The sequence below is a fragment of the Hyla sarda genome, chromosome 13 (genome assembly GCF_029499605.1).
Source record: "Hyla sarda isolate aHylSar1 chromosome 13, aHylSar1.hap1, whole genome shotgun sequence".
In the NCBI taxonomy this organism is placed as follows: Eukaryota; Metazoa; Chordata; class Amphibia; order Anura; family Hylidae; genus Hyla; species Hyla sarda.
Genome location: NC_079201.1, coordinates 49,887,205 through 49,948,152, shown reverse-complemented (window position 1 = coordinate 49,948,152; position 60,948 = coordinate 49,887,205). Strand labels below are relative to the sequence as shown.

The 60,948-nt window shown below is 45.0% G+C and overlaps 3 non-coding genes and 2 pseudogenes across 3 annotated transcripts; all 5 read right to left on the bottom strand.

Annotated features, from left to right (window-relative positions):
- Positions 1-23,692: 23,692 nt before the first annotated feature.
- On the bottom strand, positions 23,693-23,891 carry LOC130297859 (U2 spliceosomal RNA). Its single transcript, XR_008849722.1, has one exon. It is a non-coding gene; the product is annotated as a U2 spliceosomal RNA (small nuclear RNA).
- Positions 23,892-28,137: 4,246 nt separating this feature from the next.
- On the bottom strand, positions 28,138-28,297 carry LOC130297883 (U2 spliceosomal RNA; annotated as a pseudogene).
- Positions 28,298-34,654: 6,357 nt separating this feature from the next.
- LOC130297866 (U2 spliceosomal RNA) lies at positions 34,655-34,768 on the bottom strand (annotated as a pseudogene).
- A 21,832-nt stretch (positions 34,769-56,600) lies between these two features.
- Positions 56,601-56,799, bottom strand: LOC130297845 (U2 spliceosomal RNA). Its single transcript, XR_008849711.1, has one exon. It is a non-coding gene; the product is annotated as a U2 spliceosomal RNA (small nuclear RNA).
- A 3,498-nt stretch (positions 56,800-60,297) lies between these two features.
- LOC130297850 (U2 spliceosomal RNA) lies at positions 60,298-60,487 on the bottom strand. Its single transcript, XR_008849715.1, has one exon. It is a non-coding gene; the product is annotated as a U2 spliceosomal RNA (small nuclear RNA).
- Positions 60,488-60,948: the final 461 nt, after the last annotated feature.

Here is a 60,948-nt window from a genome sequence, read left to right as displayed (position 1 = left end):
TATTTAACAAAGAACCATCAGCAGCCTCCTTGACTAGGTTACAATACAATTCAAAATAGGTGGTAGATGGGTTAGTAGATAATATCTCATAATAATTTGTATCTGATAGGATATGAAGTGACTCCTCCACATATGCACCACGATCCAAAATTACAGTTCCGCCCCCTTTATCAGCGGGACGGATAATTACATTTTCATTATTTTGTAAAGTTTTTATAGCCGCCCGTTCGGACTTACTGAGGTTGTCCATACCCTGACTGATGACAGATTTATCACATAATCTATTAAAATCTCTATTCACTAATGAATAAAAAGTATCTAAGAAATTTCCCCTATGATGCAAAGGGTAAAAATTGGATTGAGGTTTTACATCTACATGTCTAATAGAAGCATCACACTGATGTGGATTAGCAAAACTATCTACTTGTGCATCACCTGAGTTTATGTCCTGCCCCTGGTTTATTTTCATTTTATCAATAATAGAAAAATGTTTATTTAATGTCAACTTGCGTATATAACTATTCAAATCGAGAAATAATTGAAAGTCATTAGGGCGAGTAGTTGGGCAAAAGGAGAGACCCCTAGCTAATAGGTTAATCTCCCCCTCTGTCAAAACATACTGTGATAAATTAAAAATCTTTATTTGGTTGACTTTAAATTGCTGTGAACACGAGTTGGATTTTTTAGAGGAGGACCTGCCTCCTCTGCAGCCTTTATATCTATTTTTCTTTTTATAGATTTTTTGTTGTTGTGGTTCCTTTGTGATATCGGTGCAACCGGAAAATAGTGTGTGATCGGGAAGTGATCGGAGTTGGCTGAAATCGATGTGAGGGCAGTGTTTACACTTGGGGTGCGGGAGGCTAAAAAAGACACCGAAGACGTGTCTATACTTTGTGTATAAACATCAGAATTATCATGTAACGTAATAAGGGAGGAATTCAAAAGGTCTTCCACATTTTCATGGTGTTGGTTCTTCACAAGGGAGCGCCTGTTTCTCTCTTTGCTTTACAGATCTGTTGGTCTCCACTTCGACCTGGATTTCCTGAGGAATCCTTGCAAACAGTGCTGCTCCCTATAGGATTGCTAAGTATCTCTTGGATTTACTTTACATCTCAAGGTTTTGTGTTATAATCGAGACTGTTCAGGTCCCATTATGGAATTTCTCCAGAACCGTGATATAAAACGAGACATTCTTATTAATCAACTTATTGGAGTGTCTAACCAAGTAACAATACAGGAAACTGTTAAAATAACAGAAAGCATCTCTGAAGCTGACTTTAAAATGATGTCAGATCTGTTTTACGAATATGAAAAGTATTGTAAAATTGAATTACAACATAGCATCGATGCCCTGTTTCTGTCTCGTTACCTCTCAGATAACTTCACCCCTCGCGGGTTGAGGTTACCATTCGAGTCTTCCTTTCCGGAGGATTCTGTTTTTTCCACAGAGTGGGATGAATATAGCGAAAAGTGCTCTCGCGGTCTCATGGGGAGACTGATTGCTAAACGCAGATCTGCAGCATTAGTTGCAAGAAAATTAGCTTGTGATATTAAGCATGACCTCTCACCATTTTCTAATTTTTCCGAGTACCAGAGAACCGATGGGGTAATTCTTAATAGATTACAGAAATTGGAAATAGAAACTATAAATAAGAAAGTCCATAAATTTAATCGTGACAGAAATGATTATGCCTGTGGCCAAATTCATAAATGGCCCAAGCCTAATTTCCCAAAAAATAAATTTGATGGAGTGGATTCTTTTTCCCCCAATCCTAACAATAAAGTGCATGAGAAGGTTAATCAGCACCACATGAAAAAACAGTATAATCCTCAGATGAGTAATAAAATACCGATTACATCTGAACGTAAATTTGAACATGCTCGTACGATTATTAATTCCACTCATCACAAATCTAAAAATGCACCCACCAAGAATTCTCCAGCAAACACAGTACTCACTAAGAATTTTTCTGTGGAAACAATAAACACAGCAGACACTAAAACTTGTGGGAATTCATTGAAGTCCCCCATTACACAAAAATCTACAAAAACGCACACGCACTTAGACGTCCATTCAGACACATTAGCTGTACACACCTTAGACCGTCCATCTCCAAACATGGTCTGTCCCCTTCTTCCCCCACTAATACCACATACACCATGAAACAGTCCGATACACCATGAAAATGTGGAAGACCTTTTGAATTCCTCCCTTATTACGTTACATGATAATTCTGATGTTTATACACAAAGTATAGACACGTCTTCGGTGTCTTTTTTAGCATCCCGCACCCCAAGTGTAAACACTGCCCTCACATCGATTTCAGCCAACTCCGATCACTTCCCGATCACACACTATTTTCCGGTTGCACCGATATCACCAAGGAACCACAACAACAAAAAACCTATAAAAAGAAAAATAGATATAGAGGCTGCAGAGAAGGCAGGTCCTCCTCTAAAAAAAATCCAACTCGTGTTCACAGCAATTTAAAGTCAACCAAATAAAGATTTTTAATTTATCACAGTATGTTTTGACAGAGGGGGAGATTAACCTATTAGCTAGGGGTCTCTCCTTTTGCCCAACTACTCGCCCTAATGACTTTCAATTATTTCTCGATTTGAATAGTTATATACGCAAGTTGACATTAAATAGACATTTTTCTATTATTGATAAAATGAAAATAAACCAGGGGCAGGACATAAACTCAGGTGATGCACAAGTAGATAGTTTTGCTAATCCACATCAGTGTGATGCTTCTATTAGACATGTAGATGTAAAACCTCAATCCAATTTTTACCCTTTGCATCATAGGGGAAATTTCTTAGATACTTTTTATTCATTAGTGAATAGAGATTTTAATAGATTATGTGATAAATCTGTCATCAGTCAGGGTATGGACAACCTCAGTAAGTCCGAACGGGCGGCTATAAAAACTTTACAAAATAATGAAAATGTAATTATCCGTCCCGCTGATAAAGGGGGCGGAACTGTAATTTTGGATCGTGGTGCATATGTGGAGGAGTCACTTCATATCCTATCAGATACAAATTATTATGAGATATTATCTACTAACCCATCTACCACCTATTTTGAATTGTATTGTAACCTAGTCAAGGAGGCTGCTGATGGTTCTTTGTTAAATAAAAAAGAACAAAGTTTTCTGTCTATTAAACATTATAATCTACCGTATTTCTACTATCTTCCCAAATTACATAAAAATCCCAATAAACCCCCTGGCCGCCCCATCATTTCGGGGGTGGGCTCTATGACAGCCAATCTCTCACACTTTATAGATCTTTTCCTACAGCCGTATGTTATCCGCCTCCCTTCTTACCTGAAGGATTCCACTCAACTCATACACGAACTTAGCACAATAACTTTGCCCAAAATTTTTTCCTTTTTAGCCTTGGACGTCTGTTCCCTTTATTCTAATATTGATACAGAATTGGGTTTGAATGCCATTCGGGATACATTTGGGAATGACTCTTCCCTATCCATAAACCAATCTTTATTTTTATTAAAATCTATTAGATTTATTTTAGAACATAACATCTTTTGTTTTGATAACAATTTGTACAGACAGACCCGGGGCTGTGCCATGGGGACTCGATTCGCCCCAAGTTATGCAAATCTTTTCATGGGGCGGTTCGAGTCCCTTGTCATGGCACAGTCCTGGGATTTTACTAATTTAGTTTACTTTTTTCGTAGGTATATTGATGACCTTTTCTTTATTTGGGGAGGCACTTTTTCTGAGGCTGAAAATTTCGTCTGAGTTGAATCAGAATTCTTGGGGTTTACAATTTACAATGCACTATTCTACTAACACCATCCAATTTCTAGATTTAGAACTTACGAGGTTAGAAACAGGTCAAATCTCCACTAAAACATTTTTAAAAAAAGTGGATATTAATAGTTTTCTTAATTTCGACAGTGCACATTATCCGGTATGGCTGAGGGGTGTCCCCTATGGACAGTACCTGCGCATTCGGAAAAATTGTACCTCTGATGAGGATTTCGATGCACAGGCTGCTGTCCTTAGGGGACGTTTCGCAGAAAAGGGGTACCCAAAAAAACTCCTTATTAATTCTTACAATAAAGTGAAAAATAAAAAACAATCAGATTTAGTTATTCCGAAAGTAAATAATCCAAATAGCTCAACCAATAATAGAAATAACCATTCTTATGTACAAACCTCTGAATTTAAAATAAAATTTGTGACTAATTATAATAAGGAAGCTTCACAAATAAAACAAATATTACACAAACATTGGCCAATCATACTTCAAGATCCAGTCCTTAAGGAGCTAATTCCTTCTACTCCCAGAGTTACCTTTAGACGGGCGAACACCCTGCAAAATATAGTAGCTCCAGGTAAATATAAGACCAAATCACGTCCCACAACATCTAGAGATGGTTTTTGTACCCCTTGTGGGATTTCACGCTGTCTTTGTTGCAGTCTAATTAAAGAACGAACCACATCATTTTTTTCCTCCCAAACCCGGTTATCATATAATATTAAGGATAAGGTTACATGCAATACTTCCTTTGCCATATACTTACTAACATGCAGTTGTAATCTTCAATACGTAGGCCGCACTGTACAAACTGTATGAATAAACATCGTTGGAACATCAAACATAAATATCTGCTACATAGCGTGTCAAAACATTTTACCCTTAAACATGATAATAATTTGGAGTCTCAAAAACTAACAATTCCATCTGACCATCTAAATAGGTACCAACGTCTTATTAATCGTGAATCCTACTGGATTCACAAGCTCTTAACATTGACCCCTAATGGGCTTAATGAGACCATAGAGAATGTTAAATAATACCCATTCCTTTGGTAAAGATAACCTCTCTGCGGTCTCATATTCCCATGTGGTCACCTCCACAACTGTACACCAACGATCCATTCCCCCTCCCCCCCCTCTCTCCCCTTTTTTTTTTTTTTTTTCACCGTAGCACTTTAAGTGCTAAATATCAGTAAGTAGTAGTACACATTGAGCGTTTTTATTCCAATAATTAGAGATCCTGTAACGCCAGTTCGGACTACTGGGGTAGTTCTGATTGTTTTCAGTATAAGATTGCTGTTATGCATTATTTTGTTCCATGTGATATATTTTTATAGAAATATATTTATGTAAAAAAGTTTTATTTTATCTGATCCTCTATCAATTATTATTATTATCATTATTATTATTAGTAATATTATCTCTGTTTTAATTTTACTTATGTTCCAATATGTATACATGTGGGTGCATTCATGTGCGTATACGTCTGTGCGCGCATGTGTCCATGTACATGTGTATGTGTATATATATGTATGTATATGTATGTGTATATATACATGTGTGTATATATGTCTGTTATTTGTCATATCTTGACCATATACAGTAGGGTTGGCGTTGGCACACATGCGGGTGTGTGCGCATATGTGTATATATACATATATATGTTATGTATATGTGTTTTCTATGTCCCATGCATTATGTGTGCCTTGTCCTTCCCCTATTTTCTATTATCCCCCCCTCTTTATTATAATTCTTGGTTTTATTAATGTTTTGTTTTACTAATTGTTTATTCATTATTATATTTCCTTGATGCATTTTATGAGCATATATGCTTACCTTAAGTATTTAAATGTATTTTATGAGTATATATATTTTTTTTGTGAAAATCTACTTTGTCAGGTAGGGGTTAATACCTGCGTGTATATAAATCCCTCCCTGAGAAGTGTTTGTTATGCCTGATGAAACCGCGCAAGCGCGGTAAAACGCGTCGCATTGGATTAAATCTGTTCGCTACACACCTGGCTCTATTGTCCTCTCCTTGGTCAGCGCCGATATTCCCATCTCTTCTGAAGTTCACCTTACATCTCTCCGCTATCTCTGGGAAGGCTGCAGACCGAGATCATCATATCAAACGCACATCTTGGTTGTGTGGGCAGGGTGAGCCTTTACTTTTTCCCTCCCCTCCCACACACCTGTGATCCCGTTGGTTCTTCACAAGGGAGCGCCTGTTTCTCTCTTTGCTTTACACTTCCCTTCAGCTTGGCACCTAGTTCCTTGTAATTATTCTTCAAGGACCTCCACCTACCATGTATTCTGTCGTTGGTTCCCACATGGACCACGACAGCTGGGTCATCCCCAGCCCCCCCTAGTAATTTGTCCACCCTTTCCACCACATGCCGAACCCTGGCACCAGGGAGACAGCAAACCATTCGGTTGAGGTGGTCTTGGCGACAAATTATTCTATTCGTCTTCCTGATTATAGAATCCCCTACCACAACTAACTGTTTTGGCCTACCTGCGTTACCATCCCCCACACTACTAGTTGAGCTGTTCCCCCGGCTGTTAGGGAGACCAGTATTTACTAGGGTTACATAGTTACATAGTTACATAGTACGGTCGAAAAAAGACATATGTCCATCAAGTTCAACCAGGAAATTAAGGGGTAGGGGTTGCCATCTCTGATACTGAGGCCCTCGCATCATCGCCCAACTTGGCAATTTTACTTGGGAAATCAGAAGCAGAAGTGACCTTCCTTTTCCTTGCCCCCTTTCCAGTCCCTCTAACTACATTAACCCAGCTCCCTACTTGGGCCTCCTGGCTAGTTTCTCCAACCTCCATTTCTACCCCACTAACTGCTTGCTCTGTAAGATTGTCAATCGCCCGCCAATGTTGCATTTTGCTCCTCTAGATCTCTAATACGAGATTCCAGGTGGGCAACATGCTCACATTTGTCACAGCGGTATTCACCCTGAAGCTGCTGCTCCAGAGATGTATACATGTGGCACAATATGCACTGAAGAAAACCTCCAATCCTGCTGTCCATATCCTTGGTGACAAACAGCTGTTATTAACTATTAAGAAAAACTACTTTTATCAAGGGAGTGTAATACTTACAGTTACAGTGGGTCCTGCTTACAACTCCTGCTTTTTAAACTTCTGCTTATAAAACTTCTCAGATGTAACACTTAATAATACAACACTTTAGAATACAGACCCAGCTTCAATGAAACTCAGTCAGAGCTCTGAATGGCCGGTACTGAGGAGCCATTCAGGGCTCCCTGTGGGTTTTTAAAATGGACACTGTATATTAAGAGCGATGTGGGGGGCAAGATATATAGCGCTATATATCTAGCCCCCCAGCGCGTTTATAAAGATATAACCCCCGCCAGCACAAAAATATATACCCCCGCAGTGTATATATGTGACCCCTGCCGGTGCATTTATAATGTAACCTCCGCAGGCGCATTTATAATTATATACCCCCCGCGGGCGCATTTGTCAATATATACCCCCCACTGGCGCATTTATGTGACCCCCCGCGGGCGCATTTGTCATTAATGCAGCGATATCTGTGAAAAGCATTTTATGTGCAGAGCATCGCACCAGCCGCCGCCGCCGGCGCGATGCTGCTGGTAGAATACTATTCATACATAGCGCTGCAGGGGCATATTATATAGAAGTGCTGTGATCTGGCCCCACAGCACTTCTATATAATATGCCCCTGTAGCGCTATGTATGAATAGTATTCTATCAGCAGCATCGCGCCGGCAACGGCTGGTGCGATGCTCTGCGCGTAAAATGCTTTTCACAGATAGCGCTGCATTAATGACAAATGCGCCAGCGGGGGTTCACATAAATGCGTCGGCAGGGGGTATATACAGTATTGATAATTGCTCCGGCAGGGGGTATATAATTATAAATGCGCCTGCAGGGGTTACATTATAAATGCGCAGGCGGGGGGGTCACATATATATATTGCGGGGGTTTATATTTTTGCGCTGGCAGGGGTTATATCTTTATAAATGCGCTGGGGGGCTAGATATATAGCGCTATATATCTTGCCCCCACAGCGCTTTTAATGTACATTGTTCATTTTAAAAACCCACAGGGAGCCCTGAATGGCTCCGTCAGTACCGGCCATTCAGAGCTCCCCGTGGGATATTTAAAAATGAAAGTAAAATACATCGGTGATCGCAGTGTTGTGGACCATGCCACCCGCTCCCCTGCTTAATAACTTCGGATCGGGTTTCAGAAGTGAGACCCGGTGTGATCAATCCCTCAGCCCCTGTACTACTACCCCCATCATGGAACAGAGTCTGATCCATGATGGGGATAATAGTACAAAGACTAATGTAGTCCCCCCAAGCCACCGGCAGACTCCCGGAGCCAGGGAATTACTACTCCCATCATGGAACAGACTTGTTTCCATGATAAGAGTAGTAGTAGTCGTCCCACAACACTGTAGGAGTCTGCTGATGTCATCTCTTCTGAGCATGCTCAGATGTAATTGCGGATATTTTAAACCCGGGTGCAAACGGATGACATTAAAGGTTCATTCGTTTGCCATAGACTTCAATGTTAAAATTATGATGTCCGTGTTTTCTTCCTTTTTTTTCCACGGAAGAAAAAATACTGCATGTTCCGTTTTTTTCTTCCATTAAAAAAACGGAAATGAGTGCAGACGGGGGCAAACGGGTGCAAGCGGATGTAAATGGATTGTGAAAAAATCCCATTGACATGAATGGGATTTTTTTTAAACCGTTTTTAATCTGTTTACAGTTTGCAAAAACGGAACTGAAATGGGGATAAAAAAAAAATGGGGACAGACGGCCGTGTGAACAAGCCCTAAGAGAAAAGCACAAGAAATCAAAAAAACAAACAATACAATCTATGATCGGGGTACGGGCATGGGCTATGGGGCGGGGCTGGGGGCATGGGGGAGTGGGCGACTGTGTGGGGGTAGGGAGGGGGTGGATTACAGGGCCGAAACTAGTGAGCTATATCTTCAGGGGGACATGGGGGAAAAAGAGGAGTCTTCACTTTTCTTCATCCACGGCCAGGCTGTCCAAGATGGAATAGTCTTTGAGCAGGCTCCTGATGAACCTACGGCAGCCCCGGACAGAAATGCTCTCCCTGTTAATCATGAGGCGGTTCCTGGCAAGCCACACTGTGTCGTTAAAACAGTTCATAAGGCACCAGGCCTCCTAGATGGCCTCCACGTCGTGGGTCCCAGGGAACAGACCGTAAAGCACCAAATGGTACGATAAGGCAGTTCCTGGGTAGAGAGTCTCTGAGTTCAGGTTCTAGGCCATCCAACAGACCCTGTGCAAAGGGGCACTGCCAAAACACGTGCAAAGATGTTTCTTCCACAAAGGGGCACCGGGGGCAGTACCGGGTTCTGCACAGGTCATGGGCATGCATGCATGAATGACCTGAGAGAGAGTCTGCCCTTAATGGCTATCCATGACATGTCCTTGTGTCCATTGGTAAGCTGTCTCCAGAGGGGCATGAGAAACAAGTGAGACATGGACCTGCCAGCTGAGCCAGTCTTTTCAACTTTGCTGTACGCTGACACATGCAAAGGAGGCTCTCAGCAGGGTGGGGATATCGGGTACTCCTTTCCCACCCTTGAGGGGCCCCTTGTACATCACAGGCCTCTTGACTCTGTCCATTTTGCCCCAGATGAAGCGAAACCAGCCAGGCCTGTGCGGTGTACTGAAGCACAGGCAAAACTTCACTCCGCCGGACCAGTGTTTTGCCCTCCATAGAGAGCTTTCTGGAGCTCCACAGTCCAATCTTAGAATTCATCTTTGCCAGTCGGTCTTGCCAAGAACCAGACTCCAAAAAATTTGGATGAAGTCTGGTTTAACAGTAAAGGGGAAGGGGGAGGAAGTAGCCGGGTGCCACTCTCCGAAGAGCATAGCTTCCGACTTCCCGCAGTTGACTTTTGCCCCTGAAGCTTTGCCGAAGTCCTCACAGGTCTGGACTAGTGTAGTCATCGAACGCCTAATGACCAAAACCAAATGAATGATCTTAGTCAAAAGGCCGAGAAGCGATAACTGGGAAAGGGGCGGCACCAACAATGTCCCCTCCACAAGCACTATCACTACTTGTAGGAAGGGAGGCTGGCAGCCTCCCATACACACTCTGGCTGGGTGGCATTCACCCACCAGTACACACAGCAGACCCTAAACCCATCTCATTATTGCTATGCAGAAAGACAGGAGTCCATTCCACTCTGATGGAGCATTTTTAAATGCAATCCATAACCTGGCTTTGGCAGGAACCCTACTTACTCCTCCTCCTTGCATGTGATACTGGGTTTAGGATCTGCATAGGAAACACACACAAGCACACAGCCGCCTCCTTGGCTGTCCCCAAACGGTATAAAACCAACAGCCACGGGAAGCTGTAAGGATAGAGGAGATGCCTGCATCTTATTGTCTTGGTTGTCTTGGCTAAGTCCAGGTAATTTGACAACCTATGGCGGTGCTGCTTCTGCTCATGTCAGTGCTGCTTCTGATAAGGCTGTTTTTTGGTGGGACTAGGCGACATCACAATCTCCATGGTTATGTGGTGTCCCGGTACCGGATTGCATCCGTTACCTTGTGGTGAGGTCCCTAGCTACCGGTGGGGTCCTCATCAATAGTTAGCCCCTTGTCACCCCTGTAATAGTTAAAATTATTCAAATTCAATGTGTAAATATGTAAATAAAGTGTATTTACCTTGTTGTAGTGTCGCAGGACCTGCGGGTCACGTGAAGCGTTCCAAAACTCTATGGTTTTATGGTTCAAGGACCTTTGGAGGAAGTCAGGTGATCGCCTTCCATGCATTGTTATGGTGAGTGACAGCTGACATGGACCAATCCAAAACGGCCCTGCCCATATAAGGGAGCGGCGGCCAATAATCGCTCTCTTTCCTCGTGGGCTGCTGATAGAGGAGGATCTGCGCAGCTGTCGTCAGCAGTGACTAGGCCCAAGCCTTGCGGCAACGGCCATCTTACAAAACTGTGAGTTACCTCAATCCCTGCTAAGTCTGCAAGATCACCAGACCTAAACAGACCCCTAAATCCGGACGGATCTCTGCATCAATCCTAATTCTATTAGACCTTTGGATAAGCTAATGTTCCGCAGCATCTGTCAATCACTGCCATACTACATAGAGACTGTATTGCTAAGACTGTTGATGTTAATTGGATGTACCGCAAGTATCTCAGTAAAGTTTATACAAGTTCAAGTTCCTCCCTATTGTGGTCCTTCATTCATTTAAGCATGCACCTATCGTTTCTGGGAAGGGTGGCGATAGGCCGAAGATTCACCTCAGCGTATTAACCCTCACCCTGGCATCACGAGTGACAGGGGTTAAATTAACCCCTCATATACTGAAGCAACACCCCAACTACACTACACCCCCAAGGCCCTACCACAGTTACATACACAACAAAGGTGATATGCTGTTTACACCTAGCCATGCCAGTGGTATTGAGTGGCATCTCACAGTGCTAAGGGTCCTGGATGCAACAATCTCTCAATGGGGAATAGCCGCAATGAGTTTGTAAAGTGCACCCATGTTTGCAACTCCATAAATACATATGTATGTATGTATGTATATATATAAGTACATAAAAATATATCTATATATCTAAATCTATATGTATGTATATATATATATATATATATATTTTTTTTTTTTTTATAGATAGTTGTTTTTAAACATGATTTTACATTTTTTTCTCTTTTTTTTTCTTTCCATGTTTTTATTCTTTCCTCTTTTTTTCTCTGCTTCTTCTTATTTTTCTTCTTCTTCTTCTTCAGACCCTATCATTGCACTAATGCTTATTCAATGCCACCAGCAGATGGAGACACTCTATTGCAACATTGGTTGTGAGCAGCAGTTTGTAAAAACAAATGCCTCTTAGCTGATTACCTATCCATTATTGCAATTAGAGATGAGCGATTCGAAGCAGACGAACCCGAATTCGTTACAAATTTCAGGATTTAATCGATTCACAACGAATACGAATATCGCAGCGATTCTATTGTGCAAATAGCTTCATTAAACTCCATTTTACGGCGTTCCAGGCTCCAGAACACCTAAAATGGCGGATCCACATGTCATTACATGGAGCAGATGATGCTGGGAAGGCGGGAAGGGAGGTAGGTGGGATGACCCTGAATCACATGCGGGATGTAGCCTATCGGCATTCATTGACCCCTGTGATGTCACAGCCCTATATAATCGGCAGCCATCTAGTGGCTGCTCATTTCATGCCATATACACTGCAGAGATAGGACGGACTGCGTGTCTGTGTGTGTTACACAGAGACGCTGAATTGATTGTACCACAGCTTTCCACTGCTAGTTACATCAGCATTGTGGACAGAGAGAAGTCCAGTGCTTGTTGTCACTGAGAAGGATTTTGATGCCAGCCATTGAGCCTCCAGTCACTTCATTCAGCATTTTATTAGAGGGGCAGATTTTCATTGCCTCATACATTTCAACAAGCTGCCTGAAATTCATGAACCTTATCACAGGAGGCAGGAAAGATTTTTCAGCGCAATTCTGTGTATTTTTCCACAAGAAATCATCTGCTGCATATACTAGTCTGTAGACGGTATAAAAACCAGTTCACACCATTCATAAGACTCTGAGACAGAGTGCAATTTAGGGTTTAATCCCTGTTTTTTTTTTTGTTTTTGTTTTTTTGTGGTGCTGCACTGTTGTGTCCTGCTGCTGTGCAAAAATACGTTTTTTTTCAGCGGACTGTAGTGCATTTGTCTGCCCTTATACTTGCATACCACATGCCTACATCAAAGCAGTCTACTACTTTGCATCTGTAACAAGTCTAGATACTGGGAAAGTCCTGGCAAAAGTAATCACCGGCTGGTGTTTTATAAAAATTGAATTTTTTGGTGTATTGTAGTGCATTTTTTTCCCATCATACGTGCATACCACATACCTACATCTAAGTAGAGTACCATTTTGTACCTGTTAATCTGTGAAAGGCCTACATACTGTGAAAGTCCAAGCAAAATTACTCACCAGCTGGTGTTTTAAAAAAATAGTTTTTTGGCGTATTGTTGCGCATTTTTCAGCCCTCATCAGTGCATACTGCATACGTACATCTAATTAGTGTACCATTTGGACCTGTTAATCTGTGAAAGGCCTACATATTGTGAAAGTCCAAGCAACAGTACTCACCGGCTGGTGTTTTACAAAAAATACTGAGTTTTTCTTCCCTCATAAGTGAATACCACATACCTACTTCAAAGCAGTCTACTATTTTGTATATGTAAATCTGTAACAAATCTAGATACTGGGAAAGTCCAGGCAAAAGTAATCACCATTTGGTGTTTTACGAAAATACGTTTTCCAAGTGAACTATAGAGCCTTTTTATTCTGTCAGATGTGTATACCACATACCTACAAGTAAGTAGTGTGCTTTTTTGTACCTGTTAATTTGAAACAAACCTACATACAGTGAAAGGACAGGGAATAGTAACCAACGGCTGGTGTGTTAAGAAAATATGTTTTCCAAGTGTACTATAGAGACTTATTTTTCTGTCATATGTGCATACCACATAGCTACATCTAAGTAGTCTACTTTTTTGCACCTGTTAATCTGCAATAAGCCCACATACAGTGAAAGGCGTGTAGTGAAACGTATTTTACTCCTCTTGTATACCACTAAGAATGTCAGGCAGAGAAGTGCCAGGAGGTGCTCAGAGGAGTGGCAGAGGCCTAAATTTATCAGACAGAGGTCGCAGCAGACTAGGGGCAAGTGGCAGCAGGAGTCGCAGTGAGAGACCTGAGCTCCCGGTATCAGCTACCAGTCGTGTCTCTACCGACAACCCACTTCATCTACATCTGATACCCCCAGTCAACAGTCGGTGGGTTCCTCAGACACAACCCTCAGTTGGCATGGCCCGGGAGCAGTCCTCTGTCTTATGCTGTTCCCACCCCTAAAGAATTATTTTATGCAGTGGGTTCAGCTCCACTATTCAGTGAGGAAGATGTATTAGACGACAGTCAGCAGCTGCTGCCCAGCCAAGAAGTGGAGGAGACTTCAACCGCTTACTACGCTAGGTGGACAATTATTGACGAGGAGGGTGATGTGGGAGGTGGTGTTTCCAGCATTCAGGGTCCTGAATCATACACTGTTAAGGAACCTGAGGAGGACATCAGTGATGTGCAGACAGAACTCGATGATGATGAAGCCGATCACACTTGGGAGCCGTGTGCAGACGGGGCTTCATCATCATCTGCAGAAGAGGGTTGCAGGTTGCCCGTGAGGCAGCAGATGAGCCAGCAAGGTGGTAGTATGGTTGGCAGTCAGCATAGTGGCAAAAGTGGAAATTCTGGATCCAAACATGCCCAGGGTAGGCCACCTGCTTCGTCGCAGCCTACCTTCCAAGGAGGTAGTGGAACAGGTGTTCCTGGAGATGGCGGCAGTAGCAGTATTGCGCATTGTTAGTGGTAAAATCAGATACTCAGTGGTCTGGCAGTTTTTCATCAAGCATCCGGAGGAAGTTAACACAGCCACATGCAAGATATGTCGGCAGAAGGTGAAGCATGGACAGGTTAGCAATGTTGGCACCACAGCCCTGCGTCAACATATGATGCGCAACCATAAAGCAGCCTGGGACATCCGTGGCTCAGATGTGGTGGTCTAGCCTGCCGCATCACCCAGTGGCACGCCACTCCCTCTTTCAGCAAGCCAAGGGTCCACCACCTCAGGTGAAGGGAGCTGTGTGCCATTCCCTTCTTCTGTCGCTCCAGATGTTTCTGCTCCTCCTACTTGTAGCCAGCCATTCCGCCAACAATCCAAAGGCAAAGCCATGTCAATGTCCAAGAGACAACAGTATGCGCCAACTCATCCAATGGCACAGAAGCTGAATGTCCTCCTTTCCAAATTGCTGGTGCTGCAGTCCCTCCCATTTCAAGTGGTGGACTCTGCACCTTTCATAGAATTGATGGCTTGTGGCCGAGCCAAGGTGGAGAGTCCCAAGAAGGCAGTACCAGCCCTGCATAATTTTGTACAAGAGAAGGTGTGCCAGTCCTTGAGCCTGTTGGTGTGTTCAAAAGTGCACGGCAGCGCTGACGTGTGGAACTACGGGCAGGGACAATACATGTCTTTTACGGCCCACTGGGTAAATGTGGTTCCTGCAAAGCCACAACAGCAACTTGGACGGGTCACACTGCTTCCTCCTCCACGCTCTCGCTCTCAGGCAGTTGGTCCTGTGACAGTGTGCGACTCCACCTCCTCATCCTCCACCGTGTCCTCGGCCTCCACTGCACATAAAAATTTCAGTGGCCCTTCATCGTACCATGTGTGTAGGGCACGGCGGTGTCACACTGTTCTTCACATGGTTTGCCTTGGCGAACTGAGTCACACAGGGGAGGAACTGCTAAAAATTCATTCGTAAAGAAATCGGAGTATAGCTTACTCCATGAAAATTGGAAATGGGAACCATGGTCACCCACAACGGGAAGAACATCGTGTCCGCGCTACGACAAGGAAGTGTGAAAAATGCACCCTGCATGGCACACGTGTTGAATCTGGTTGTCAAGCACTTCCTGAAGTCTTCACCCCATTTTCAAGACGTCCAAACAATGGGAAGGAAACTGTGCATGCACTTCAGCCACTCGTACACCGCAAAGCACACCCTCCTTGAGCTGCAGCATCAGAATGGTGTCCCACAATATAGTCTTATTTGTGACGTTCCCACACGTTGGAATTCCCCCCTCCATATGTTGGACAGACTATACGAACAAAGAAAAGCCATCACCGATGTCTTCATGATCCAAGCAGATAGGGGTACTCCCCTGAGTAACTTCAATGTGAACCAGTGGCAGCTCATACGTGACACCTGCCCTTTGCTGAGGCCCTTTGAGGAAGCCACATTATTTGTAAGTTGCCTGGATTACGGGATGAGCAACGTAATTCCACTCCTACATTTCCTACAACAAATGATTGAAACGATGACTGGTCACGGCATTGAAGACGTTGCACCTACATCTCATGGCTACATAGCCCTGTGGGGGCTAAACTGGAGGAGGAGGATGAGGGGCAGAGTGGAGCAAAGTTTAGGTTTGATGAGATGGGCGGTGTTTCTAGTCATCGGACAGGAGAGGAGGAGCATGATCAGCTAGAGGAGCTAGAGGGTGGCGAGACAGAGGGCCCAGACACACCGTGGCAGTATGCAGCGGAGATGGAGGCAGGGAGTCCCTCCGAGTCACTGGCACAAATGGCATGATGCATGCTCAGTTGCTTACGTAGTGTTATGGACATGAAATTTACATATATTTTATCTGCTATATTTGTAATCGTAGACCAAGAAACCCACATGGGTTTAGACAAAGGAAAAGATGCAGTCTCTTACCTGGGGTCTCCTTGTCATATTTACAGGGGCTTTTTGTAACATTAGACAATGACCACCGGTGGGTGGGCTAAGGGCGGAGAAAACATAATAAAATGCCCATTGAATAGGGGCAAGTTCCCTTTCTCTTGCTGGGCTGCATACCATCACACCTGGCCATTCACTTTCCTGGTGTGACACTTTCCAATCCACTTGCTGTTGGGCCTGAATCCTAAAACAAAGGACTGCAGCGGACTGCAGCCTTGCCCCATGTCTGGCTTGGTTAATCATACTCGCTGAAGCTAAGTATTTCCAGTATTATATTCTTTTGTGTTATATATATATATATATATATATATATATATATATATATATATATAGTTGTATCTTTTAAGGTAAAATCACCAAAATAGCCAACAGATAGTTTTCGACTATATTTGTTGTATATGTGTTTCCTTACACTGCAGATTTGAATGTCTATTAGTAATATTTTTTCCTCTTTTCTCTCCTTTAGTAAGAGTGGGTTTTAGTTTTCAATTGTGTATTAAACATCTTTAATTCTGCCAGTATTTGGGTGTGTAGTGTTAATTTGTGCATTGGATGCTAGGATATAACTCTTCCAAAATTCCTAAAAAAATAGGTTGGTCTGTGGAGTGTTTATGATTGCATTTGGTCTCCAGTAATACTGCTAAGTTAAGTCTATGCACCTGGTCTGTGAATATATTGTATTCACTACACCGCATGGTGGCAGCCATTTTGGTCAAACATTTTGTGTCCCAGATGCATGGTCTGCAGATTTTAACCGATCGTATTACCGTCGGAGCCAAATCCAATTCGACCACAAAACCACGAACCACAACAAATGGCAATGAGGATGGGATTTTGCAGGAGTTATGAATATTAGTAACCAATTGACCATATTAACAAATTTTCCTAACAATTATAATAAATTCATGAAACTTTTATATTAAGGAAAATTTTTCTGATCATTAACTTAGTAGTCTTCAAGGGGCTTATTAACTAAAACAGTGTCCTGTTTCATATAGTTGGTGGCCATTTTGGGTACTCAAAGAAAGCACATGGTCGGGGGAGGGGCATGTTTTGATGTACTGTAGTCAGCAGGATTTTGCCGGAAATTGAGTCATAAACAGTGACCCAAGGATTATTGCTTTAGACAGGAGGAAGCTCTTACAGATTTTTGTCGTATGTGGTTATCACGTGTAGCACTTTACTAGTTATACAGGATCCTAATAGACTGTTGCTTTTGTGTTCCTTGTTTTAAGGGTAACTTGAATTGCATACATGAAATTTCTTTAGTGATTGTCACTGGTAAGCAATAGCATTGCTTTTGTAGGTAATGGTTGGTTGTATTGCATACATGATAGTTATTAGACACAGAATGTAAAGCATATTGAAAGTCTCCTGTTGTACATGTGTTGCTAGATTGTGATTGTACCCTTAGTTGTGTGAGCTGTAACTTTACACTATATTTTCCGTGTTTCACTAGTGTGAGAGGGCATACACGCCTATGCGAGATACCCTAGTGTAGCCTGTTTGTGTATGTGTTAGTGGGACAATATATACTAGTAAGGCTTACTGCAAACACGTGTTATTGTCCCACCATCTGATATTGTACTTGAGATTCTGTTGTTCAGAATGAATTTCCTTAGGAAGAAGTTTAGTGCATTGTGGCAGGATAGAAGGCCCAAATTTGGGGCTGTACCACATTGGGCAAATGGAGTGTTATAGCAGAAGAACTTGTACGCTATGGTGCACCGGTTTATCCAGAGATGGGGGATGAGATAGGAGGCATGGCTCTGAAGCTTGATTTAGGGGTTTATCCCAAAAATGAGAGCCAAGCTCCGTATGAGGTTGGTTGGATGCTTTTACATGCCCTAAAATGTGAGGTACAGAGAAATGAGGAACTTGAGAAAGAGTTGCAGACAAAAACACAGATTATTCGTGATAAAGATAGGCAGATTCGCATGTTGGAATCAGAATTACTGGAATGGGAAAAACAATGTATAGATACTGATGGAAAATTGGCTCAGTCTTATGCTGAGATCCAGCAGTTGAGGAATGAGGTTGCAAAAAGCTAGTTCCCCAAAATGGTGTCTGGTGTGACCTCTTCCCATAAATCACAGCCACATTCCACAGCAGATTTACCCTCTGAAAAGGTCTGTGTTTCAAGTGCAAATAAGGGGGCCCTAGAGAGTGAGATTGTAGAAGTTCCCAGTGCAGGTTCTCAGTTGTGTAAGAAACAGAAATTGAATAGCAACAAGGGGAAATACAAAGCAAATTGGAGCAGTTTAAAAGTTGTTAGAAGTGTGTCTCTAGCAGTGAAGCGGTATAGATCAGCTATGAAAAATGAGACCCAGATAGTAAATACGGCTAAAAGGGTAAAGTCTTGTTTTGCATGTGGTGTTTCAGGCCATATCGCTAGATACTGTAATGCACATGGTAACGAAGCGAAGTACTGTTCAGCTAAATGTACTACATGTGGTCATAGTGGCCATATCTCCACAAGTTGTTATTCTACTGGAAATATGACGCAGAGGGAACCAGGTAAATCCAGACAGACTGGGAAGGGAAATGTACATTCTTCCTCCAAACAGCAGTTTTCAGAGAAATCTCTCAGCTTCCAATATAAACCTCATCTGTTTGATCCTATGAAAGATGACATTACAAAATACATGTTCAAGGAGTTGTGTGCACAGGTAGCAATATTCTTACAGAAATTATATATACAGGTGGAGAATCCCATGCCCCCTGTTGGTCAAACGGGAAAGGGAGACTAAAGATTAAACAATGGCCACCTTCCTTTTGCATGTAAATAGTGTTCACTTGTTTTGTCTTTTCTAGCCACTAGGGCCATACCATAGGCTTACATGTAAAATGACAATTCATTTGTTAGTTTAGGTTGACATTTAGAGGAGCCTCCCCAAATTTGTGGGGAAAATTCATTAGTAATAAACTGACTCACCATTTTGATTTTTTCAAGAGGTGGGGGAGGTTTACCAAAAGCTAGTCCTTTCCACTAGAAGGCAATGTGCCTAGAGGGACTGAGGTAACACTCAAAAATTAGTTAGCAATGGTTGGAATAATGCTGGAAAAGTGAGTATGGATATACAGAGTGGAGTTCAACTGTGTCCAGTGTTGGGTTTTACCAAGGTTCACTGATCAGCACAGGCAGAAGAGAATCTCTGATGGGCCTGGAAATACTAAAATTGTATTGTTGGAAAGTGACTCTAAACCTGTTTATTTTCCATTCAGCAGATTAGTAGCAGTGTAACCCCGCTCAACCCATGGACCTCAGTCGAATCCGAGCTCACCACAAACAGATGACCAGATGACCAACGCTTCTAATGGAGTGAAGAAGGCTACCCATTCCTCAGCATCCCGTGGTTGGAAGATGACAAGGATCAAGTCGTCAAGACTGAGTTTGGATGACATCGTGAGACAGGAGAACCCAGAACCAAAGGATTCCCTCCAACATTTTGGAAAAGGCTTTTGGACACCACAAAGGATGCTTTAAAGAAACTGTCTCAAGAGAAGCTACAAATGAGGACAGTAGCTCCATCAATCGCCTAAGCCCTAGACTATCCCTTCACTGGCAACAGTAGAGTCGGTGCTACAGCTACATAGTGAACAATAAACCATGATCTATGTAAGCTGACAGCAAGAATCTAGGGATACCTATTGCAAACTTAATAATTTGTGAATACTGAGCTTAGAGGATAACCAATCCAGCAAGCAACTCTAATGTGGTTTTCTGGTATTAGAATCAATGGTGGAATGTTATGGACATGAAAATGACATACATTTTATCTGCTATATTTGTGATCCTAGACCAAGAAACCCACATGGGTTTAGACAAAGGAAAATATGGAGTCTCTTACCTGGGGTCTCCTTGTCATATTTACATTTTTTTTTTTTTTTTTGGAACATTAGACAATGACCACCGATGGGTGGGCTAAGGGATGGAGAAAACATAATAAAAAGCCCATTGAATAGGGGCAAGTTCCTTTTCTCTTGCTGGACTGCATACCATCACACCTGGCCATTCACCTTCCTGGTGTGACACTTTCCATTCAACTTGCTGTTGGGCCTGAATCCTGAAACAAAGGACTGCAGCCTTGCCCCATGCCTTGCTTGGTTAATCATACTCGCTGTAAAGGTTCCCCGAAGCTAGATATTTCCAGTATTTTATTCTTTTGTGATATATATCATCATTGTATGTTTTAAGGAAAAATCACCCAAATAGCCAACAGATAGTGTTTTCGACTAGATTTGTTGTATATGTGTTTCCTTACACTGCAGATTTAAATGTCTAGCTATTAGTAATATCTTTTCCTCTTTTCTCTCTTTTAGTTAGTGTGTATTAAACATCCTTATTTCTGCCAGTATTTGGGTGTGTAGAGTTAATTTGTGCATTGGATACTAGGATATAACTCTTCCAAAATTCCTAAAAAATAGGTTGGTCTGTGGGGTGTTTATGATTGCATTTGGTCTCCAGTAATACTGCTAAGTTAAGTCTATGCACCTGGTCTGTGAATATACTGTATTCACTACACCGCATGGTGGCAGCCATTTTGGTCAGACATTTTATGTCCCAGATGCATGGTCTGCAGATTTTAAGCGGGCGTATTACTGTTGGAGCTAAATCCAATTCGACCCCAAAACCACGAACCACAACACGTAGTGACCCCCGAATTGTCATACTTCGTCAGCGGGATGACTTCTGGCTCTCCACCTTATTAGACCCTCACTACCATCACAGAATGGGGGCCTTTTTTACACCCACTGAGAGGGAGGACAAATTGACCTACTACAGAGAGATCCTAAGTAGTCAGTTGGCCGATGTCTATCGGCGACATGATCCATCCACTCGCAGGTCTCACTCGGGGGGCCCTCTGCGCTCACCTTCCACTGCCATGGCTGCTGGGGAGGGGAGGGGAGGGGTGGCAGCAGCAGTACCAGCTCCATTATCAACAGCCTAAGTCTACAGTCGCTGATGAGTAGCTTTCTTCAACCACATAGGGAAGCAACTCATCAGCAGCAGGTAGACATGGAGCAGGACCTGAACCAGCAGGTGGTGGCATACCTTGACATGGCCATGCCAACAAATCTTGAAGATCCCCTGGACTTCTGGGCAGCAAAACTTGATTTATGGCCGCAACTAGCAGAGTTTGCCCTGGAAAAGCTGTCCTGCCCGGCCACTAGTGCGCCATCAGAGCGGGTGTTTAGTGCGGCCAGGGCCATAGTCACCCCAAGGCAAACTTGTCTGTCCACGAAAAATGTGGAGAGACTGACCTTTGTGAAGATGAATCAGGCATGGATAAGCCAGGATTTCCACCCACCAATGCCAGATGCCTCAGAGTAGATTGACCATGCTTCTGCACCAACACTTCACAATTATGGTTTTCAATTCCTCTTGGGTTATCTATTAGGGTTATAAAACCCTCTTAGGTACTGCGAACGCCTGCTCCTGACTGATCCTGTGTCATTCATGAACTACCTGCCTCACTGATGCTTCTGGCCTTGGGCTTTTAATTTTTGGATGTTTAGCAGTAGCTAAATACATTTTTAATGCAAATTTCAACATTGATCTTTAAATGTAAGGGGTTATGAAACCCTCTTGGGTACTGCGAATGCCTGCTCCTTATTGATCCTGTGTCTTTCAGGAACCACTTGACTCACCGATGCTTCTGGCCTTCGGCCTTTAATTTTTGGATTTTTGCACTAGCTACATACATGCCTAATTGAATTTTCAAAATTGATTGTGCAATGTAAGGGGTTATGAAAGCCTCTTGGGCACTGCGGATGCCTGCTCCTGACTGTGTTTCAGGAACTACTTGGCTTATTGATGCTTCTGGCTTGGGCCTTTTTGGATGTTTAGCACAAGCTAAATACATGCTTAATAGAAATTTCAGCATTGATATTTTAATGTAAGGGGTTATGCAACTCTCTTAGGTACTGCTGATGCCTGTTCCTGACTGCTCATGTGTCTTTCATAAACTACTTGGCTTACTGATGCTTCAGGGCTTGGGCCTTAAATTTATGGATGTTTTGCATTAGCTTACATACATGCTTAATTGAGATTTCAACATTGATCTTTCAATCTTGGGGGTTATGAAATCCTCTTGTGTTCTGCTGATGCCTTTTCCTGACTGTGTCTTTCAGGAACTACTTGGCTTACTGATGCTTCTGGGCTTGGGCCTTACATTTTTGGATGGTAGCACTACCTAACATGGATCTTCAATAGAGATTTCAACATTCACCTTTTACTTGAGGGGTTGTGAACCCCTCTTGTGTACTCATGCTGCTTCCTGCTCCACTCTGTCAGCCCATTGGTCCTGTGACAGTGTTCGACTCCACCTTCTCAGCCTCCAGCATGTCCTCAGTCTCCACTGCCCGGACAAGTCTCAGTGACCCTTCAGCATACCATGTGTATAGGGCATGGCAATGTCACGCTGTTCTTCACATGGTTTGCCTTGGGGAAAAGTGTTGGAAACAATGGCTGGTCAGTGCAATGGAGACATTGCGCCTACATCTCACGGCCACATGAGCCCTGTGGGGGCTTGTTAGGTTTGGTCCTTTGTACCCACACGCCGGGGTCCTGGACACTAAAACTTGGGTGTTAAAAGTTCAATTTCAAGATCATTAGCTTCAGCTAACTCCAGGCTGTGTCATTCAGGCAATATATGGTTTACTGATACTGCTGCTTCGCCTGGATCTGGGAATAAAAATTTTCTTATGGTAGGTAGCACTAGTTATCCAAAATCTTCGGTTTAAATTTCTGAATTCATCTTTTAATCTTAGGGATTGTGAAGGCCTAGTGTCTACTCATGCTGCTGCCAACTCCTGCCTGTGCCATACAGCCACTATAAGGTCTCCTCATGCTGCCAACACCTCCACGCTGTGCCATTCAGCCGCTATATGGTCTCCTCATGCTGCCAACACCTCCATTCTGTGTCATTTAGCCACTATATGGTCTCCTCATGCTGCCAACACCTCCATGCTGTCATTTAGCCACTATATGGTCTCCTCATGCTGCCAACACCTCCACGCTGTGCCATTTAGCCACTATATGGTCTCCTCATGCTGCCAACACCTCCACGCTGTGCCATTTAGCCACTATATGGTCTCCTCATGCTGCCAACACCTCCACGCTGTGCCATTTAGCCACTATATGGTCTCCTCATGCTGCCAACACCTCCACGCTGTGCCATTTAGCCACTATATGGTCTCCTCATGCTGCCAACACCTCCATGCTGTGCCATTTAGCCACTATATGGTCTCCTCATGCTGCCAACACCTCCATGCTGTGTCATTTAGCCACTATATGGTGTCCTCATGCTGCCAACACCTCCACTCTGTGTTATTCAGCCACTATATGGTCTCCTCATGCTACCACCACCTCCACGCTGTGTCATTCAGCCACTATATGGTCTCCTCATGCTGCCAACACATCCACACTGTGTCATTTAGCCATTATATGGTCTCCTCATACTGATGCCACCTTCAGGCTCTGTCATTGTGTCGCTCTGCAGCAGTGATTCTGCCATATCGGGTCAATGCATAGGGCGATGGAAGCAAGCTTCGAAATCGGCCCCCGTTCTCAAAAATCCATTTAATATATGGTCCCCAGATAGGGGACGTATCAGATATTAAACTGATAAGAACAGATTTTTTTTTTATTTTTTTTTTATTTTTTTTTTTTCTTGAAAAGGAAAAGTACAAATTTTATTGCAAAGGAAATGCACAATATATAAACATAAACATATGAAATATAACATACATTTTCAGAACAAAAACCATAAACCAAACATTTTTATCATGTATAAGAAAAAAGACATATAGCCAAACAAAACTTTCTCTTCAAATCTGCGCCTTTAAATATCCCAAAGGATTCTGTCCCTCCTGCAGTCCCTTCATCAGTTCACTCTGTAAGAAAAGAAAGAAAAAATTTGAAAGCAAATCATAACCAATCTTTCCATTTTTTATGTTTCCATATTCCTTCAGAATCATCAAAACCAAAAATTTTCCGATCACATAAAACATAAAGAAATAATTTACCACGGATCATGCCTAGACAGTCATTCACTCCCACATCAGACTGCTTAAAAATCTTAATATTCCTCACATCCCACAAAACCTCTTTCACACAATTTACTATGAATCATAACACACTCGCTTTCTCTCTGCTCAATCCACACAACCCATACATCATCATCTGAAAATATAGGACTTCTATCCCAGTAAGACCCTTTATGAGGCCAGACATTTCTCTCCACACAGACTTTGTATAACCACACTCCCAAAACACATGTACATAATTCTCACATCCACCACATCCATCCCTAGGACACACTTCACTATCCTCTAACCTACTTCTCCGTTGAAAAACACGAGTTGGCAGACACCCATGGGCCAACATCCAAGACAGGTCTATTTGTCTATTAGTCAATTCCGTGTTATTAACATTTCTCCGCATCACCTTACATTAATTCTCAGACAATCCACCCACACATTCAACTATCTCCCTATTTTCCAGTATTTTCATTACCTTCTTACTTTCATCCCATTCAGTCACACTACCCAAATCATTCCTCCTAATACACCTCTCATTCCTCTGGTAAAACCAAGGCACATTAAAACTCACAGGCATTTAATTATTGAAAGCCGAGGTACGTGCTCTCAAATCACCCAAGTGCAAGTAAAAAGTGCAAGCGTTCGCACGAGGATGCAGTCTATCGCAAGCCCTTCTCCAAAAGGAGAGAGGCCCCCCAATAAACCAAACCCTTCGCCGCGGGGCCAAAAGGCACCTGCAAGGTTCCAGGTACGATATCCCCTTTCGTCAAAGCTACTCAGGGACCGAAAGTGTTCCCGGCAGACAACTAGGTGTTAACTAGGTTGTCACCAAGGAACCAGTAAAACCGGTTTAGCATCCTGCCGAAACAGGATGGCACTGGGTATAGCAGGGAGGTGAGGAAGCTAATGGCCGCACACACCTTCCCTAGACCGGCAGGAGGGACACCCAGAAGGGCTACCGCACCCTACCAAATCCTAGTGAACAAAACGAACACAAAAAGTGGACACAGTGACAAAAATAAATAAATAAATAAGTGGATGTGCACAGTGTGTAATAATGCCCAGACATCGGACCGGATCTATAAAAATTCCCCGATCCTAGCCGGAAGGTCGGGATACTAAGGGTGAGTGCCCAGAAGAGTGAAAGAAAAACTGCGTGCTATGTGCTTTCATTCAAGTGGGGTTTCCAATCCCAAGTGAATTCCGGCACCCTGGGGTCACCACTCCCAGGGCACTTGTGCACCTCGGCCTACACTCTACTCAGATCCAGCAGGGAACAGGCCTCATCAGGGATGACTGCTGTGCTATACAGCCATCCCTGGTACACCCGTCCTACTGTGTGGTTCCCCATCCTGCCTTGGTGGTCTTCCACACCGCCAACTAACAGGAAAGGTACTACACTTGATCTTGGCCAAAAGGCCGAGAAGAGATGTCAGGTTTATTGAAAGAGCTTTATTGTCCGTTCAGTCATTACAAGTCGTACAATAAATTACAGTCACACAAAGCATGATAGTACAATACACAGCAAAGGTTCCCTAAGCTATACATCGCACACCATGCTACTCTAACATTCAGCTCAATCCTGCAATAGAAAGGCACAAGAGATCGAACAAAAACCAAATAATACAATCTGTGATCGGGGTAGGGGTGTGGGCGACTATGTGGGGGTAGGGAGGGGGCGGATCACAGGGCCAAACTGTTGGGCTGTATCTTCAGGGAGACATGGGAGAAGGAGAGGGGTCTTCACTCCTCTTCTTCCTCATCAACGGCCGAGCTGTCCAAGATGGAATAGTCTCTAAGCAGGTTCTTGATGAACCTGCGGCAGTCCCGGACGGACATGTTTTCCCTGTTGATCACGAGGCGGTTCCTGGCAAGCCACACTGCGTCCTTAAAACAGTTCATAAGGCGCCAGGCCTCCTGGATGGCCTCCACGTCGTGGGTCCCAGGGAACAGGCCGTAAAGCACCGAATGGTACGATAGGCAGCTCCTGGGCACTGAGTCTCTGAGTTCATGTTCTAGGGCGTCCAACAGACCCTGTGCAAAGGGGCACTGCCAAAACACGTGGAAAGATGTTTCCTCCACGTAGGGGCAACGGGGCAGTACCGGGTCTTGCACAGGTTGCGGGCATGCATGAATGACCTGAGAGAGAGACCTCCCATGACGGCCATCCACGACAAGTCCTTGTGTCCATTGGTAAGCCGCTTTGAGGCCACATTGTTCCAAACTGTCTCTGCAGTGGCTGCGGGGAGTCCCGGAACCAGCTCGGTCAAGTCCTTAGCTCGGATGAGCTTGTGGATTGTCTTCGGCTTCCATAGGTCGGGTTTCAGTCCTTCCAGCTGGTGCTCCCTCACAAACCGGACAACATCCCCATAGAACCAGGGAGTGTTCCAGTTGTAAGGGATGGAGCTGTCCCACTTGTCCCAGCCCAGCTGTCTCCAGAGGGGCATGAGAAGCAAGCGAGACATGGACCTGCCCGCTGAGCCAGTCTTTTCAACAAGAGTCCGCTGCACCGTGACACATGCAAAGGAGGCCCTCAGCAGAGCGGGGATGTCGGGTATTCCCTTCCCACCCTTGCGGGGTTCCTTGTACATCACGGTCCTCTTGACTCTGTCCATTTTGCCCCAGACGAAGCCAAACACTGTCCGGGTGATGGCCTTGCAAACGGTGGTATGGGGAGGCCAGGCCTGTGCGGTATATTGGAGCACAGGCAAAACTTCACTCTGCAGGACAAGTGCCTTGCCTTCTATCGTGAGCTTTCTGGAGCTCCACAGTCCGATCTTCGAGTTTATCCTTCCTAGTCGGTCTTGCCAAGACTTAAGGGCCGCTCCTTCCTTCCCGAACCAGACTCCAAGAATTTGAATGAAGTCCGGCTTAACCGTAAAGGGGAAGGGGGCGGAAGAAGCAAGGTGCCACTCCCCGAAGAGCATGGCCTCCGACTTCCCGCAGTTGACTTTTGCCCCCGAAGCTCTGCCGAAGTCCTCGCAGGTCTGGACGAGTGTAGTCACCGAACGCTGGTCAGCGCAGAAGACGGTCACGTCGTCCATGTAGAGCGAGCACTTGACCTCGTGGCGATCTGGTCCTGGTGCGGTGATCCCTCTGATCTCTCCATTCTGCCGGATAGTCTCAGCGAAGAGCTCTATAACACAAACAAAAAGGAAATGGGCGATGGTATTTTTTTTTTATCTAAAGCCGAGGAACGTGCTCTCGATTCACCCAAAGTGCAAGAAAAAGTGCAAACGTGTTACACTAAAAAAAACGTGCACAAAGGATGCGGTCTATCGCAAAGCCCTTCTCCGATAGGAGAGAGGCCCCCCAACAAACCTTACCCTTCGCCTCCGGACCAAAAGGTACCTGCAAGGTTTCAGGTTCGATGTCCCTTTTCGCCGAAGCTACTAGGGGACCACAAATGCTCCCGGCATCCCCCTTGGCGTTAGCCAAGGTATCTGCCCGCAGAGCCGATAACGGTAGGTACCCTGTCAAAGCAGGAGTACCCGGGGTGTTTGCAGGGAGGTGCGGAACCTAATGGCCACACACACCTCCCCTAGACCGCCAGGAGGGACACCCAGAAGGGCTACCGCATCCTGACAAATCCTGTGAACACACAACACGCAAAAAGTGACACAGTGAGACAAAAAGAAATAAATAAGTGAATGTGTGCAGATATACTGCCCGGACATCCGGCCGGATCTATAAAAATTTCTCTGATCCTAGCCAGAAGGCCGGGAATCAAGAGGTGAGTGCCACAAGGTGAAGAGATTATGGTGCCCGAGCTTCAACTCAGTGAGCCTATCCTCCCAGTGAGTTTCGGCACCTCGGGGTCACCACTCCCCGAGGCACAAAAGTACCTCGGCTCTAGACCCATTCAGCCTCATGGCGAGACCCAGAGGGAACAGGTCACATCGGGGCAGCCGTCGAGCTGATTCCTCAGAACCAGCCCCGGAAAGCCCTGGTACACCTGCATCCTCCATGCAGCACCCATCCCCACCAGCATGAAAACTGATAAGAACAAATACTACACTTGATCTTAGCCAAAAGGCCGAGAAGCGATGGTATGGGCGACTTAATTAAAAAACCCACACCATCATTTTTATTCCCTGCACTCCCAGACCACACACACCGGCCATACACCCATTCTTCCTGGCTTACATCAAACTCAATACCACACTCCTGCAAACAGTAAATTGAAGCTTTCTCTTGTGCTAAAAAAGTTAAAATAGCAGCTCTTCTAGCCATATTTTTAAATACTCTCACATTTTGAGAACAAATAGTAATGCTCATAGCTATATACTAACACAAAGCTGGTATAACATAACCATTAGAAAACAGGTGATTCGCTACCTGATATCATTTGCATATCAAGTCCCGGCATACCTATTGAGAACACATAGTAATGCTCATAGCTATATACTAACATAAAGCAGGTATAACAGTCATTAGAAAACAGTTGCTTCACCACCTGATGACATTTGCATATCAAGTCCCGGCATATCTACCCTGTTTCCCCAAAAATAAACCCTACCCCGACAGTAAGCCCTAGCAGGATTATCAGGGTGGGCTGCAATATAAGCCCTACCCCGAAAATAACACCTCGGTCAGGGGTAATCAACTGGCAGACCGCAGTCCAGATCCGGACCTTATCCGCCAGTAATGCCCACAGACTTCCCAACCTTGGCTGGTCCGCGGCAAGTTACCGTAACTGAGCCGGGGCAGGGACGTTGTCGCGCCCCCGGCTGCTAAGCAACAGAAGGAGATCCCGCCACCGCCGAGAGCTGCAGCTTCCGTACAGTACAAGTTGTATGAAGGTAGGGAAGTGCTGGTCTCCCCTGGGAATGAAATGTGAACCGTAGTTTATTATGGCAGAGGGGTGGGGGGCACTGTAGGAGTGTGGAGGACGACGGTGGAAGGGGAGGATGGGGGGCTGCAGGAGTGTGGAAGATGGGGGGGTGCGGCATCCTCCACACTGCTACAGCCCCCCCATGTTGTTCAAGGTACACACCGTAAATAAATAAGCCCTACCCTGAAAATAAGCCCTAGTGTGTTTTTTGTGACTAAAATTAATATAAGACCCGGTCTTATTTTCGGAGAAACACGGTATTCACCACCTTCAACAGTCTCCATAATGTCCGTTTCCAGCACTTTAAATGGGTTACTGGTTTCCGGCGCCAAATTCGCACTCTCCTCACCACGTCTTTTTTTTGGCGAACTTCCCACCATGCATCAGCTCGAAGCCATCATTATCTTCATCCTGGACATTATGCTTCCCACCACCCTCCCTGTGACACACATTATTCTCTCCAGAATTCTGAAAACTCCTCTATGTTAGCAGGGTCAGAGGGATGAACTGATTCAGCTGTGTGAACAGGGCTCTGCACTCCCACAATCACCTCCTACAGCTGCCTAAAGACATCAGCCACAGCAACTTGCACATCCACAGGTTTCTGAGGAACAACATTCAGTTTTGAGGGGTCAACCTCCTCACAATTTCCTCCCCTCTTGCAGCACTTGCATAGGTTGGTCTTTTTGTTCCAGGACAGTCTTTATAAACATGCCATTCCTCACGGTACAGGTCAAATTTTTTTGTGTTAGGGCAACTCCCCGCATGGTGACCAGTACCATTACAGTTCCTGCACACCTGTCCCTTAAGGCAGCTCTCTTTCACATGTCCAAAAGAAAAACAATTGCGGCAATAATTTGGCTTTCCAGCATAGGATAAATATCCTCTATGTCCAGCAACAGAAAAACTAGCTGGGGATGTTTAAAGCCACCAACACAACTGGGGTCTAGTTATGTCACGAACATAATATTTCCGGTTCGCAAACCGGCGAATCGGGTCAACCGCCATTGACTTCAATGGGCAGGCGAATTTTAAAACCCACAGGGACTCTTTCTGGCCACAATAGTGATTTAAAATTTGTTTCATGGGGACTATTACCTGGACTGTGGCGTGCCGAATCCATGGAAGATTACATAGTTGATGCAGAGTCTGGTTTTAATCCATAAAGGGCATAAATTGTAAAGTGGTTTGGAATAACGTGCTTTAGCCCCCTTTAGGCATCACATAGTTAGATTCCCCCCTTTAAACAGCACATAGATTCCCCCATATTAGGCAGCACATAGTTAGAGCCTCCCTTTAGGCAGCACATAGTTAGATCCCCCCTTTAGGCATCACATAAGATTCCCCCATATTAGGCAGCACATAGGCCCCAGCGCTGGAAGGCAGCAGTGCTAACCTCTGAGCCACCATGCTACCCTTAGCATACATCTAATATCCATGGTTGCTAAAATGGTCAGAGATGTCAGCAGAGAGTACCAGAAAAATTAGGCATGTACACATGCCTGAAAAATTTGGTATTGTTGCAGCCGCTTCTGTAGCAGCGGCCAGAAAAATTGCAGCACCATAACAAGTGCAGCAGCAGAGGCCAGAAAAATTAGACATGTACACATGGATGAAAAATTGGGTATTGTCGCAACAACAGCTGTAGCAGCGGCCATAAAAATTGCAGCACCATAACAAGTGCAGCAGCAGAGTTCCGAAAAATGTATCGCCCAGTGTCAGTCCCTTCGGGATCCATCCCTCATTCATCTTAAGAAAGGTGAGGTAATCCAGACTTTTTTGACCAAGGCGACTCCTCTTCTCAGTGACAATACCTCCTGCTGCACTGAAGGTCCTCTGACAGGACACTTGAAGCGGGACAGGCCAGAAGTTCGAGCACAAATTGGGATAGCTCAGGCCACAGGTCAAGCCGGCACACCCAGTAGTCAAGGGGTTCATCGCTCCTCAGAGTGTCGATATCTGCGGTTAAGGCCCGGTAGTCTACTACCTGTCGGTCAAGACGTTCTCTGATCGTGGACCCTGAAGGGCTGTGGCGATGCGTAGGACTTAAAAAGCTCTGCATGTCCTCCATCAACAGCATGTCTGTACAGCATCCTGTCCTTGCCGGCGTGTTCGTGGGAGGAGGAGGAGGAGGATTACTTTCACCTCTTCCCCTGTTAGATCCCTGTTGTGTTGTGACATGACCCTTATAGGCTGTGTACAGCATACTTCTTAATTTATTTTGGACCTGCTGAATCCTTTCCGCCTTGCTGTAATGCGGTAACATGTCAGGCACTTTGGGGGACATGTATCATTGCATTTAGACCATTTTTCACGTCTACAAATTTTGGGCAATTGCGCTTTTTTTGCATAGAGCTGCGTTTTTTTTGGTGGACAGTTTTCTAAAGTTGTCACCAGTTTGGTCTACCGTACACCAACTAATCCAGTGGACTGGTATTTATCAATTGCGCAAAAAAAAAAGTAGATGTTTTTTTTTTTCGCAATTGCACTTTTTTGCAAGAAAAGTAGTCTAAACCTAAGAGTGCTAGCAAGGACTCGTAGAAAATGGCAGACGGTGGAAGATGCAGGTGGAGTATGCAGGAGCCGTCTCTCAGCACTGCAGTACTAGAACTACTCCCATCATGGGACAGAATCTGTCCCATAATGGGAGTAGTTGTAGTACCGGAGCGCTGAGAGACGCACATCCCCTGTCTGCGGGACTCTATTGTGACTGTTATAACTACTAACATCATGGACAGACTCTGTCCATGATGGGAGTTGTAGTCCTGGGGCTGAAGGACAGATCGCAGCAGGTCATTCTCCAGAGACCCGCTGCGATCTGCATTTATTAACTTAAAAAGCCGGCGGTACATGCGGCTCCACTGCGCTGCCGCCGGCTCCCGTATACAGATGTCACGATTCATAATCCCCGCCTCCGGGAGAGGGGAGCTCTGATTGGTGGAAAGCTATTCACCACTATACACCAATCAGAGCTCCTGTCTTCTGGAGGGGATTATGAATTGTGACAGGTCTATACAGGGGAGCGAGTGGAGCCGCTTCTACATAATTGTTATGTGTACTGTACCCCCCCCCCCCAGACTAATACTGACCCCTTCTATAGTGAGCGCTGGGACCGCTGTGTAATTGACAGGTCCCCAGCGCAAGTGTCCGGCCCCACTGACCTTTATATGTTATAAATCTTTATGATACACACTGCCCGTCCTCCTCTGCATTCTTCTGATGCCGGAGACGCGCGGCTTCTGTATCATAGTCTATAGACAGAGCGCCCCCTCCCGGCCTCCACACTGCACGGGGCTGGGGCCAGGCAACGGCAGGGGGCGCTCTGACTATAGTGAAAGCAGAAGCCGCGCGTCTCCGGTATCAGAAGAATGAAGAGGACGGGCAGTGTGTATCATAAAGATTTACAACATGTAAAGGTCAGTGGGGGCCGGACACTTGCGCTGGGGACCTGTCAATCACACAGCGGTCCCAGCGCTCACTATAGAAGGGGTCAGTCTTAGTCTGGGGGGGGGGGGTACAGTACACATAACAATTATATACTGTAGAAGCGGCTCCACTCGCTCCCCTGCATAGACCTGTCACAATTCATAATCCCCACCAGAAGACAGGAGCTCTGATTGGTGTATAGTGGTGAATAGCTTTCCACCAATCAGAGCTCCCCTCTCCCGGAGGCGGGGATTATGAATCGTGACATCTGTATACAGGAGGAGGGGGGGGAGGGGAGTGCAGTGTTGCCGCCGGCTTTTTAAGTGAATAAATGTAGATCGCAGCGGGTCTCTGGAGAATGACCTGCTGTGATCTGTCCTTCAGCCCGAGGACTACAACTCCCATCATGGACAGAGTCTGTCCATGATGGGAGTAGTAGTCCTAACAGTCACAATACATTTTCGCAGCTGGGGGATGTGTAAGAGCCATCCCTCAGCACTGCGGTACTACAACTACTCCCATCATGGGACACAAAATTTCCCATGATGGGAGTAGTAGTCCAAGGGCAGACTGACGGATCTCAGGGGTCTCACTCTTGAGACCCCTTGCAACTTCTCAGCCCCTGCCCCCTAGTGATGACATCATTAGGGGGCGGAGCTTCACAGTCCAGGCCTGAAGCCAGAGTGGTAATTAAGGCTCTGTTATCATTATGCGTTTTGCATAATTGGAACAGAGCCTTTTTGGCAGTGTGTTCCCAAACAGGGAGACTCCAACTGTTGTTTACCTACAGCCCCCATGATGGGAGTTGTAGTTTAGCAACAATTGGAGGCTCCCTCTTTAGGAACACACTGCATTATGTGCGCTCTACCCAGGGGAGAGCGCCAAAAATGTACTGACCCATTTTTCATGTTTTTATTTTCTTGTCATTTCAGAGAAGTGAATGCAGAGGACTACCTGAGATTCGGTGGAGTGTGACGATGACTAGCATTTTTTTAATGTCAATAAAAGGGTTAACGAGGGCTGTGGGGGAGTGTTTTTTTAAATACATTTTTTATTTCATGTGTTGTGTTTTTTATAATGGAAATTTCAGGCTTAGTAGTGGAAGCCGTCTTGTAGACGGAATCTATTACTAAGCTGGGCTTAGCGTTAGCCCCGAAAACAGCTAGCGCTAACTCCCAATTATTACCCGGTACTCACCACCACAGGGGTGCCGGGAAGAGCCGTTACCAACAGGCCCAGAGCATCAAAAATAGCGCTCCTTGGCCTAGGCGGTAGCAGGCTGGGGTTATTTAGGCTGGGGAGGGCCAGTAACAATGGTCCTCGCCCATCCTGGTAATGTCAGGCTGTTGCTGATTGGTTGGTGTCTGATTGACACTGAAAATATGGGGAAGCCTATGTGTTGTTTTTTTTTGTAATAAAAAAAAAGTGTGTGGTTCCCCATATTTTCAGTGTCAGTCAGATACCAACCAATCAGCAACAGCCTGACGTTACCAGGGTGGGTGAGGACCATTGTTACTGGCCCTCCCCAGCCTAAATAACCCCAGCCAGGAGCACTATTTTTGACACTCCAGGCCTGTTGGTACTGGCTCTTCCCGGCAACCCTGTGGCAGTGGGTAACGGGGTAATAATTGGGGGTTAGCTCTAGCTGTTTTTGTGGCTAACGCTAAGCCCGGCATTGAAAAAAAAAGTGTTTAAAAAAAAAAACACTCCCCACACAGCCCTCATTAAACCTTTTATTGACATTAAAAAAAAAGCTGGTCATCATCGCAATACACTGAATCTGACGTAGTCCTCCCCATTCACGTATCTGAAATGAGAAAAAAAAAAGGTTAGGACATCATTTGCGATCTCACCTGGTGAGTGCGCCCATACTGCAGTGTGTAACAGGGAGCATCCAATTGTTCTTGTCTGCCTACTGTATCCTGTATATACAGTCATCTATAGATGGCTGTATATACAGGAGAGCGCACAAAGATTTAACTCAGAGCTGCAGTGTGGGTTAACTCTTTCCTTGCTGGGCTCCTGTATAGTATACATGGATACACTGTGCCCCCTGTATACTATACAGTGGGCGGAGGTAAGTAGTGATGCTCTGCACCCTGTATATGTATATGCTGTACATCACTCCTCACCTCCTTACACTCCGTAGGGCGGGCGCTCTGCACCCTGTATATGTATATGCTGTACATCACTCCTCACCTCCTAAACTGATAAGAACAGATACTACACTTGATCTTAGCCAAAAGGCCGAGAAGCGATAACCGTGAAAGGGGCGGGCCCAACAAGGTCCCCTTCATGGGCACTATCACTGCTTGCTGTCAGGGAGGCTGCCAGACAATTTTCCATGCACACTCTGGAGGGCGGGCGCTCTGCACCCTGTGTATGTATATGCTATACATCACTCCTCACCTCCTTACACTCCGTAGGGCGGGCGCTCTGCACCCTGTATATGTATATGCTATACATCACTCCTTACCTCCTTACACTCCGTGGGGCGGGCGCTCTGCATCCGACCCATGGAGTAGTACCTGCAGTGAAAAAAATGCACACAGGGTACAAAAATGTTTGTTTCCGCACACCAGCAAAAATGCAAGAAAAAACACAAGGGGGGAGATTAATCAAAACCTATGTAGAGGAAGAGCGGTGCAGTTGCCCATAGCAACCTATCAGATTGCTCCTTTCATTTTTGTAAAGAAGCAATCTGATTGGTTGCCATGGGCAACTGCACTACTCTTCCTCTGTACAGTTTTTGATAAATCTCCCCCAAGAAAAATTACCAAAATGCAGGAAAAGCAGGGACCGTTTTTCAGGCGTTTTTGCTGGTGGACAAAAAAAAACCTCAGTGGAATCCTGAAAAACAATAGAACAAAAGCCCAGCGTCCAGGATACACCACTATTCCTGTGAGGTGTAGAACAGGTCTACAAATAGAACTTTGTGGAGATTTAGACCATTGCACGAAATTTATCATGGGGCTTGCACAAGTTTGATAAATTTGGAGAAATTGCTCCAAATTTAGACCAACCAAAATGATCTACAAAAAACGTCTACCAATAACAACATTGATACATCTCCCCCTTTATGTTTATACCCGGGGTCTAGTAGCGTGGACACCCAGTACAGGTCGTTCTCCTTCATCCTTTTTATACAAAGGTCCCTCAACAGGCACGACAGCATGATAGACCCCATTTGCACAAGGACGGATGCCGAGCTACTCATGTCCCGTTCCTCGTCCTCAGTGATGTCAGGGAAGGTATAACCATCTTCCCCCCAGCCACGTACAACACCACGGGAACCAGATAGGTGACAAGGAGCACCCTGGGATGCCTGCTGTGGTTGGTCTTCCTCCTCCTCTTCAAAGCCACATTCCTCCTCTGACTCCTCTTCCTCACAATCCTCTTCCAGCGTTGCCGCAGGTCCAGCATGCAATGCTGATAAGGCTGTTTCTGGTGGTGATGGTGTCCACAACTCTTCCTCTTCACGCTCATCTACTGCCTGATCCAGCACTCTTCTCAGGGCATGCTCCAGGAAGAAAACAAACGGTATGATGTCGCTGATGGTGCCTTCGGTGCGACTGACCAGGTTTGTCACCTCCTCAAAAGGACGCATGAGCCTACAGGCATCGCGCATGAGCCTCCAGTAACGTGACAAAAAAATTCCCAGCTCCGCAGATTATGTCCTAGCACCCCGGTCATACAAATATTCGTTGACATCTTTTTCTTTTTGGAGCAGGCGGTCGAACATTAGGAGTGTTGAATTCCAACTTGTCGGGCTGTAGCAAATCAAGCGCCTCACTGGCATGCTGTTTCGCCGCTGGATATCTGACAAGTGCGCCATGGCCGTGAAGGAACGCCTGAAATGGCCACACACCTTCCTGGACTGCTTCAGGACATCCTGTAAGCCTGGGTACTTGAGCACAAAACGTTGTACAATCAGATTACACACATGTGCCATGCACGGCACATGTGTCAACTTGCCCAACCTCAATGCCGCCAACAAATTTGTTCCATTGTCACAAAACACCTTGCCGATCTCCAGTTGGTGCGGAGTCAGCCACTGGTCCACCTGTGCGTTCAGGGACGACAGGAGCGCTGGTGCGGTGTGACTCTCCGCTTTAAGGCAAGTCAACCCCAAGATGGCATGACACTGCCGTATCCGGGATGTGGAATAGCACCTGGGGAGGGTGCCGGTGATGTGGAGCAAGACGCAGCAGTGGAAGAGGACTCGGTAGAGGAGATGGCAGCAGGCCTGCCTGCAAGTCATGGCGGTGTCACCAACTCCTCTACAGAGCCACGCATTCCATGCTTGGCAGCCGTCACCAGGTTTACCCAATGCGCAGTGTAGGTGATATACCTGCCCTGACCACGCTTTGCAGACCAGGTATCAGTGGTCAGATGGACCCTTGCCCCTACACTTTGTGCCAGACATGCCATAATTTCCACTGCGGTGTCCCAATGGCTACAAATTTTTTAAAGGCCACAGACTCCATCAGCTTGTATGGTAAAAGCTGGCGGGCTAGCAGTTCAGACAAGCCAGCTGTCAAACGCCGGGCTAGGGGGTGACTTTGAGACATCATCTTGCCCTCAAACATCTCCTTGACAGACAACTGACTGTGGGTAGATGAGCAGGAACTGCTCAAGGCGAGAGATGGAGAGGCGGATGGTTGAGAGGGGGCAAGGAGGGCAGCAGTGGTTGACCTAGCTGAAGATGCTGGACCAGGAGGAGGATGGCAGCTTTGACTTTGTGTGCTGCTTGTACTGATGTGTTGATCTTTTAGGCGTTTGTGATGTGACATGATGTGCCTTTGCAAAGCAGTTGTGCCTAGGTGGGTGTTGGACTTCCCACGACTCAGTTTCTTCTGGCACAGGTTGCAAATGGCCTCGCTGTTGTCAGAGGCAGACACACAAAAAAAATGCCACACTGCTGAGCTCTGCGATGACCGCATTCTGGTGGTGGCAACAGCATGCGTTGATTGGCGTCCCGTCTGGCTGACCCCGGGTGCCAATGCATGCTGTCTTACTGTGCCACTAGCTCCTTGCGACGACCTCCCCCTGCTTCCAACTTGTCTCCTCCTCTTTGTCTCCCCATCTGAACTTTCCCCCTCTTCTTTTCTTCTAGCAGGCACCCACGTGGCATTCAAGGACACATTGTCATCATTAACACCTTCACCGCTATCTGACACCTCAAGAAAGGAAGCAGCAGTGGGTACAACATCATCATCACACCGTACGTCCATGTGTGTAATGCTTCCTGACTGAGACATATCCCTGTTAACTACATACTCTGGCAATAATGGTTGCGCATCACTCATGTCTTCAAACTGATGTGTAAATAACTCCTCTGACGGATCAAGTAAAGCTGCTGCGGTGCTAGTGTTGGTGGTGGCGGCAGGCGGGCAAGTGGTAGCATGAGAGGTGCCCGAAGCTAAGCTAGAGGAGGAGAAGGACGGTGAGTCAAGGTTCCGAGCGGAAGCTGTAGTAGATTGGGTGTCTTGTGATAGCCAGTCAACTAAGTCCTCAGAACTTTGGGGGTTCAGGGAACGTGGCCTCTGAACACTGGCCATTCTAGGGCCAAAGGGAATCCCAGCACCACGACGGCCCCTCTGCCTGTCATTTTTTTGGTTGCACAAGTGTCACACCAAATGTGATTTGCACTAGGGTGACGCAATTTGGCCTGCAAGCAAAAAAGATGGCAACTGTCATGTGAACTGACAGTGATGACTGATTTTATTTAACAGCCCAAAAAGTTTTTTTTTTTTTTTTAATTTGCACAACTTTCACACCTAATGTGATTTGCACTAGGGTGAAACAATTTGCCCTGCAGGCAAAAAAAAAAATGGCAACTGTGACGTGAACTGACAGTGACGACTGATTTTATTTAACAGCCAAAAAAGGTATTTTTTTTATTTGCACAACTGCCACACCTAATGTGATTTGCACTAGTGTGACAATGAGCAAAAAAGCTTGCCACGGAGTTCCCCTTTTAAGCAGTGGTCCCCAACCAGGGTGCCTCCAGCTGTTGCAAAGCACACGGACTGATATATTTCAGCCCTTTGAATACTGTAGTAGTTAGTTGCTTGAAGGAACTTAAGTTTGATTCTGGAGTACCCCTTTTAACCAGCGGTTCCCTCCCAACCAGGACTGATATCTTTCAGCGCTAAAAGGGGCTTTTTTGGGTGCTGTCCTTAAAGCAGATGTTACACTAGTGCTTTAGAAGTAAACTGGACCCTGAATACACCACCTAGCAGCAACCTAGCTATCGCTTTCCCTATACAGCTGGAGCAGCTTCTCTGGCCCTCCACTTCCTAAGCCTGCAGCATGCTGAAAGAGGCTAAAATGGTGTCCGTGCAAGAGGTAGGAGGGTCTGGAAGGGAGGGACTGCTGCTGATTGGCTGTAATGTGCCTGCTGACTCTGACTCACAGGGTCAAAGTTTACTGCAATGTTAAAGTATAGGGGGCGGATTGAACTTCACATATGTTAGCCCGGCGATGCAAACATGCTAAATTCGCCGGGATCTGTTCTCCTCTACTGGGGTCCACCTTCAGTCTCACAACAAATGAGACAAGTCTTTTTGTCTATTAGTCAATTCCTTGTTATTAACATTCCTCCACATCACCTTACATTCATTCTCAGACAATCCACCCACACATTCAACTATCTCCCTATTTTCCAGTATTTTCATTACCTTCTTACTATCATCCCATTCAGTCACACTACCCAAATCATTCCTCCTAATACACCTCTCAATCCTCTGGTAAAACCAAGGCACATTAAAACTCACAGGCATTCTCAAAAATCTCTCTCCATTAACTTATATTTCACCAACACATTCCCAGCCAAATACTTCAACATGCACCCAAACACACATTCCTTTTTACTCACAGCGACACAAAAGTTGACATACTTTACCGCCAGGAACACCTCCACATTCATCATCCCTTTCCCACCATGCATTTTCATCACTTTCCCACGACTCAGTTTCTCCATACTTGAATTCCATAGGAAAACAAGGATCTGCCTGATAATTCTTGACGGACAGCTATCAGGTGGAGGAAACACATAATTAACATAAAGCAAAATAGGAATTATAACTGACTTAATAATCAAAATCCTTCCTTCAATAGATAAAGTCCTTAACCCCTTAAGGACGCAGGACGTAAATGTAATGGTGCGGTATTACTTAACGCACCAGGATGTACATTTACGTCCTGTACATAACCGCGGGCATCGGAGCGATGCCCGTGTCATGCGCGGCTGATCCCGGCTGCTGATCGCAGCTAGGGACCCGCCGGCAAAGGCCGACGCCCACGATCTTGCGGGCGTCCGCCATTAACCCCTCAGATGCCGGGATCAATACAGATCCCGGCATCTGCGGCAGTACGCGATTTCAATGAATGATCTGATCGCCCGCAGCGCTGCTGCGGGGATCCGATCATTCAGAATGCCGCACGGAGGTCCCCTCACCTGCCTCTGTCCGGCTCCCGGCGTCTTCTGCTCTGGTCTGAGATCGAGCAGACCAGAGCAGAAGATGACCGATAACACTGATCTGTTCTATGTTCTATACATAGAACAGATCAGTATTAGCAATCATGGTATTGCTATGAATAGCCCCCTATGGGGACTATTCAAATGTAAAAAAAAAATTAAAAAAATTTAAAATTAAAAGTAAAAAAAAGGTGAAAAATCCCCTCCCCCAATAAAAAAGTAAAACGTCCGTTTTTTTCCTATTTTACCCCCAAAAAGCGTAAAAAATAAATTTAAGACATATTTGGTATTGTCGCGTGCGTAAATGTCCGAACTATTAAAATAAAATGTTAATGATCCCGTACGGTGAATGGCGTAAAAAAAAAAAAAGTCCAAAATTGCTACTTTTTTAAATACATTTTATTTTAAAAAATTATTAAAAATGTATTGAAAGTTTTTTATATGCAAATGTGGTATAAAAAAAAGTACAGATCATGGCACAAAAAATGAGCCCTCATACCGCCGCTTATACGGAAAAATGAAAAAGTTATAGGTCATCAAAATAAAGGGATTATACACATACTAATTTGGTTAAAAAGTTTGTGATTTTTTTTAAGCACAACAATAAAATAAATGTAATAATGGGTATCATTTTAATTGTATTGACCCTCAGAATAAAGAACACGTCATTTTTACCGTAAATTGTATGGCGTGAAAACGAAACCTTCCAAAATTAGCAAAATTGCGTTTTTCTTTTTAATTTCCCCACAAAAATAGTGTTTTTTTTTTGCTTGCGCCATACATTTTATGATATAATGAGTGATGTCATTACAAAGGACAACTGGTCGCTCAAAAAAAAACCCTCATACTAGTCTGGCGATGAAAATATAAAAGAGTTATGATTTTTAGAAGGCGATGAGGAAAAAACTAAAACGTAAAAATTTAATTGTCTGAGTCCTTAAGGCCAAAATGGGCTTAGTCCTTAAGGGGTTAAAGATCAAAAATGTATTTTATTACCCACCCTCCCCAGAACCCTCTCCCAACTTTCCTTCCCATACAAATCATTGTCAAACACCACACCTAGTATTTCCACACCCCCCTCTATCACAGGCCACTCACATACCCCACTTTCACTCCATCCATCAAAGAATTTACAACCGCTCTTGTCAACATTCAGTTTAAACCCACTCATCAAACAGAAACAATCAATCAATAACTTAGCACGCCTTATCCCTGCCATTGCCTTACATACAACAGTAACCTCATCCATATATCCAATCACACGCATATCCTTCCCATTACTACCAGGTATTTCTATACCCCGCATCACCTTATCCCTCCGGATCATCTCCAACAAAGGCTCAATCATGCAAATAAAAAGAATTGGCGACAGGGGACACCCCTGATGCACCCCTGACTTTATTTTTACCCCCTTACTCAAAAAACCATTAATCTGAACTTTACAACAAATACCCCTATACAAGCATTCAATCCACCTCACCATTCTTCCAGGTACATTCATTCTCCTCAAAATGTTAAACAATAAATCATTCACCACCCTTTCATACGCTTTCTCAAAATCTACTGTAACAGCCACACCTTGCTTCCTAGCTTTATAATCCCACAATACATCCCTTAACCCCAACAAACACTGAGAAATCTTACGATCAGGCACTGCACACATTTGCTCCTCACCTACCATACAATCAATCAAATCCTTCACCCTATTCACAATAATTTTATAATCACAATTTAAGAGCGCTATAGGCTTCCAATTTTTTAGGTCCCTCTTATCCCCTTTTTTTTAAACAATAATACAATCACACTCTCACTCATACTTTTAGATAACTTCCCTCTCCTAAGAACTTCCTTCCCATACATAGAAGAATATCGGTCCCGTGGTCCCGAGAAAAAAGAGAAGTGCTTCTGTGGGCGCTCACCTCCGTCACAGATGTAATCCGTCACAGGTATGTGGAAGTTTCCGAGAACTTGGTAAAATAAAACCGCTTGGACACGGATGTATTTTGGAAAATAAAAAGAAGGTTTATTCCTTCAGCATGCAATACAGCAACGCGTTTCGAGGGGCAGGGACCCCCTCTTCATCAGGCTATCTGATTGGGCAGTGTGGATGTCCTTTATTTATACCTCATTTGCCCGCGAAAATCACATGTGTGTGTTACATAACATGAAAATAAAACAATAAAGAAAAAAAAATTAAATAAATAAATAGTCTAAATAAAATCCATAGAAAAGAAGACATTTACATTCCCATACATACACACACCTCCCATACATAATCACCTAACATATCCCAAAACAAAAGATAAAATTCCACAGGCAAACCATTACTCCCCGCTACCTTCCCTTTCTTCATCCCATTCACAGCATCCTCAACCTCACTCTTCCTCACATCTCCCTCCAAAAAACTCCCTTCAAACTCATCCAAGCACTTATCCACATACCCAAAACATTCCTCGTCTAGAGTCACATCCCACTCCTTCTCCGTGAATAAATCAGAATAAAACTTCCACACTTCCTCCAAAACCTCATCCTTACCAAAAACCTCTACCCCATCACTCATCATCTGTTTTTTACTGAATGCCTTTTTAAAGAAAAATTTGGTGCATTTCTCATCCTCCTCTTTCACCTCCACCCTAGCTTGTGCAATAATTTTCCTTCCATTCCTCTCCAAACATTCATTCACACTTCCACAAGCTTCCTCAATCTCCTTCTCAACACTCATCCCTAAACGCTTTAGTTCATACAAATATTCCAATCTTCTTTGCCATCTTTCATACTCGTCTCTATCTATTCTCCCTTTCTCACACCCTTTTTTAATAAGAAACCTTTTAGTCTCTGATTTCACCCACTCCCATCACTCCACAATACTATAAAACGTATCCTTCCTCAACACCCATCCTTCAAAACGCTCTCTATATTCCTGTAATATACAGTCATTCTCCAATAAAGAAACATTCAACTTCCAAACACCCTTCCCATACTCACTCAAACCACCACCTCTTACCACACATTCAATCCAGGCATGATCCGTGAACGGCAATCTCCTTTGTCTGAAATGAGAAACATACATTCATTTTGATACAAAAATAAAATCAATATATGAACTTACATTATTAGAAAAATAAGTATAACCAATAGAACCATCATTATGTTCAACAAAAGAATCTTTTAACCCAAATAAACTTACAATCTCTTTAAGCTGTTTACTCGTACTAACTAAACCACTCCCACCACCCACCACTGTACTACTCCTATCCCCTTCCGCTATACAATTAAAATCCCCTATAAGCAAAACATCATCTCTCCCATTCAAAAAGAAATACAACTTTTCAAAAACCTCCCCTCTTTCCTTCCTCCCCGTTGGAGCATAAACATTAATTACTTTATACATTAAACCCCTGAACATAAAATGTACTAATAACACCCTACCAGGAATTACATGAACAACCTATTTAACCAAAAAATCATTACTTTTAAACAAAATCTCCACACCCGAATTAAGCTCCATAGAGCCTGACCATACCGATGGCACATAAGACCAAGAAATATTTGGTTCCCCATCTACGCAGCATTCCTGGAGACGTAAAACATCAAAAGAGTAACCAGACAATAAATAAAAAATAGCAGATCTCCTTACCTCAGATCTAATACTGCGGACATATAGGGAACCAATAACTAGACTCATTTACATTTTTTAGAGAAGAAAAAATATATATAACATACAAAATCAAACCTTATCAGGAGCAGCCCTAGCCCTCCCACGACCTGTATTTCTCTTCTTCCCCTACCCATCTTTAAACTGAATAGTCTTAGTCAGTTTCTTAACAGAACCCTCCTCCAAATTAACTGTGCCAAGGGAGGAGTCGAACAGTCAGCCTCAGACTCCTCCACCGGCATCTTTCTCTTTAAAGACTCCTTGTCTATGGTCATCTCTTCAGGGGGATCAGTGGCCACAGGAGCAGACACGGCCTCTTCCCCCTCCACCACCAAAGCATCCGGAACAAACCTAGAAATGGGGACAGGAGCAGACTCTGCTTCACTGGTCAGCAGGCTGACCTCTGCATATCCCATCCTGGCAACAATAGAGTCCTCTGGAACCGCCACACCTCGAACCACATGTGCATATGATCTGGATGCCCCCGACTCACACTTGGGGCAATTCCTAGCCAGGTGCTCAGAGGAACCGAAGAAAGCTTGCGTGCTTCTGGACAATCAGCGGTCCGATGGTCAGGTTTATAACAGTTCCTGCATACTTGACCGGTTTTGCAATCCTCTCGGGTATGACCAAAGCAAAAACAGTCACGGCAAAAACTTGGCATCCCTGGGTAATGTAGAAACCCCCTGTTGTTTCCAATTGCAAAGTTCTGTGGGGGGGTGACACAAACCTCCAGCACCACCTTCAGGGTCCGGCTTGAGCTCCACCCAAAATCGTCTCATACCTGTAAATGTTCCCAGAATATTATTCTTCCACTCTGCAGCAGAAACTGAGATACAATATCTTTTTAGAAAAGTCTGTATCTCCTCGTCTCGCACAAAAGGGTTGTACATGTGTACCACCACAGGGATTTTCTTTGGCCGAGCTTCACAGGAAACAAAACGGATCCCTTGCAAGTCAGGGTGAGAAGCGTTCTCAGGTACGCAAATTGTCCAGCGTGTAAAAGGTAACATCAAATAAACCTTGGCTTGGAAAAACTTGCACACACAAAATTGAATCGTGCGTCATCTTTAGCACTCCTTCCACGACCTTCTGTTGAATATGCAAAATTCCGTAGGCACTTCTCTTGTCCACCTCGACAAACAGCCGTACTGTATTTTGAGCATTCGGAGCATTAGCTATCCTCTCCAGTACTCCCGATCTCTTCTGATCGCCTTAACGTTATTCTGGGACTAAGCCCTCTCCCCAATAGCAGCAGGCGGGTGAAGCCCAGGCAATGAACCTGGGCGATCCCGCAAGGCCGAGGAGAGGGTACCCCAATACCTTATGGCAAGACACTTGATCTTAGCCAAAAGGCCGAGTAGCGATAACCGTGAAGGGGCAGGGCCAACAATGTCCCCTTCATGTGCACTATCACTGCTTGTAGGAAGGGAGGCTGGCTGCCAGCCTCCCATACACACTCTGGCTGGGTGACAGTCACCCAACAGTACACACAGCAGACCCTAAACCCATGTCATTATTGCTAAGCAGGAAGACAGGAGCCCATTGCACTCTGATGGAGCATTGTGCAATCCATAACCTGGATTTGCCAGAAACCCTTCTTACTTCTCCTACTTGCATGTGATACTGGGTTTAGGATCTGCAGAGGAAACACACACACAAGCACACACCTACCTTTGTTGCCTGCAGACGCTTCCTTGGCTGTCCCCAAACGGTATCAAACCAACAGCCACTGGAAGCTGTAAGGATAGAGGACATGCCTGCATCCTATTGGACTCATTTGTTTTGGTTAAATCCGGGTTATTTGACAACCCATGGTGGTGATGCTTCTTCTCATGGCAGTGCTTCTTCTCATGGCAGTGCTTCTTCTCATAAGGCTGTACGTTCTTTGAAGGTTCTAGGCAACATCACAATCACCATGGTTATATACACAACAAAGGTGAGATGTTGTTTACACTTTGCAATGCCAGTGGTAGTGAGTGACATCATAGCACAGTGCTGTGGGTACCGGATGCAACAATCTCCTGTTGGTTCTTTGAAGGTTCTAGGCAACATCATAATCTCCATGGTTACATACACAACAAAGGTGAGATGTTGTTTACACCTTGCCATGTCAGTGGTATTGAGTGACATTAATCATATCACAGTGCTAAGGGTCCTGGATGCAGCAATCTCTCAATGGGGAATATATATTTTTCTTTGCCAAGTTCATTTTTAAACCCGTTTTCACCTTTTATTTCCTTTTGTTTTCATTTTTTTTCCTCTTTTACATGTTTTTCTCCGTTCCTCCTTTTTCCTCTACGTCGTCTTATTTTTCTTCTTCTTCGTCTTATTCAGACCCTATCATTGCACCAATGCTTATCCAATACCGCCAGCAGATGGAGACACTATATTGCATCATTAGTTGTGAGCAGCAGTTTGTAAAAACAAATGCCTCTTAGCTGATGACCTATCCATTATTGCAACGAATGGCTGGCAACATTTGTTTTTGTGCTCAGGGCTTACACCATGACTGGGAGACTTACCTACCCCGGTATGGAAACTGTAGACTTTTACCTGTGGGGAAACTGCATAATAACACACAACTATCAACATGAATAAGCGGTTGAAGTGTGCCTGTAAACCGCGATTGAGGGTTAGCCTTTAGAGGGCATACCCTATAAAGAATAATATGAAAAAGATGGGTCGGGAGGGTGGGTACGCCAAACGCAAGCACGCACCTGACTGCCGGGGGGCATGCGTTAAATACCCTCCGCTCCTCCAACAAACACAGCCAAATAGGCTTATTACTTGTGCTCAGGGCTCACACCGTGACTGGGAGATTTACCTGCCACCGTATGGAAAATGTAGACTCTTACCTGTGGGGAAACTGCATAATAACACATAACTATCAACATGAATAAGCGGTTGAAGTGTGCCTGAAAACTGCGACCAAGGGTTAGCCTTTAGAGGGCAAAAACACAAAGCCGTGTGAGAATGCAATAATAATCGATTTTATTGATAATCATAAAACCAGATAGCTGAACACTTAAGCCATTTCTTTTTGTGTATCTGGGATATACGTGGCATAACAACTGAATCTCCTTATGCCTTGATGCTGCGCCTATCCGGAAAGAGTGACCCAAGAACTGCTTAGGGTTGTGCCCCAGAGTGGTGATGAAAGACCTGATGTGTGACACGAAGAGAGCTGCAGTTAACACAGAATCCCCGAAAGGTAGTAGAGGAGCCTCCTGAGACTTGCCGTCGAGGAAGACCATTAGTTCGGTCAGCACTGCCACCGGGCACCAGGTATTGCGTGACGGAAAGTAGTTGACCATGTCCCCCCACCTGCTGGTTTTAGTTACCGCCAACCTAAGTTCGAAAAACCCACCGAGCCATGTCAACTGTGATTTGAGTAGTGGTTTAGAAGTGGGTCTAGTGTAAGAAAATATCCCCGGCCTAAGGAAACCATAGAAAGCTAGATACATGGCCGCCTTGATTACTAAACTGTGGTTGTGCCCAAATGTCCGTCTGTCTAGAGCAGCTGACATATCCCTGAACAACTCCCCTGAAATTGGTCTTCTGGAAGGCTCCTTGGGACCGCTAGCGAGCTGCATTCCTCTGAGAGCTGCTCTGACTGCATGGATAGACAGCACGGAAGGTCTATCTGGGAACGATAGTGAAATATGGTGTTGGATCCCTGCCAAATAAGTCTTGACCGTGCTGTGTGCAGAGTTGAGTGGCAAAAACCTATAAACAACAGGATGAGAGTGGTGTCAAAGGAAAAGCTAGCATTGACTTTCTCCAGAAAAGTGATGTGTGTAAAGCTGTCATAGGTTTTCTTCGTGCTAGGTGCCAGTGAATCCCTGATGAGGTTGCCTGCCACTTGTGAAAAGAAACCTAATCCTGCATCAAGGCCTGTCGGTGGGGCTGGCGTGCCGATAGCATCCGCATGTGGCATTACCTGTGAGAAAATGTGAAAGTTAGCTTGTGATAAGGCATTTGCGGCTACATTTACTGTACCTGCTACGTGTCTACAAACAAAATTAAATCTGACAAATGACATGACCCTGCTATTCTTTGATCTGCCCTTATTCACAATGGCTATGGTGGCCTCATTATCACAATGAAACAGCACCGACTGATTACACCAATAGTGCCCCCAGACATATGCTGCTGCCACAATTGGGTAAACCTCGAACAGAGCAGACGTAGTGTCGAAACCTGTCATGTTGCGAACCTCGCTAGACCAGTGACCGGCTAACCAATGAGAACCCCAGACTGCCCCAAAAGCAATTGAGGATGAGGCATCTGTGAACACTGATAGTGATGTATCGGTAAATTCCGGCATGAACATGGACACGCCATTCCATTGTGTCAAGTAAGAGTTTCACATAATAACGTCTGCCATGGCCTCGGCGTCCAAGTAGATGATGCTATCCTGATTGGGGACTGAATGTAAAAGAACGAGTAATCTTGACACAAATGACCTGCCCTGAGGTATGATTGGCATGGCGAAAGCTAACATCCCTAACAGACTTTGCAGCTCGACTTTGCTTGTGACCTGCTTGCACTTGAACTTGTGAATTGTGTCCCGGATTCTGGTCAACTTGTCTGCTGGCAACCGAGCCTCCAAGCTTACTGTGTCCAGAAAAATGCCAAGAAACGCCAATTCTGTAGCCGGGCCTTCAGTCTTGGTAGGGGATACTGGGACACCAACTTCTGAAAACAAGCCCAATAACTTGCCTAACCCAACAGGCTCATCCTGCGGAGTCTCGAGTATGAGAAAATCATCCAAGTAATGGATGACATTCCGACACCCGGAGACATTCACCAGAGCCCAATGTAACGCTTGTGCCAGCTGATCAAAAAGCCAGGGACTGCTCTTGGATCCAAAACGTTATTTTTGTGGCAAAATAGTATGCATCTTGCCACTTGAGCCCATACCACTTCCATAGATCCTGCTGAATAGGTAGCAATTTGAATACATCTACAATGTCAGCATTTGACAACCATGCACCACGTCCTGGCTATAGGATAAGCTGGATGGCCTCATCAATAGATGCATATTGCATGGAAAACTCCTCTGACGGAATAAGGGAATTTAAACTAGGTATGATGGATGAATATAGTGCCGACAAGTCGTAAATCAATCGTTTTTTATTGTTGAATTTACCACAGACGACTCCAACTGGGCTTACCCTCCAGGTATCAAAGGGTGCTGTAGAAAACAGACCTATTATGTAGCCCCTGTCCAACTCAACTTGAAGTAGCTGGGAGACGGCCTGTGGATCATTATAGGCTGACTGCAAATTACCACATTTGTATGTGCATTGTGGTAACTTGACTAATCCCGTGTGGAAACCATCCACAAATCCGTCCACCAGCCACTTCACCCAACCCGGATCATGGTGACCGGCTAACACCGTAACCAGGGCTGTCACCTGGACCCTGCCTAGTCATGCCTGTCCTTCTGGTTGCAGACCGTACTAGGGTGGGCCCTGTAGCACAAGAAGCATATGTGCAGCAACCTGCAATTGCTGTAATTACATGAAGACAGGTTGAAGTTGTAACAGGTCTGACTCCTTCAAAGGTACCTTACCGGGCGCCCCAACTTGTCCACGGAAGGAGACGATTTTTGCCCTGACATTGAAGTCTGACCAGGGCCTCTGCTAGTACCAGGTTCCTCTGCTCGACTGGACGTCCCACACCAAGCTGCCGTATGTGATATGGATTGGCACAATGAACACGCTGGGGACTTAAGACCCGAGAAGTGATTACAAAAAAGTTCCGTGTCCACCGTGCTCCAATCCGTCACATATGCATATTGGCTGAAGGCGGCCGCTGCTTTTGCCGAGAAACTTTTATGGTAATCATAAAAATGTGATTCTCCATATTTATATGAAAACTCTGTGAGCTGTAACAGGTAAAGGTCTAATTCTTCCCGGCGTTTTGGCTTGACCGAACATATGACCTCTCTGAATTTACTGAACGCAATAACAAATTCGTGTATATTGAGTTTGAGACTAAGCCTGAGGTCCTTGCTTTTGAGGACGACAGACAGTTCTTCGCATGCGACTGTTTTAGTGTCCATCAAATCCTGCGAGGAAATATGCAAAGACGCCAAATTGATATCTTTACCGTCCAAAATGTCTTTGCGTAATTTGGCCGGTATATAATGAATAGGCAAAATCTTGGGTGGACAAGTCTGCCTACCTGAAGTACTTGGTACAGCAGGAGGGGGACCTACTGAAACCACGGGAGCCGGTGCCGCCTGTGCTGCTCTATTCTCTAATGCATCCAACCTGGACTGGACACCAGACAAGGAGGCTAACATAGTGTTCATCAAGGAGTGTAATTGTGCTAACGAGGTCTGCCCGGCCGTTTCGTGCTGGCTGCCACTTGCTGGGGGGTCAGCCATGAAATGCTTGTATAACTCGGCCTTCCGGGTCGTGGCCGGACACGGCACTCCTCTGTTTCTTAACTCCTCCATAAGCCTAGGAATAGTCCATGAGCGATATGCTGATGGTTTCTCCACGTTCTAAACTCCTGACTGGAGTTTCTGGAACAGACAGGGTATCCTCAATGTCAGATGGCTGAGACATCTTACCACTGAATCCACCTGTCCGGTCCAGAATTGGGTGCCGGTAAGAAATTGACAAGTCATGAGAATGGTTACCAAGCACTAAACCAAGGTACCCTAGAACTGTCTACTGACCTGTCTGCAACTGATCCTGTGTGAGCAATCTTCAACCACAATCCTGAAACAAACTGTACACCAACAAATTAACCATTGCCTAGAAGCTAAATAAGTGAGCGTGAGACACGAAGTGAGGTCCTGAGCGTGAAGGACTAGATAACCAACTGCAACTTGCAACAAATGGGCGTTTGTGTACCCTTAATCTATTGGACTGCCATGTGTGACGGTGAGTTGACAAGTTGAAGTGCTACTGTGGTAGGCACCGAAGAACGTGAGACGTAGATGCAGAGATGTGTATGTGTGCGTTGTCGAGACAACTGTTCTGAAAACGTGTCAGTAACAGCTGCAGGCTGAGGGCACCCCTGAAAACTGTGTCAGGATAACAGTGCCCCTGGGCAAGAATGAGTGAAGCTCTGAAGAAGAGTCAACGGCAACACTTGAGATAATTCCCCCTGAAGAAGAAGAATCAGGTACCACGGTGAATATATCGCCTATGTGTATGATTAACTGTTGTCATTACCAAAACGTTTCTGACAACAGCGCACCATCGGCTACCCCCGGACAAGAGCTGACTGGGTAGCTAGTGATGCAGTCAAGAAATAAGGGTGATCTGGCTAGCGAGCCAGCGAACACCCTCCGTGATACATCCCCACCTGAAGATAAGTCAGTCTTGCACAGTAACACATCACCTATGTGTTAGGTAACAGTGTGAATGAAGTGTACCTACAAATGTAACCTAAAATCTGCTATAAGTGTCAAATAGTCAGATATCCACTTCTTCCCCTCTTTTCCCCTCCCACGGTGGTTTACATCACAAGGTGTTAAGCAGGTGATAGTGATTATTCACCTGTATATAAGGTGAGAAGTTCCAGCTCTGTTAGACCAGTTGAAGCACTTATTCAGTGCGAAACAGCGTTGTCGCCTCTCAGTGGTACAACCCCCCCCCCCCCCCGTTCGTTACCATCTATGTCTTCTCCCTGGGCAACATGGTTGTAAGTATGTGCAAATAAAAGATTCTTGCTGAAATAAGAAGATTGGTGAGTGGCCGACTTTTTTCTACAATTCTGCAGCAGTATCTGGATTTACCTTTGGTATAGTCTGAGCACCACCTGCTTCTAAAGTGCATGCCGCTACAGTGCTTACTACTCAGGGGTCACTATCCAAGCTGTGCCGAACTATTTTTCTCTATTGAATTGATAACCTAAAATCTGCATAACATAACGCCACCAGTGACTAAACAGTGACCTCCAGGCTCACTGGCTGCTCTAACTACACCGCATTGTGAATCATGGTTGGCACAAATTATCAGTGACACCTAGGGACAAAACAAACTGCACCAACCTTCCGGAGATAATAACGCCCTATCAACGAGAAGAGTAGTAACCACGGTAAACACCTGAAAGAACACGTCTAATAAGTACGTGCTTATGAATCATGGCCAAATGGATAAAAATGGAACCTGTGGTAGTATTTTCTGAAATACTACCAGTACCACGAGCCGCACCAGAGAGGCAGTGGGAGATCAGGGAGGTAAACAAGTGGCTCAGAAGCTGGTGTAGGGAGGAAGGGTTTGGGTTCATGGAGAACTGGGCTGACTTCGCTGTCGGTTACCGACTCTACCGTATGGACGGGCTGCACCTCAATGGGGAGGGTGCAGCTGTGCTTGGGGAGAAGAGGGCTAGAAGGTTGGAGGAGTGTTTAAATTAGGGACTTGGGGGGAGGGAACCTACAGCAAAGAGGGGGAAGATAGTGTAGATAGAGAGGTGGGAATTATAAATGTACCTGTAGGTGGAGCGGAGGGAGGGGTTAGAATAGTTAATAGGAATAGGCTTCATAGGAAAATAAAACTTACACCCTTGAATCCCATTAACCCCAATAACATAAAGGATGGAAATGTAAAGTGTATGTTCACAAATGCCAGAAGCCTAGCAAATAAAATTGGGGAGCTTGAGGCCTTGATACTGGAGGAACATATTCATATAGTTGGGGTCACTGAGACATGGCTGGACTCCTCGCATGACTGGGCTGTCAATCTGCAGGGGTTTACATTGTTTCGCAAAGATAGAATGAACAGAAAAGGTGGTGGAGTCTGTCTGTATGTTAGAAGTGGTATGAAAGTTAGTGTGAACGATGCCATAGTGTGTGATGATTCTGAGGATGTGGAATCATTGTGGGTAAAATTACAAAAGGAGGGAAATACTGAAAAAATTGTACTTGGTGTAATCTGCAGACCCCCTAATATCACTGAAGAGATAGAAGGTTGGCTGCATAAACAAATACAGAGGGCCGCCCGGGCAGGTACAGTGGTAATAATGGGAGATTTTAACTATCCAGATATAGATTGGGGTCCGCGGTTGGCTAAAACTACAAAGGGGCGACAATTCCTAAATTTATTGCAGGATAATTTTATGGGCCAGTTTGTGGAGGACCCAACAAGAAGTGATGCCTTGTTGGATCTGATCATTTCCAACAACGCAGAGCGGGTTGGTAATGTAACTGTGAGGGAAAACCTTGGTAATAGCGACCACAATATAGTTACTTTTGACTTAAAATGTAGAAAACAAAGACAGGCGGGTAAGGCAAAAACATATAACTTTAAATAGGCAAACTTCCCTGGGCTGAGGGCTGCACTACAGGACATAGACTGGGGGGAGGTGTTCTCAAATACTGATACAGAAGGTAAATGGGACATCTTTAAATCAACTCTAAATAACTATACAGCTAAATATATACCAAAGGGGAACAAATATAAACGATTAAAACTAAATCCTACATGGCTGACAAATAAGGTTAAAAGAGCAATAAACAACAAAAAAATAGCCTTCAAAAAATACAAATCTGATGGGTCAGCTATAACATTTAAACAGTACAAAGAGCTTTATAAAATCTGTAAAAATGTAATAAAAACAGCAAAAATTCAAAATGAGAGACAGGTGGCTAAAGAAAGCAAAACTAATCCTAAAGATTTTTTTAGATATATAAATGCAAAAAAACCAAGGACAGGGCATGGAGGACCCCTTAATAATGATAATGGGGAGGTTGTCACTGGCGATAAAGAGAAAGCGGAGCTACTGAATGGGTTCTTTAGTTCTGTATATTCTAGGGAAGAAGGAGGAGCTGACATTGGACACGTCAGTGCTGGTAACACATCATGTAATGTACTGAACTGGCTTAATGCAGAGATGGTACAAGGTAAGTTAAGTAATATAAATGTAAGCAAATCTCCAGGGCCAGATGGATTGCACCCAAGAGTTCTTAGAGAGGTAAGTTCAGTAATATCTGTACCCCTGTTCATGATATTTAGAGATTCACTGGTGTCTGGTATTGTGCCAAGGGACTGGCGCAAGGCGAATGTGGTGCCAATCTTCAAAAAGGGCTCTAGGTCTTCCCCAGGAAACTATAGACCGGTAAGTTTAACGTGCATTGTGGGTAAATTGTTTGAAGGACTTATAAGGGATTACATACAGGAATACATAGGGGATAACTGTATTATAAGTGATAACCAGCATGGGTTTACTAAGGATAGAAGTTGTCAAACCAATCTAATTAGCTTTTATGAGTAGAAGCCTTGACAGAGTAATGGCTGTGGATATAGTGTTTCTGGATTTTGCTAAAGCGTTTAATACTGTCCCTCATAGACGTCTGACAGGTAAGTTAAGGTCTTTTGGGTTTGGAAATTTTAGTTTGTAACTGGATTGAACACTGGCTCATGGATCGTACCCAGAGAGTGGTGGTCAATGATTCGTACTCTGATTGGTCCCCGGTTATTAGTGGTGTACCCCAAGGTTCTGTACTGGGACCACTGTTGTTTAATTTATTTATCAATGATATAGAGGATGGCATTAACAGCTCTGTTTCTATCTTTGCAGATGACACCAAGCTTTGTAGCACGGTACAGTCTATAGAGGATGGGTATAGGTTACAAGATGACTTGGATAGACTAAGTGTCTGGGCATCCACTTGGCAAATGAGGTTCAATGTGGATAAATGTAAAGTTATGCATCTGGGTACTAATAACCTGCATGCATCGTATGTCTTAGGGGGGATTAAACTGGCAGAGTCACTGGTAGAGAAGGATCTGGGTGTACTTGTAGATCACAGACTACAGAATAGCATGCAATGTCAGGCTGCTGCTTCCAAGGCCGGCAGGATATTGTCATGTATCAAAAGAGGCATGGACTCAAGGGACAGGGACATAATACTCCCCCTTTACAGGGCATTGGAACGGCCTCATCTGGAATATGCTGTTCAGTTTTGGTCACCAGTCCATAAAAGGGACACTGTGGATCTGGAAAGGGTGCAGAGACGTGCGACTAAACTAATATGGGGCACGGAACATCTTAGCTATGAGGAGCGATTAAAGGAGTTACAATTGTTTAGTCTTGAGATAGGGGGGATATGATAAACGTATATAAGTATATTAATGGCCCATACAAAAAATATGGCGAAAAACTGTTCCAGGTTAAACCCCCCCCCCAAAGGACGAGGGGGCACCCCCTCTGTCTGGAGAAGAAAAAGTTTAGTCTCAAGGGGCGACATGCCTTCTTTACCATGAGAACTGTGAACTTATGGAACAGTCTACCTCAGGAACTGGTCACAGCAGGAAAAATTAACAGCTTTAAAACAGGATTAGATACATTCCTGGAACAAAATAACATTAATGCTTATGAAGAAATATAAAATCCCATCCCTTCCCCAATATCGCGCCACACCCCTACCCTTCAATTCCCTGGTTGAACTTGATGGACATATTTCATCCGTACTAACTATGTAACTATGTAACAACCTCTGTGTATACTATTACAACTATTATGACATATCCTATATCCTGTTTTTTTTTTTATATATATTTTTTTCTTTTATACCCCCCCCCCTGTATGTACCGATCCCACCGAAATATCGTGAGCGTAGCCTACACAGTGAAGCAACTAGAAATGCATTAGCGAATAACGTACCAACCCTTATATTTTTCTTCTTCTTTTTTTTTTATCCCCTAAATAAAACTATTACCTATACGTAACCGTTCCCCCTATGACCTATCTGTATAATCGCCCATCTGTATGTGTCTACCCAAGATGCCAACACCTCCTCCTATATGTGTACACACATGTACGAGCCCATGCCTTCACCATGCATGCACACACATAAATGGCATACATTTCTGTGAAACCCTTATTTTCTTTTTTTTTTTTAACACTTATTTTTTTTTATTTTTTTTTGCACTACGCACACTTATTATGCATCATCATCACAACACCACCAGAGTCCCTTTAATTGTATATATTTCTTTTATTTTTACTTTATTGTATGCTGGTCCTGCTGCCCGCGCACGTGCACACAGTGCCACCTGGTGGTGGCATTCGTGCACTGCAGCCGGGTGGAAGCACGACACACCAAGTAACTATGTTGCTGTCGGGCCACGGGGGTGGGAACATCATGGCGCAGGACCGAGGGCACCGGCCCGCCACATGAGTACATGATCGTCCGCACAGTACCCCATAGCCGCCGGGTGAGCCGCCTGACAGCGCGCGGCAGCGCTGCAGACCCCATACCTGACCCACCAACGATACATGATAGCCGCATAGTACCCCAGAGCAGCCAGGTGAGCCGCATGACAGAGCACGGCAGCGCTGCAGACCCCTTAACCTGATTCACCATTGCCAATTTACCAGAAAGAAATATGATACACCGATTAACTGAAACACTGTGAGCCAGAACCCCGGCGCTTACCTGGACCGCAACCTGCACAACACTGTAAGTGACCGGCGAACTCACCGCACACTACCGGAGGGGAGGGACGTACAAGCTAGCAGTGAAAAGCCAGAAACTGAACAATACGCCAAATGCAAGCACGCACCTGACTGCCGGGGGGCGTGCGTTAAATACCCTTTACCCCTCCCACAAACACAGCCAAATAGGCTTACTACTTATCGTTCCAATGCCACAGAACCAATGCATGGTCAATCAACAGCAATGACACACCTGTGTGTACAGCCAGGAGACCCCCATGTATGTCAATTAGGAAGATTCAGCACCCACCAGCTAAAAGACAGCTACCTATCATGTCATGTCCAGCCTGCACAGGTGTGCTGGCTGCTGAGCTTATCCAATTAAGGAGGCCATTCATTCAGCAGCAGCAGTCAGTCCTGAGCCTGGACGCTCGAACAGGGGCCAGACACAAGCGGCACCACCTTTTGTTTTTCGGCAGCAGCAAGGCCTACTGGACTAGCCAGCAAGCAAGCAGCAATTAATCTTTCTTTTTAATACTGTAATGGGGTGGTGCACTGTACCCGAAGATACTGCCATATCGGGTCAATGGATAGGGCGACGGAAGCAAGCTTCGAAATCGGCCCCCGTTCTCAAAAATCCATTTAATATATGGTCCCCAGATAGGGGACGTATCAGATATTAAACTGATAAGAACAGATTTTTAAGAGCCGAGGAACGTGCTCTCGAATCACCCAAAGTGCAATAAAAGGGCAAACGTGTTACACTTCACCCCACGAATTACGTTTCATTGAACCAGACCATACCGATGGCCCATAAGGCCAGGAGATATTTGGCTCCCCATCCAAGCAGCACTCATGGAGACTTAAAACATCAAAAGAATATCCAGACAGTAAATCAAAAATGGCAGATCTCCTTTCTAAAGATCTAATACTGCAGACATTTAGGGAACCAACTGTTAAACTCATTAAAACATTTGAAGGAAAAAAAAGGAAATACAAAATCAGGCATTATCAATAGAAGACCTAGCCTTCCACCGACCTCTACCCTTATTTTTTGCCTCCCCTTCCTTAAACTGAAGAGTCTTTGTCATTTTTTTAACTGAACAGTCCTCCAAATAACCTGTACCCAGGGAGGATAAAGAGGAGTAAGAATCAAACTGACATGACGACCCTCCACCTGCCTCCTCCCTTCCCGGGCTAGGAAAGTCCTCAATCCTTTGACTCTGAAGAGTCGGACAGTCAGCCTCCGATTCTTCCACCGGCATCTTTCTCTTCAAGGATTCTTTGTCCACAGTGATCTCCTCCGGGGGATCAGAGGCCACCGAAGCAGACTCCGCCTTCTCCCCCTCTGTCACCAAAGCATCCGGAACAGACCTAGAAACGGAAGGAAAAACAGGGGCAGACTGCTTCACTGGTCAGCACGCTAACCTCTGCATCGCCTGCCCTGGCAGCATTGGAGTCCTCAGGAACTGTCCCACCTCGATGAGCCATTGCATATGATCGAGGTGCCTCGGACTGGTAAGTGGGGCAACTCCTAGCCAGGTGATCCGAAGAACCACGGAAATGACACTTGCGTGTCTCGGGACAGTCTGCACTGCGGTGATCAGGCTTGTGGCAGTTCCTGCAAACTTGCCCGGTTGTACAGCTCTCTCTGGTATGACCAAAGCAAAAACAGTTCCGGCAAAAACTTGGCATCCCCGGGTTGTGCAGAAACCCCCTGTTGTTCCCTATCGCAAAGTTCTGCGGAGAAGTGACAAAAACCTTCAGCATCACCCTCAGAGACAGGCCTAAACTCCACCCAAAAACGTCTCATGTCTGTGAAAGTCCCCAGGATGTTAATTTTCCTCTCCGCACCAGAAACAGACACACAATACCTTCTTAGAAAGGTCTGGATCTCCTCATCTTGCACAAAAGGGTTGTACATATGCACTACCACTGGAACTTTCTTAGGCTGAGCCTCGCAGGAAATGAACCAGATCCCGCGTAGGTCAGGGTGAGAAGCATTCTCCTTACTCTGGTAGAGACAGGTGCGGAGATCATCCAGGTTGTAGAAGGTCACGTCAATGAATCCTTGGCTGAGAAAGACCTGGACACAGAAGATGGAAGCATGCAGCATCCTCAGCACTCCCTCCACGACCTTCTGCTGGACATGCAAATTCCCGTAGGCACTCCTCTTTTCCTCCTCGATAAACAGCCGTACTGCTTTAGGAGCGTTCGTCGCATTAGCCATCCTCTCCGGCAGACCCGTCCTCCGATGATCACCTTCCCGTTATCCTGGGACTAAGCCCTCTCTCCAATAGCAGCAGGTGGGTGAAGCCCAGGCAATAAACCTGGGCGATCCCACAAGGCCGAGGAGAGGGGTACCCGAATACCTTAGGGCAAGACACTTGATCTTAGCCAAAAGGCCGAGAAGCGATAACCGTGAAAGGGGCAGGGCCAACAATGTCCCCTTCATGTGCACTATCACTGCTTGCAGGAAGGGAGGCTGGCTGGCAGCCTCCCATACACACTCTGGCTGGGTGGCAGTCACCCACCAGTACACATAGCAGACCCTAAACCCATATCATTATTGCTAAGTAGGAAGACAGGAGTCCATTGCACTCTGATGGAGCATTTTTAAATGCAATCCATAACAGGGATTTGCCAGGAACCCTTCTTACTCCTCCTACTTGCATGTGATACTGAGTTTAGGATTTGCATAGGAAACACACACACACACAAGCACACACCTACCTTTTTTCCCTGCAGATGCCTCCTTGGCTGTCCCCAAACGGCATCAAACCAACAGCCACAGGAAGCTGTAAGGATAGAGGACATGCCTGCATCCTATTGGACTCACTTGTTTTGGTTAAATCCGGGTTATTTGACAACCTATGGCGGTGATGGTTCTGCTCATGGCAGTGCTGCTTCTCATAAAGCTGTTGGTTCTGTGAAGGTTCTAGGCGACATCACAATATTAATGGTGAGATGTTGTTTACACTTTGCAATGCCAGTGGTAGTGAGTGACATCATAGCACAGTGCTAAGGGTTCTAGATGGATGCAACAATCTCCTGTTGCTTCTCTGAAGGTACTAGGCGACATCGCAATCTCCATGGTCACATACACAACAAAGGAGAGATGTTGTTTACACCTCGCCATGTCAGTGGTATTGAGTGACATCATAGCACAGTGCTAAAGGTCCAGGATGCAGCAGCAATATCTCAATGGGGAATACATATATATACATAGTTCTTTGCCAAATTCATTTTTAAACCCGTTTTCACCTTTTTCTCCCTTCTTTTTCTTTTCTTTTTTTTTCCATTTTTACATGTTTTTCTTCCTTCCTCCTTTTTGCTCTGTGTATTATTCTTATTCAGACCCTATCATTGCAACAATGCTTATTCAATACTGCCAGCAGATGGAGACACTGGGGGATATTTATCAAAGGATTTAGACTGTTTTTTTCTGTCTACACTTGTCGCACAGAAAGTCGCAGTCTAAATATGTGCGACTTTTCTACGACTTTTGCTCTAGAGGATTTTTAGAATATTATGCATGCTAGTCTATTTTAGACGGAAATGCATTGGTGCTGAATTTATCAAAAGCGACTTTTCAGCAACAAGTCGCATCGGCTGAAGGTATGCCGAAATGTCAGACCATGTTGGAGCAGGTTTAAATACAGTCTAAAGCATAGATCTCAAAGTCTGTGCACAGAATTTATCAAGAGCCTTGCGCCTTTTGATAAATTAGGCGCTTAATAGACTAGCCTAACCCTGTGTAGTTTGGTCTATTTTGATGCGGGTCATAGACAGCCAGCTTTGATAAATATATATTGCATCATTGGTTGTGAGCAGCAGTTTGTAAAAACAAATGCCTCTTAGCTGATGACCTATCCATTATTGCAACGGATGGCTGGCAAGATTTGTTTTTAGCGTTCCAATACCACAGAACCAAAGCATGGTCAATCAACAGCAATGACACGCCTGTGTGAACAGCCAGGAGACCACCATGTCAATTAAGCAATTAAGAAGATTCAGCACTCACCACCTAAAAGACATCTACTGTACCTATCATGTCATGTCCAACCTGCACAGGTGTGCTGGCTGCTGAGCTTATCCAATTAAGGAGGCCATTCATTCAGCAGCAGCAGAAGTCCTGTGCCTGGACGCTCCAACAGGCAGCGGCCAGACACAAGCAGCACCACCTTTTGTTTTTAGGCTGCAGCAAGGAAACCAGGAATCTTTCTTTTTAATACTGTAATGGGGTGGTGCACTGTACCCGAAGATACTGCCATATCGGGTCAATGCATAGGGCGACGGAAGCAAGCTTTGAAATCGGCCCCCGTTCTCAAAAATCCATTTAAAATATGGTCCCCAGAAGGGGGACTTATCAGATATTAAACTGATAAGAACAGATTTTTTTTTCTTTTCTTTTTTCCTCAGATTAAAGTATCTCGTTATAGCCAAACATCAGTCCACAACTCTGTGGCTCAAGTCATAAAAACGAGACCTTAAAGGGGTACTCCGCTGCCCTGTGTCGGAAGTTCCACTTCCCAGCGTCTGGAAGTTTATCGTTCCGGACGCTGTGTGCGGGCTTCCGTGTTCAGGGCTGCCCCTCGTGACGTCATCGCGCCCCCTTCCCATAGACTTTCGCTGAGTGGGCGGGTGTGACATCACGAAAGGGGCGGGTGTGACGTCACGAGGGGCGGCCCTGAACACGGAAGCCCGCACACAGCGTCCGGAACAATAAACTTCTGGACGCTGGGGAGCGAAGCTTCCGACACAGGGCAGCGGAGTACCCCTTTAAATCATCATGAGAAAATTCTTACAAAAAAAAAAAACCTACTAAAATTCTTTCCATTGGGAGAATTTCCATACTTTCTCTGCCTCCTCCTCTCCCAGCTTCTTCTTGTC